The 51,600-nt window shown below is 37.5% G+C and overlaps 3 protein-coding genes across 3 annotated transcripts; 2 read left to right on the forward strand and 1 right to left on the reverse strand.

Annotated features, from left to right (window-relative positions):
* The first annotated feature begins 304 nt into the window (after positions 1-304).
* Positions 305-12,140, forward strand: LOC129260332 (zinc finger CCHC domain-containing protein 9-like). Its single transcript, XM_054898332.2, has 5 exons — positions 305-369; positions 4,118-4,623; positions 7,456-7,606; positions 9,167-9,331; positions 10,508-12,140. The coding sequence occupies exons 2-5, from the start codon at positions 4,135-4,137 to the stop codon at positions 10,633-10,635; spliced, it is 933 nt and encodes a 310-aa protein (XP_054754307.2). The 5' UTR covers positions 305-369; positions 4,118-4,134; the 3' UTR covers positions 10,636-12,140.
* Positions 12,141-14,046: 1,906 nt separating this feature from the next.
* LOC135154165 (uncharacterized protein K02A2.6-like) lies at positions 14,047-16,347 on the reverse strand. The gene has a single exon (XM_064099461.1). The coding sequence runs from the start codon at positions 16,345-16,347 to the stop codon at positions 14,047-14,049; it is 2,301 nt and encodes a 766-aa protein (XP_063955531.1).
* Positions 16,348-35,750: 19,403 nt separating this feature from the next.
* On the forward strand, positions 35,751-37,804 carry LOC129260331 (carboxypeptidase N subunit 2-like). Its single transcript, XM_054898331.2, has one exon. It carries the CDS (start codon positions 35,751-35,753, stop codon positions 37,383-37,385), a length of 1,635 nt encoding a protein of 544 aa, XP_054754306.2. The 3' UTR covers positions 37,386-37,804.
* The last annotated feature ends 13,796 nt before the right edge of the window (positions 37,805-51,600 follow it).

The following is a 51,600-nucleotide window of genomic DNA, read 5'->3' on the forward strand; positions in this document are numbered from 1 at the left end:
AGTCTTATTTTTTATTGTTATAAACAAGATAAGGTATCTCATGTGGTCTTAATATAATATGCGAGCGCGAAGCGCGAGCTCAAATTTTTTGATATTTTATGTCCTTAGTCCTTATGTCCTTTTATGACCTATCGATTGATTTGAATGTTGGATTTTTAGCTTTAATGATTAATGGCCACATTATCAGAGAGTCTCCGGATTTCTTTGGTGAAAATGCCAAATGGGAGTAAAAATCTATTGAAAGTAAAGAGGAAAGAGAGCCGAATATTAATATTCATTTTTCTTTTTAGCATTGACGGCACCGTAGCTACTCCGCATTGTACGAGACACGGTTCGTCGTTCGTCCTGCAGCCAAATTAGGAACAATTTGTAAGTGAATCGTAATAGTTATTGTATTTTTATTATTGTTATTAATGAAAAGATACCTTGCATTACAGGATCGACCTAAAATCAAGAAATATTTGATAAATTCTTTTGTTAGTGAATTGAACTCGGTCGATCGACTCGAGACTTCGAGTCTTCGTTCGAGCATCTCGCTGCTCCCAGCGAACGGGATCGGGAGTGACTTTGCCCGGGAACCCGGGCCGGCCGGCCGGTATTCGCTTCTCGCGTGGGTCTGCTTCAAAGGCACAGAGCCGGGTGCGAGATCACGTCGGCTTGTGATGACTCCGCTCCGCCGCGTGGCCCTTCTTCCCGAGGCTGAGCTACGAATGTAATGCCAATAATACTTTTAATAGCGCTAGTGCAGTTTCGCTCCGACCAACTTCGAGCAAAATTTTGTTTTTGTTAATAATAATATGAAACAATTTGGTAGAGAATAAATGAATTGTATTGTTCCTAGGCCTAGCTATACAGCTGGCAGCCGTCTGTTTCGAGGAGTTTTTTTACATTTTCTATTTTTTTAATTTCTCCTCGTATGGTACTAGTTCAGCGGACAACCAACTTAACGAGACCGAAGCTTTTGGTCTACATTGATTGTTCCCAGCAGTGGCGTAACAGGCGGGGGGGCAGGGGGGGCAAGTTGCCCCCCCTGGCGGATTTCACCGGGAAAATAAAAGAAAAACGGGAAAAAGAAAAAAAAGGGGGAAGAAAGAAAGGGAAAGGGGAAGGAAAGGAGGAAAAGGGAAAAGTGAAGAAAAAAAAGAAAAAAAAAATGTTTTTAATGGAAAAGGAAGGAAAGCGGGAAAATGTACGAAAGAACATTTGAGAAAGAACAAATCATTCCGAAATAGGCCTATGTAATGCAATAGCAAGGTGGGAAATAAATTAAAAGATGGCAAAATGGCAAACAATAGCGGGAAACGAAGGTAGAATGTAATTAGTCAAAAGCTAAATTGGAACAAAAGAAAAAGGGACAAGAAAAAATATTAACACGGCCGGGCTGCCGATGATTGAAATTAAAGAGTGGGAAGAAAGATGGACTGCATACAACATTGTGCTATAACCTTGCAGCTTGCTAAATTTTATGCAAATAAGCTACCGGAGCTTTGCCCCAGATCCCACGCAGTAGGGGCTCTTCATTTATAACCTTTAAATGGCCAACACCCCCGTTCAATCACTGGCATACAGGCGCGCGGGGGGGGGGGGGGGGCTTGGTTCCACACCTAAGACGAAATAAAAGAAATTATAGGAGACAACGTATATACTGACATTAATGGAAACAATGAAATGTTTTATTTGCTGAATATAATGGAAAAATCTATCACATAATTAGAATTTAATTTCAATAGGCACTTTTTCCAGCTCGCTTTGCACGCTGGCGACTTTTTACAAATTTTTCCCACATTGCTATGTTTTGCCCCCTCAAAATATTTGCTTCAGTACGCAACTGGGTTGAATAAATGTGTTGTGTACAAGCTATATTCTGTATTTTATGCCAGCGATTTGATTAAAATAGCGGCAATCTGCGAGGTTTAAATGGCTTTGATATCAAGAAGTTCCGGGGCTCCGCCCCAACCGCACAGCAATGCGTATGGAAGCCTAGGGTTGGGCCATGGCCCCCAAAAGTTGTACAAACAAGAACAAAAAAGGAGGAAAGAAAAGCAAGGGAAAAGTGTAGGATCTGATTTTATTTTCTGAATATAATGTCAAAAAATAGCTCAAAGTTAGATTCTCATGAAAAGGTGATTTTTTTCTCGCTCGCTTCGCTCGCTCGGGATTTATATAAAGCAGCTTTTTAGCACATGTGCTAACTATACTGTGCCCCTCTTTTTTTTCATTTTTTACTTTTCACGCTACTGTCGCAAAGAATCCTGTTCCCAGTGGCATATAGACCACAAAAAGGGAATCTAAAGAGAGAAGGGTGAAATATATTATTCTCTGGATATCATGTCAAAATTTATCACAAAAATTTGATTTTTGTATGAAAAAGGTCAAAATTTTGCAACATTTTTTAAAGATAAATTCTGCCCGATACGCAATATCTGGCCTTCTCAAAATACAGTAGTCGCCTCATTACGCCATTGTATGAATTTAATTTGAGAGAAAAACAATAAAACATCTTTTAAAAAATTACGCCTGTTCATACCATGATATGACCGGGAAATTTTTGGCTCTTGCCCCCCCTGGCCACCGACCGCTGTTACGCCGCTGGTTCCCAGGTTGTGTTGACGGCAAGACTGCCATATGTCCCCTCCACTAAAATTGAAAAAAAAATACAGAGAATGTTCATCTATTCTAGGATTATGTACTGATCTAACATATGATATATCTAAGTCTTCCGGAAGGAAAAGTTGGATACATACCAAAATTAGGCTTTATTCCGTCAAAATCTTGAGTGTGTGTAATTCCCAATGGCATCGGTTTATTTAGTCAGAAAAATAAATACTCCTGTCTTGGAGAGTAGACTAGTCGTAATATCGGTTGATAACCGTTATGAAACCCATGCCATGGGCCTGGCTTTCAACAATTCCTGCAGTGCTAGCTCAGTGAGAAAGGCGACAGACTGAAGATGACTCATCGGCGTCAAGAGGTTTGAATCCAAGTTCCAACCGGAAGTAAGAAGAAAAAGAGAACGAAAGATGGGGGTTTGGAGAAGTATTTTTTTTTTAATTATTGGAGGGGACATAAGGAAGTCTTTCTGTGTTGACTTCTTTTACATGTAGATCTAGACATACACTACAAATGGTATATAATTTAGAGTCTATGATACTGAACTCTATCACCTATATGCATAACAAACTCAGATACAAAACAATAAATTTTGCTTTCTTCCTCTTTGAATCCCAAAACCTGGAGTATGCAGGCCCCAAATCCAGTTTACTTTTGTTTTCTCTGTTGCAGCATATAGCAGGAGAAAATCACAGAAAATTGAGAAAAATATGCTGCAAAATTAGAACATATAATGCATAAAAGGGGGAAACAAACACAAATAATTTTCAAAAAGTATAATACAAAAAACAAAGAAATATGAAACAAAACAAAAAAGAATGAAAGAAAAAACAAAGAGCAGGAAAAAAAATGAAAAGAAGAAAAAAACATGAAAGACAGATGAATAAAATAAAATAAAATATCAGACCATCTATTATTAGACTCATATTCTTTGTTTTCAGACCCTCATTACCATTGTTATAAATTCTGTCTCAACTGTATGCATAGAACTTGTCAAGTCATGTTTCAGTATCGTTTAAACAATGTATGTTGCATTATTTTGATGTTTGAAATCATACAAAAGTGTTGAATTATCCTAAATTTATGAAGAAAATATTAATGGGCTTCCGTTTATTGTGAAAATTTGATGTCCTGGGGATACCCATCTCAACATACACGTGATTTTTTCGTCATGAATTAGATTATTCGTAATTTCATTTTCTCAACAATTGAATGCTCTAGTCTTTGTGGTTTAAGTATGTATGATGCACATTTTCCCTCTGCTATTTTTTTTATCACCGGTAATTATATATTTCCTAATTCATTGATCACAAAAATGTAAGAATGAATCAAAGAAGAGAAATGTAAACATTACTTGAAGCTTGATACCGCAACATATGTGGCCAAAATTTCATTTTTTTCCAGCAAATTTTAGCCAAATGGTTCCCTTTAAATTTGTTGTTGCTTCATTTTTTCAAAACTAAGTGTGATGTATTCTTTAATGTTGAACTATTGCTTCTCTTCACAGCCGCTACCAGAATCAAAATGACTCGTTGGGCGAGAGGAGGAGATGCTAACAAAAGGAAACCCCATGATGCTTCAACATGGGAGCAGATGACTCAACATAATGAGAGAAATCGGACCAAAGCTGGAGCTAAACATAAGCCTGCTCATTCCACCAAAAAATACAAGCAAGAAAGTGCCAAGAGGACAGGTACTGAAAAAAGCAGCTTGGGTATTGATAAAAAACTTGTTAGCCAGACAAGACAAAGGGGAATTCATCAGAAAGTTGGTAACGGGAAAAAGAATGCTGCTGCAGGGTCAAGACTGCTTTTGTCAAGTGGTGGCAAATCAATCATCGATGTCATATTAGAAGCAGATAAAGCCAGAGACTGTGATGTACAGGATGAAAGAAAAAAGTCAGTTGGTGATGTGAAGCAGAATAGCATGGAAACACCAGAACTTATGGCAATGAAGGAGAAGAGAAGCGAAGACAGACGATTAAAGAGACAAAAGAAGAAAGCTGACAGTATGGTGAGAATGTACAAAGAGTGACACAAATTTTAATGCTTGAAAGCATTTATCTCAGAGTACAGAACTGTGATGATGTTCCTTTCATTCATCCTAATGGCAATCTGTTCTAAACAGGATCAAGTAATGTTTGTCCTAATTTGTGCTTATGATATAGATCCTTTCCATTTCATGTTTAGCAATATAGTCTTTTCATGTATTCTCACAACTTTATGTGGACTGGAAAGCTATGCAAAGTCAGAAGAAGACAGTGCACCACTTGATTGAAACCAGTAGGGGATGTCTCGTGAAGCTATTTATACCCTGCTCAAAAAAATATTGCAAAAATATTTTTAAAATACTCCCAAAATCAGCCAGAAATTATATATTTAGGGTATTTTGGTGAAAAAAATACAATAAAAAAAGTATTTTTGTCATGTCCAATATAATATGAATTTTTGCCACCAAAACTACTCTTCCTGACTTTCATTAATTTTGGGCACAATGCCTGCATGCATATAGCATGCAATTTAAAGACTATAAAATATATTTCTTAAATTTTTTTTTCTACATCTTACAGAGAAAATACTATAAATATTTATTTTTCTTATATTTTTATATCATGATAGCTCATATTATGTTGATTCAATTAACTATTTTAAAGTAGTTTTAAAAAATCTTTCAAATTCACCAGAATGTTAATAATTAAGATGGCATTCCAGGAAAATACCCCCAAAACATGCTATTCTTAGAGTATTTTTTCCCAAAATACCCTAAAAGTATGCTATTTTAATAGTATTTTGCAGCAAAAATTTTCTAACAATATGCAGTTTTAAAAAATACCCAGAAAAATATGAAAAATAAATATTTTTCTATTAGCAAAAACGACTAGGGTAAGTTATGTACAACTTAAAAAGTATGACATTTTAAATCTCCCTGTGCATAACAGATATCCCATTTTTTCCAAGGCATCTCTACAAAGTGGGATTGAATTTCAATAATCAAATTTTGATGAATGAGCCAATGAATTTGGGGTTTTATTGTCTCACCTGCATAGCAGAGTGAGACTATAGACGCCGCTTTTCCGACGGCGGCGGTGGCGTCAACACCAAATCTTAACCTAAGGTTAAGTGTTTGAAATGACAGCATAACTTAGAAAGTATATGGACCTAGCTCATCAAACTTGGCCATAAGGTTAATCAAGTATTACTGAACATCCTGCCTGAGTTTCAGGTCACATGACCAAGGTCAAAGGTCATTTAGGGTCAATGAACTTAGACCATGTTGGGGGAATCAACATCAAAATCTTAACCTAAGGTTAAGTTTTTGAAATGTCATCATAACTTAGAAAATATATGGACCTAGTTCATGAAACTTGGACATAAGGTTAATCAAGTATTACTGAACACCCTGCTTGAGTTTCATGTCACATGACCAAGGTCAAAGATCATTTAGGGTCAATGAACTTTGGCCAAATTGGGGGTATCTGTTGAATTACCATCATAACTTTGAAAGTTTATGGATCTGATTCATGAAACTTAGACATAAGAGTAATAAAGTATCGCTGAACATCCTGTGCAAGTTTCAGGTCACATGATTAAGGTCAAAGGTCATTTAAGGTCAATGAACTTTGGCCAAGTTGGGGGTATTTGTTGAATTACCATCATAACTTTGAAAGTACATGTATATTGGTCTAGTTCATGAAACTGGACATAAGAGTAATCAAGTATCACTGAACATCCTGTGCAAGTTTCGCGTCACATGATCAAGGTCGAAGGTCATGTAAGGTCATTGAACTTTAGCCATTTTAGAGGTAATTATTAGATTGCTGTCATTAGTTTCAAATTTTATAGATATAGTGTATAAAATGTGGATATAGGGGTTTCATTGTTTCAGTTTCACTGACAAGTTTTAGGTCACATGATCAAGGTCAAATGTCAATGAACGTAGTATTGTTTCATTATATGAATGATGTTTTTTGTGAATAATTATTTGATAGTAGTTTTTAAAGTCAGCACTGCTGCTATATTGAATCGCGTGATGCAGGTGAGACCGCCAGAGGCATTCCACTTGTTATTGAATAAATGTTTTTTTTTAAATTTGGATCTAATGTACGCTTTTTTTATATTCCATCAAGAAATTATGTGACGAGCAACAAGTTTTTTCAGCAATTTATTTGTGATTAAAACTTGGGGTCAACTTGCTTGGGGTAATGTGATCAATGTCAAAGGTCATCTCAGGTTAAAACTTAGATGAAAATTGACATTTTGTCATAGTTTCATTTGACAAATCATTTGTCATATCCATTAATTTTGTTATTCCTTGAAACTGGGCATCCACACACCCCCATGGCCTTGCATTATTAGATTGTGTATTCAAAGAATAAAAGGACAATGCAGACAAGGCTACCAGAGGCATACCACTTATTAACTTTTCCAACTTCAATCATTTCAAATGGGACTATCACAGGCTTCACAGCAGGCTTTGTAACCAGTGGCATAATGAGTCAGAAATTTTGAGGGGCCAGATAGGGCGTAAATTGGGGTAAATTTATAAAAAGTTGCGGATGAGCGAAGCGAGCAAGCAAAAATGTCAACATTTTATTTCAATAATCCAATTTTGTGATAGATTTTGACATATTCAGAAAATAATATTTCACCCTTCTCTCTTTGCTTTTTTTTTATCAAGGTAAAACGAAGTGAAATTTTTTGGCCAACACCCCCAAGCCCCCCTCCCCATGTGTGCGCCACTGTTATTGATTCATGAAGTAGAGATAATGTACCAGTTTCAGTTAGAACTTATATTGAATACATTTTAAGAGTTACATCAGTTCTATTTTCCTCTGACCATCTCCAGATGTGTTTCCACTGTCGGCAAACAGGCCATGGTGTTTCTGACTGTCCACAGATGTTAGGGGACGTTGAACAGGGTACTGGTATCTGCTATCGATGTGGATCAACGGAACATGACGTCGGCAAATGTCGTGCTAAAGTGGATAAAAAACTAGGTAAGTTTAAATTGATTTTCATGGTGATATTCTTAATATGGTTGAAACCTGTGGATATCGTCTGTTTAGCTAAACTCAAAATTCACCATGTTCAGTATGTTGGAATTCGATGGAGCCGATTTCCTTAAGACTTATGATTATTGTAAATTTTCAGTTAGGCAACTTACAATAGCAATTTATATTTTGATAAGCCACTGAGCCCTGTAACAATGGCAGTTGCCATAATGGCAAAGGTGAGCATAGTTGTATAAAACATGCCCCTGGCCTGTAGATGTCAAGGGGGTTGTAATAGTGTCATTCCCAGACTATTATTTATAGTGAGTACCGTCAATGGTGATATGCAGCTAATTAATTGAACATGTATAAATAAATTTTGTCACATTTATCTGCTCTTCAAATGTAAATCTTGGATTAAAACCCTTGTTTAGACATTTTTTTTTAACTTTAGGTTGTAGAGAATGTTATTAAAAACAAGAGATTTGCTGTTCCCTTTTTATCCTCCCTATTGTGTTATGCTGTGATACGTTTCTAATGTAGCTCTCTTCCATGCTTTATTAAACTTTTAAATCACATGTAATCAATCTAATTTTGTTTTACTTAGCATGTTGACGATTCCACAGCTCATTATATTGTTTGCTATCATCATTTCACAATTTTACTATGTAAATATCTGATGTTAATATTGTTTTTAAATCTCACTCCATTTTACCTGCTACCATCTCTAAGTGATAGGATACATGTATGGTGTGTACATGTCAAGATGTGATGAACGTGATCTCTTCTTTTCTCTTCATTTTCTTCTGTTTTTTCCTCTCTCTTTCTCTCCTCCCTTTTCCATTCTCTCCATGTATTCCCTTACACCTTTACGACTTCCATTTACATTCATCTTTTCCTTCTTTCTTTCCACTCACCTACCACTGCATTCTTCTTTTTCTCCATTGACACTCTATTTTCTTAGATCATATAGTTTACATAATAGGTCTGTGTATCATTTAAGAAAATTTTACTATACTTTATATGAGAACTTTATATGTAACTTGCATGTTTGTAAAATTGATCATAATTCGACCTTGGGCTGCGATGATCTTTTAATAAACCATTTTATCTATCTATCCATCCATCCATCCATCCATCTATCTATCTATCTATCTATCTATCTATCTATCTATCTATCTATCTATCTATCTATCTATCTATCTATCTATCTATCTATCTATCTATCTATCTATCTATCTATCTATCTATCTATCTATCTATCTATCTATCTATCTATATATCTATCTATCTATCTATCTATCTGTCTGTCTGTGTGTCTTTCTGTCGGTCTGTCTGTCTGTCTGTCGGTCTGTCGGTCCGTCCGTCCGTCCGTCCGTCCGTCCATCCATCAATTCTATCTATCTATAGAAATGTGTCGTATGGAAAAGTGGTCTTGCCCTCAAAATATTGTAATTAAACACCTGTTATTTCAATACTCTTTCATATTCCCCCATGTAGGGACCATGGAAAATGATTATTTTCTATGGACTTGTAAAACTCAATTATGTTTTTGTGTCATTTCAGGTGACTTCCCCTATGCCAAGTGTTTTATATGTGGACAGACTGGACACCTGTCTAGGATGTGTCCAGACAATCCCAGGGGTCTGTATCCAGAAGGAGGTGGTTGCAAGGAATGCGGATCGGTAGAGCACAGGTGGTGGAACTGTCCTGTCAGGAAGCCAGTGAAAGGTCGGTAAAGGATAGGAACATCCAGAAATGGCAGTCTTTTGGCTTTTGCCATGATTTCAGGCCCTGACAACATTCCATTTCAGTTTGATCCTGCTCTAAGTAGTAGAGGGGAAGTGATCTAGCTACATGTACATTTTAGGCCGAGGGAGTAAAACTGACCAGGTGGATGTTTCATAAAGCTGTTCGTAAGTTAAGGGTGACTTTAAGATCGACTGGTGATCCTTGTGGTAAATGATATTCACCATTAAATGTTCATTGGTGATTATTTAGCGTGTAAGAAAGGTTCACCAGTCGTTCTTGAAGTCACTCTTAACTTACGAACAGCTTTTTGAAACACCCACTGGCATCCCTACATCAGGACCTCCTTAACACAAAGCCAAGCAATAGATTATACAAATGATTTGTGATTGATGTCGCATAATGACCAATTTGGTCAACATGAGAATAATTCTTAAGATCAAATGCTGAGCTTTGTGTAACAACACCTTGGTAATATCTCATGAAGAGTTAAATTGATTCGAATGAATGAATCTACTGATACACGATGGAAACCTAGTAATGCCATTATTTTTAATACAGATTATGTTTGGCCTAGCCTGGGGCCTGTTTCATAAAGGACTTGAAACTGTTGTAACTTTGCCATTATGGCAACTACCATGGTAACCTTGATTATGATTGGCTGCTGAGCCCTGTTACCATGGTAGTTGCCATTATGGCAAAGTTACAACAGTTGCAAGTCCTTTATGAAACTGGCCCCCTGGTGCCTTTAGGAGATTAGACAACACTGATGCTTTTGTCACCAAATGAATATTGTCTGTAGTCTTATCCATGCATTTTGTGTGTGGTGCGTATGACTTGAACCATATCTATTCATTTCTGATAATATTGATAGTTTCAAAATCTTAGAGCATACACTATTTTCTGACCTGTATTATGATCAGTATTCTCATTCAGTTTGAGAAAGCTTCTCCTACTATTCAACTCCATGACAAGAACTCATTATTTTCTTTTTAGAAAACTACTCTCTGTTGATTCAATTTTGTTGAGTATGGATAGTGTAATGGACTGTTATTCTTGCGGAATAGTGACTTCAGCCCTGATGAATAAAACTATGAGGTAATGAACTGGTTTGTTAATAAAATGTACTCTTGACATTTCCATCTTTCATTCTTCCAGGAGTTGATCTGTCTGCAATAAGCCTTCCTGTGACTGGGATCCATTCAAGTGCTGATGCTGAGCCGGCCTTCATGCCAAAACCGAAGGTGAAAGTCAAGCAGACTGGGCCGAGAGTTGTGAATTTCTAATCTTAGATTATAAGCATTATCATGAGACTTCTATTCTCTTGTCCAAAGTAAATGTTTAGGTATGTGATTCATTTGATCTCCCGTGCAGTAATCACAAAAAAACTATTGTGATTAGCACAAATATTGTGTTTTCTTTATCTAACCAATCCCTGCTCCTCATCAAATAAATGGTCTGCCAACTTTCAGAGCATACCGCCGTCGGAGAGTATCCGCCAGTCTAGACAGCGAGACCATAACAGAAATAACTAGATAGACAAGTAAAATTTGACTTTCTATATCAATCGATCCTTTGTTGGCTCCTTAAAGGCATCATAGAAATAGATAAATTGTCTCTTTGCAGTGAATTACTGTGTTATCATTCAAGTGGGCCTATGTTACAAGACTACAGTGCTAAGAATATTGCATTATGGGTAATGAACATGGCCAGATATGATTAGTTGAGGACTTGAGATGGGGCTATTAAGGCTACTGGTCTGTGAAGTATTCATATACTTATTAGACAGTGGTGGCAGCCACGTGTCTGTAACTATAAGAGAGACAAAGAAGACGTCTGACTCAGGAGATGTGCAGAGTAAGAGTGAGGGTTTATTGATACAGCCACTCTGGGCTTTCCTTGTTTCCAGTAGACAAAGAGAGTGATTGTAACATCATCAAGTTGGGCAGCATGCCTATGAGTGTGAGGGGTGCTACTCATATATTTGGTATGGATTTAAAAGCAATACATCACATCTTCCCCTTTAACAAGAGGGGCTTGTGTAAATAAATCATGACAGGTTGGATTATTTAAGTAGCTATAATTAACTTGAAAAGAGGCATTACTGAACAATTACTAGCCTTAGGGTACTATTTAAAAATCAATTGCAACAACAATAAGTCATTCAGGGACAATTTCTAAAGCCATATTAGGATCACTTGGTATAAACTGTCTAAATCCAAAAATTTTGCCAAAAGTTTGTGAACCTTATGGTGCAATTTGCTGTAACAAACAACACGTGTTTGTTCGTTGTATCTTATACTTTCTTGCTTGGTTTCTGTTACGTTACACTATATAATTACATTAAGTTTGTTCTTTTTATATCTTATTTACAAATAACATTTCTTTCTTTCTTTTTCTCTTTTTTTTTATAGTAACTTTCGAGTGGTTCTCTTTCCACTTTAAATTCACACATATATACATATATAAAGTATACAATACCTGTGGTGGTACTCTTTCCACTCACTGTTTAACTAATCCATTATTATACATTAATTGAGCTTATTAATTATATACATGATGTTTTTCTGCATTGACTATTCCTATTCTTCAGAACAATGTTACAAATAACATTTCAACAACGGTTATCAGTTGACATTTCAAAAATTGTATGTGGATGGTGTATGTGTTATTCATGTCATCGGATAAGCATCATCAATAAAATTGCAAAAAGGAAAATAGAGAAGCGGAGTACAAATAATGTGACACAGTTTAGAAATAAGTTGAAATTTGTTTTCATCAGGTGTACATCAAAAATACAAAAGATTTGAATGAGGTAATTCTTCCTAATTTCTTCATCAAAAACATATTAAACAAAGCATAGTGGTTCATTTATGAATGTAATATCATTTTCATTATTGCATTTACTTTTTGATACAACTCTTATAACTCAAGACGTTTTGGTGGTCTGGATACTCTCCCACTTCTGGTGGTTGTTGGCTTGGAGAGCGTTATGGTTCCATAATGTTGTGATTTTGAGCGATTGTGACGTGGCGCGCTAGCTAATGGGGCAGGAGGGGGTGTAGGTGGGGGCAGGTCGGGGATTGGTCTGATGTCTTTTCGATTTCGCCTGTATTTGCCTTGCTCGTTTTTGACAATGTAGCTTCGTGGGTCATGGGTGGCGTTTGACACGTGTCCAGTCTTCCACGAATTATCCTTCGCACGGAAAACAACTCTTTGATTGTTCGGAAGATCATGAAGGGGGGCTGGGCGCGATCTCGCGTTGAAATGTTTTTCTTGTTGTTTTTGTCTTGCCACGAGGTTTTTGTGCATGGGGGGCACCACGTGGGGTTTGAGGAGGGTCATCGGAGTGGGCACTCGGCTTCTCAATAGCCGTCCATTGAGAAGTTCAGCGGGCGCATACCCATCTAATCCGCTAATGGGCGTGTTTCTGTATTCAAGTAGGGCATACATTGGATCGCGTTTATCCATCTTAGCTCTTTTCATGAGGGCTTTAACTGTCTGCACGTGCCGCTCTGCCTGTCCGTTACTCTGTGCATAGATTGGGCTCGATGTTTTGTGATTTATTTCCCATTCTCGTGTGAATTGATCGAATTCAGCGCAGGCAAATTGTCTGCCATTGTATGTAATTATCTCATCTGGGATGCCATTTCGGGCAAACATGTTTTTCAATTCACTAATGACACGATATGATGTCATTTCTGATAGGGCTTGAACCTCGGGGAATTTAGAATAGTAATCTACTGCCAATAGATAATTAATCCCGTCAAGATGAAAAATATCAATCCCTAACTTTTACCATGGTCTATCTGGTATATCATGTGGTATGAGTGGTTCAGACTGTTGTTTATTTCTTGTCGATTGACAAATTGTGCATCGAGAGACTTTGTCCTCAATTTGAGCATTCATTCCTGGCCAGAAGAAGATATGTCTGGCTCTCATCTTCAGTTTTACCACACCTATATGAGATTCATGTAGTATGTTAAGCATTTCATTTCGTAGGTTTGTGGGTACCACTATTCGATTGTCTTTCAATATGAGACCATCTACTTCGACAAGCTCATTTCGGAATGAGTGATACGGTCTGAGATCATTCGGGATCTCATTTTTGTTTTGAGGCCAGTCATTGTGTATGCATTGAATGACTTTTCTCAAGACATTGTCACGCGCAGTTTCTTCTTGAAATTGTTTCAGCCTGTTGGCTGACAAGTGCATGACACTTTCTACAGTGTCAATTTCAATCTGAATGTTAGGTTCGCTTTGCACAGGTCTTGTTTCATTCGGAAGCAAGCGACTTAATGCGTCCGGTACAAACATTTCCTTACCTGGTCGCCATCTCAGGGCAATATCGTACGCCATGAGATGTAGTCTCATTCTCTGAAGCCGCGGACTAATTTTATGCAACGGTTTGTCAAATATGCCAATTAATGGCTTATGGTCTGTGCAGATTGTAACTTTCTGGCCATAGACATAGTCATGGAATTTGTTGCAAGCAAAGAGAATCGCTGCCATTTCTTTCTCAATTGGCGCATAGTTTTTCTCTGCATCAGTTACTCGCCTTGATGCGTACGCTATAGGATCTTCATTCCCTTGCATCAGCACGGCGCCAAATCCCTGGTTAGAGGCATCTGTTGCTAAGGCAACGGGCTTCGCAGAATCATAGAGCTTCAGTACAGGTGCAGAAATTATCAACTCTTTCAGCTTGTCACAGATTGCGCATGTACATCACTCCAGTGCCAAGCAATGCCTTTCTGTGTCAGTTCGCGCAGAGGAGATGTAATCTCCGACAGATTCGGTATAAACTTCCCTACATACGTGATCATACCAAGGAAAGTTTCGACTTCCTTCTTCGATGAAGGGTACGGCAACTCGATTATCGACTTAACCCGCTCAGTGCTGGGTTTCACGCCATCGCTTGAGATCACATGACCGACATATTCGATCGCACTTGCCCGTATAATTGATTTGGTCTTGTTCAGCTTTAGGCCAGACGACTGCACTTTTTTTAGGAATGCAGTCAAGCGGTCATCATGTTGCGCAATACTTGTCCCCCAAATCAAAATATCCTCTGTTACGATCTCAACGCCGTCTAGCTGACCAAATTCATCTACCATCGCTCGCTGCCAAATCTCGCTAGCTGACGATATTCCAAACGGCATAACATTATACCGAAATCGGCCAAACTGGGTATTGAAAGTTGTTAGATATGAACTCTCTTCAGTTAGTGGTAATTGCCAGTAACCACTAGTGGCATCGAACTTGGAAAATACTTGAGCATTCGGAATGCGTGCGGCTATCTGTTCAAAGGTCGGCATGGGATAATGTTCCCTCTTTATGGCGGCGTTCAGACCACGGGGGTTGAGACATATGCGCACTCTTCCATCGGGTTTGTGAACCACAGTCATTGCATTCACCCAGTCGGTTGGGAGATTAACTCTTTCTATTACACCTAATTCTTGCATGCGATCAAGCTCTGCTTTAACTTTATCACGCAGTTTATGCGGGGTGGTGCGCGGAAGACATTTTACTGGGGTGACAGTGTGGTCTATCAAAATGTTATATTCATGATTTCGCAGTCTTCCTAACCCTGTGAACAATTCCGCATGCCTTGCTAATGGGTCCCTTCCACTACGTTCAAAGTCAAGCTTATCTGCGCTTGCACAATGATTTGGAGTCGGGGCGGGGGCATTGGGTGGGCTAGGGGGTTTCGCGCTTGTCACATCACTAATGCATCGTTGAATTAAATTCATATGTTTGCATGCTCTCATGCCTAAAATAGGCTTAACTCCACCATCAACCACCTGAAATGTTAGAAAGTAAACAGACTTACCTACCACTACTTTACACTTCGTCTGTCCAATGGGCTTCATTGCATGCCCAGAGTATGACCTCAATGTGACGTTTGACTTATCTAATGTCAAGTTTGTGTTGTTAAACACATCTGTGGGCAAAATGTTTACTTGCGCACCTGTGTCGAGTTTGAATGTTACATTTACTCCGTCGATCATAAGCTCATGTGTCCATTCCGTCGTATTTAGTTCATCTACCACGAGATCTATAAATACTTCTACTTGTTCTTCATCTGTCTCATACTCGTCATCTGTTTGCTTCTGTCTGTCGTCTGCGTCAATGTTTTTGACTTCACGGCGGTCTCGATGTCGATGTCGACTTCCTCCACCACTTCGCTCCACGCGATCACGATCCTTTCCAAAGTCGTTCTGTCCTGATCGTTGCTGGTATTCTGCGTCATTCATACGGCATCTCGATGATTTGGAAAAATGACCCATTTTTCCACATTTCCGGCATTTTTCTTTAGCCGCTGGGCAATACTCAGGATGTCTGTGCAAGTATGTGCAGTTGGCACATTTTTCAGTTCCTGGTGAGCGCTGGTGTTCAGACGATCGGGCCTTCTGTGGTCGAGATCGAGATTGACGTCCTTTCAGAAAGTGGACATCACTGCTGCTTTGTAACTGCTCTATCTGCTGAGCACTGCTTTCTGTTATACAGCATGTGTCTATGCATTGCTGCAAGCTCAAATTCTCTATCTGCAACAGTTTCTCCCGCAGCCCTTGGTCATAAATCCCGCACACAATCCTGTCGCGGAGCATCTCTCCTTCCAGCGTTTGGAATTCGCAGTCTGATATTAGCACTTTAAGATCTGTCAGGTACGCACTAAACGTCTCATCACTGCGTTGATTTCGTGAGTTGAACAAGTACCTGATGACTGACATATTTCTCCTTGGCTGACAGTAGCCACTAAACTTTTTCTTGAGAGGCTCAACCTTTCTAACTTCAGCTGACTCAAACTCAAATGTCTTCGCTATCCTTTGTGCCGTCGCTCCCGCGACGTGAAGGAAAGTAGCATACCGTACTTCATCTCCCTTCTTGTTCAGTTCAGATGCTGTCTCATACAGCTCATATGCGCTTAGCCAGTCCTTCCAATTTTTTGCGACACTTCCTTGGAAGCTAAGGGGTCCTGGGGGCTTCAACCCTGCCATTTCTGCTATTAAAAGTTACCACTAACTTCTGACACCATGTGAAGTATTCATATACTTATTAGACAGTGGTGGCAGCCACGTGTCTGTAACTATAAGAGAGACAAAGAAGACGTCTGACTCAGGAGATGTGCAGCGTAAGAGTGAGGGTTTATTGATACAGCCACTCTGGGCTTTCCTTGTTTCCAGTAGACAAAGAGAGTGATTGTAACATCATCAAGTTGGGCAGCATGCCTATGAGTGTGAGGGGTGCTACTCATATATTTGGTATGGATTTAAAAGCAATACATCACATGGTCCTTATGCTCTTTAAATAAATCCAATCCAATAAAAACACGCTTTTTTACCTGAACCACACCCTTTATAGCACAGCACCGATTATTCTTTACTCACAATGTATGTATATTCATTGTAATTTATCTAGAATCTCGGTTAAAAAGAAAGGGGGGGGGGGTCCAATAACAGGAGAAAAGTCCTGCAAAAGGACCTTTTCTTGCATGGATGTCCTGCAAAGTGAGTTTTACTGCTGTCTTGTTATTGGACCATATTTTTTTCTTACTGGACTGGACCGCGTTTTTTTTTTCCACCACTAATTAACAGATTTGATTTTTCAGTACTTTCCCTTAAAAAGAAGCATATTCTAATTCGATTTTAGCGATCATTTTCACTTGCAAAAAAATACACCATGTTAGATCGAGATTAAGCAATATTTTTGGATGATTAGTTTCTAGTTGATTGCTTGAAACAGGGTAAGAAATAGTCTTAGAGATTAAACAACCCATTTTCAATAATCTTAACTTTCCTCTTTTTTTAAAAGAATTTTTAATGTGCTTAAGCGGTCTACTTTTTGGAACACCAGGTCTAGTGACAATTTTAAGGTCCTCTTTTTGGGGTAATACATATTTTATGGAAACATTTCAAAGAGCAATTATTTTAGAGCATTGCTTCTTTATTCAAATGAATATAAGCATTGCAAGTAACACCATCACAGATACAACATAGTTTGTTTTTGGATTTTTGTAAAACCGTGTTTGTTCCTCTTGAGACATCAATCTATATTTTGAAACTAGGTCTAATTCGATATTCACAAAGTGTAGTGACATTATCATGTACAAAAGAAATTGGCATATTCAACAGAACTCATAATCATTTAATACTCAGTTTGAAAACACCAAGTTTTGACATGAGAGTAGTAATACGTGATACTGCTTTTATCAAAATAGATAAAACTGTATACTGTCATTTGATAGCCAGTTAATATATTTAACATAAAAAGATTCCATTAACTCTTTGTTTAAAGTGCAACACTATTAAATATTATAACAATAAAACATTGCACAAACAATTCCACTATAAAGTGGCCACAAAAATTTTACCAAATGAGAACCAAAATTGGTTGTGCTACCCAAGATAGCTCCTGTTAGGTGATTTCATAGGAAAATATTGAAGAAATTCTGTGACATGATTAAAATTTCACCACCCAAAATGATCATAATTCAAAAGTTATACCCTTCACCATAAGCAACACCATATCTTAAACCTCCATTTCCATATGAATAGATCTTTGCCTTTCAGGTCGTTATCTTTAGTTGTGTTCATTGAAAAGTTTTGTCTTGATGGTCAAACAGTCTTATGGCGCAAGCTTCTTACTCAACAATTCCTTCAGTTCTTGAATGCCTGGTTAAACATGAAAAAAAAATGGTACACATTCTCTCATCTGTTCTCTGTTCATCTTCTCTGTTTGTCTTCTCTTTTTGCAAGTCACTTTTTTGTGTCCTGCCATGCTGATGATCAGAATCTGCCAATTTTCACACATAGTCTACATTTGAGCAGTTTTTTAGAATTTTCATTTTTTTCAATCATCTGCTCCTCTCTTTTCTGGTAATTGTCTGATGCTCTATGATCCTGATTTATAGCATGATCAACTGAATCAAAGGATAACAAATATTCTTCTACAACTTTTTGTCAGGGTGAACTTACCCTTTAAACCTGTGGTTTAAGTATGGCTTGCTAAAAGAGACTCAATCCGAAAAGTAGCTGTTAAATTCATGATAATAATAGTAGTGAAACTATTCAGAAGTGCTTGGGAATGATAAGTACAAGTAAGTTTTCCTTCCAATTAAAACATGATAGCAGAATTCAGTGAAGGTGATAGGAACATGCAACATAAAATGATTCTCTTTTTATTTTAGTAAGCCATAGTTAAATAAAAATATAAGCTAGGCTTAAGGTTAGGCGGCCTTTTGAACCAGTGAAATATTTTGACAAATAACTCGGTCTAAAAAGATCACCTTCTATTGGTCTCTCCAAAGCATTCCACCAGTCTCTTTCTCATCTCGGTCCCATCTATCTTCTTTCGTTCCTCGTTGTTTCTTGTTAGACCAACTGCATCTGATTGTTTGTCCTGCTGGTGCAGGTCCTCTAGAATTGTAACAATTTCATCCTGGACATCTTTGTCCTCAGGCGCAATTCCTGATGCCCTCCTTTCGTCTCTGTTCTTTTTTAGGTTTCTTGCTTGTAGGAATTGTACCTGTCTCTTACCATTCTTTGGTCAACTTTGAAACCTTGTGTTTGGAGAACCTCCGCTATCTCGGTCCAACATTTCCCCCACTCCTTCGATCCTCTCTTAAATAGAAAAGGATTAACTGAAGCTACCTCCTTCAGTAGTGAGAGATCTTTCTGCTCATTCCATGTCATTACAATTCTGAAAATGAAACACAATGGCACAACTTAGTTACATTTGATTATGCCCGTTTCGGTTACACGTGTACATGCACCGGGGGGGGGGGGGGGTTACAGGGGTTCAATCCCCCCCTTATTGTTGAATCCCATTTTGTACGCAGGGAGTTGGTCAGACAGGTTCAAACCACCCCCCTCTAACAAATCAAACCCCACTAACCATTTTATTTCGGCACGACACGACCTCAATTTTTGTTGGAAACCATTTTTTTTCCTAGTCAAATTTCATAGAGTATAATAAAAGGAATTTTCTTCGCCTAACCACCTCCTGTTTGACGCCCATTCTGTACTCTCATAACTACCAGCTCTCAGCCTTGACTCATTCACCAACAGAAATGGTGGCGTATAATCATTCGAGCAAAAGTTAAAGTGATCACTTGTGTGTGTATTTAGATGAGATGGGATTTTTTTATATGACATAACCACCACCCCCCCAAAAAAAATCATTAAAAATGAGACCTTACATTTTTGAATAACGAAACTGTTGTTATACTACACCTAGGGCCTACTTTGCTAATACAGAGGTCGAAAAAATTTGACATCATTATTCGCGTAATCTTCTAAAATTGGCCCTTGCCATGAATTATCCATGGCACCGCCACCTTTCATTATTAGCATCAAGTTCGGCTTCTACAGAATCGTATTCTTCGAAACATTCATTTTCCCCAGTTGCAGCAGCAATATAGCCTTTGAACCAGACGTTGTCGCCTTCAACGTCAAAATTATGCATTATATGTTTGCCCACTACATCTTGTATTGTAAGTTCACTTAGCTTTAAGTCACCATTGCTTAAGTCGTCTGATATCTTTTTTAGTAAAGTGGTATATTGCTTTCGGCTCGTAATCGTAACTTAGCTTCAGACCATTTTTGTCTCACCTGCATAGCAGAGTGAGACTATAGGCGCCACTTTTCCGACGGCGGCGGCGACGGCGGCGGCGGCGTCAACACCAAATCTTAACCTGAGGTTAAGTTTTTGAAATGAGAGCATAACTTAGAAAGTATATGGACCTAGTTCATGAAACTTGGCCATAAGGTTAATCAAGTATTACTGAACATCCTGCCTGAGTTTCATGTCACATGACCAAGGTCAAAGGTCATTTAGGGTCAATGAACTTAGACCATGTTGGGGGAATCAACATCAAAATCTTAACCTAAGGTTAAGTTTTTGAAATGTCATCATAACTTAGAAAATATATGGACCTAGTTCATGAAACTTATACATAAGGTTAATCAAGTATCACTGAACATCCTGCATGAGTTTCACGTCACATGACCAAGGTCAAAGGTCATTTAGGGTCAATGAACTTTGGCCGAATTGGGGGTATCTGTTGAATTACCATCATAACTTTGAAAGTTTATGGATCTGATTCATGAAACTTGGACATAATAGTAATCAAGTATTACTGAACATCCTGTGCAAGTTTCAGGTCACATGATCAAGGTCAAAGGTCATTTAGGGTCAATGAACTTTGGCCAAATTGGGGTATTTGTTGAATTACAGCCATAAATTTGAAAGTGTGTTGGTCTAGTTCATAAAACTTGGACATAATAGTAATCAAGTATCACTGAACATCCTGTGCGAGTTTCAGGTCACATGATCAAGGTCAAAGGTCATGTAAGGTCAAAGAACTTTGGCCACGTTGGGGGTATTTGTTGAATTGCCATCATATCTCTATAAGTGTATTGGTCTAGTTCATAAAACGTGGAAATAAGAGTAACCAAGTATCACTGAACATCTTGTGCGAGTTATAGTAGTTTTCAAAATCAGCACTGCTGCTATATTGAATCGCGTGATGCAGGTGAGACGGCCAGAGGCATTCCACTTGTTGGATTTGGCTGTCACAATGGGCAATACCAACCTTCATTTTTGCCATCTCCTACAGTGAAATGATCTACGATCTTCCCTACCAAGTTACCATATTTTATTTCTTTTACACGTTTACCCTCTACCCGCTTTTTTCCTTGGCCATTTTTTCGCGAACTTTGACGCGGAATTCGGCAACACCCTCTTCAGAAGCACACATATTGCAGACCTGCCAACCAGTACGTTTTTGGCGTATTTAGTACGTTTTTGCAACCAAAATACGGCAGTATGTTTTTTCTTTACAAAATATGTTATTTATTTATTTTTTTTTTTTAAATCGTAATTTATTGAGAAAAATCATATCTATATGTCTCTATTTCATAAAACTTACACAAATGGTTATTAGATCAATGTAATTTCAGGTAACTTTTTTTTCCAATCATTTTGTTAAAACCAGGGTGAGAGATACACATGTTTCAATGTTTTTTTTTTTTCATTTTAGCTTGCATGCAGCTTGAGCGCCGCGATGAGCGAGTGCACCACGCATTTTATTATGAAATACACTTTTTTGGGGAAAAATACAGTTTTATTATCACAGAATACAATTTTTCATCTTTTCATCTCTTACACCTTTTCGCTTCTAACCTGTTTTTTTCCTGGTTGTCTATCGCTATTTGCTTTAGACTTTTTCTTTTTTTCTCCTTATTTTCCCACAAAACTTTTACCCGTTCTTGCCTTTTAGCTACAACAGTCTTTCGGGCTTACTCCATCAACATATCTAGTCTATTTTGCGAAAGAGCAAGCCGCCACAACCTAGTTTTATCCCTAGCGTTCATCGTAATGCTTTCGTAAACAGGCACGGATGCAGCTGGTTTTAGGCGCATGACCCGATCTAGCATCCTGAAATCCCGTTCAACGCCAACATTTGTTCTAGGCACGCTCTGGGTTTTGCGCATTTTCTCCGCGCTCATTCCTACATGTATCCCAGATGTCAAATGATCTGATAGCATTTTTCTGATACTTGACAAAATGACAAGGATATCATCTCCAATACCTGTTTCGTCATTAGGTCTAATTCTGAAGGTTGTGTCAGTGAGTCGTAAACCTTGTCCCTTATGACGTTCATGTCTTCAAACATGAGATTGTTACCTTGCATGAAATCGCTGCTGTCGTCAGACCACTCGTTAAAGCATTTATGCATGATTTGAACCTGTCGTTCATTTCTGAGATGTGCCCCTTTTCATTAATAATGCGCCATAAAGGACCGGTTACTAATTTGTCAATTAAGCCCAGCGCTCTTGCTCCCGCGAGATATTGATTAACTGATAAATCTGCATGAACGCACTCAAGTAGTTGGTTACCAGTTTCTTTATACTTATCGAAGAATTCTTTTAATAATTCATATAGATGGGCAACACCAGCTCCATTGTGGAAAAGGATATTGAACCTTTTGCCGATGAACGGGGAAAGAAGAACAGATGCAACATCTTTTGATTTCAGAAACGTCCGGAATTTTGTCGGTTTCCCCGATTTTTCGCATGCCCGATCTTGCACCGATTTGCACAAAGTTCTGATTAGGCGCACAGTTCTGCTCTCAGTGCTATTTCTGAAACTACCGCCCATTGCTGCAGCACCAACCGTTTTGTCACCGAAAATCAGCGATTCCCATATACCTAAGGTTGTACTGGCATAGTCGGCCAATCAGATATATATTTTCTCTTGCTATAGCTAACGCTGTAGCAGTTCCCACTGCGTCATGGCCATTTTTTTCTTTAAAGCGGCGAGAACTGCATTTACGTAGGGTTGGTGTAGAGGGGTTATAGTATAGCCCCCCCCCCCCGAAAATAAACTTGTCCAAAAACTTCATAGAGCAAAGATCTTAATTAATGAAGCTTTAATCAGTATTCATTTGATATATAGGTGGTCACATGTAATCTGTGGTGTACAAAATGCTTGCTCTATGGCACCTGCTCATGTCCAGCGTTGCTGATTCTGATGGTTGACCTGATGGCTCTCAGTAGCCCTTCAATGTCACCATCTACGTCATATCGCTGGCAGAGAACCTTCAGCCTGCGCTGGTGTTGGACATACGTCCTCCGCTTCCTCCTTTTGATGGGGATTCCCAGCGCAGACTGCTGAAGCAGGGTATCAGTGAGTGCCCAATCCTTCCTCGGGGCCGAGAGAAAGAACCAGAAGGGAGGATGAAAGCGCCCTAAAGGAAGTAATAAACAAACCATATGCAACAGCCTAAATGAACAATGCAAACATAAACACAATGCATAAACACCCAGAATATAAACTAGTATAAACTAGTAGGAAGGGGATGCATGATGGCAATGAATGATGATGAAACTGATGAGGTCTTTTATATGGGATGAGGGCTGTAGAGGGAAATTCCGGGATGTGACGGTTTGGTGGCGACGGTGGGGTGGGTGATGGTTTGAATGACTTCTTCACAGTTTGAAAGCCATCTGGGTTCCGAATCGTTCCACTCTTCCACCTCTCCCTTTTGATGACACTCCTATTCCTTCTCCGCTCTATTTCAACATCGGGGTTGAAGTAGCCCCATTGCTTTGATAAGCGTGCAGATGAAACATTCACTTTTCTTTTTCACAGGCGTGTACAGTTTTTTCAATTCTGCAGGAATCCAATTACATGTAGGGCTGTATGATGGTTGTGTATTATTGAGTTTTGATGTTATATATTCCTCTATTTGGGTGGACAGATGCTGAGAGCCAGCTATAGAAAGATGCAGTCCATCAACAGAAAAGTACGAGTCATCAAGTCCAAAAGGTTCACTGCCATCAAAATAGTCACAAGATAACTTATTACACAAGACTTTAAGTTGAGAATTATGATATAAACTTTTCGATATAATTGTTCACAATCATCTAGTTCTGGCTCGTCTTCCTCCCCATCTTGCAAATGCTTTTCATAATCATCAGGAATGCTTGGTATCTTGCTACCATATGACCACGCTTTCTCACCTTCTGGGAGCTTCTGATGTTTTTCAGTCTTGACTGGATAAAACTTGACCCATTACCTTCTATAAAATTGTTCCTGGGAAAAGGCTAATATACAGAGTAATATTCCATGCTTTTACCTTGTCTGAAAAAAATGGTAATATGAATTGTCAGATGTGATTCAGGGGGTTATGTTACCTCTTATATTGATAGATTCATGGAAAAACAAACTCCAAAATCAAGTTTTTCCCAAGTAATCTTAATATTTGGTAAAATATTCACTGTTTTTCATTAATCCTGAATCCGTCCAAACCAAAGACTGCTTAAATTCACATAGACGATGGCCTTTGCCTTAACCTCGCTGACAGTGGATGAGGTTATTGTTAAATATTCAACACTGGTTCATTGACCAATAGAATTCCAAGAATCTTGATGACGTAGGAATGTATTTTTTGTGGGACTCTTTCACTTAACATGGGGAATACTAAGCACACAAATAAATGTTATACTGCTCTATTTTTGTCTCTAAATGTAAGACTATGTGTCTACATTAAAATTGAATTTATTTTATGACAGTACTTCTCTGCAGCCACATGGTACACCTTCTTGTCACCCACATAAACCCCACTGATGTATTTGTTTTAATGAGTGACCATGACTGGTTCTGTGACGTCCTTTCCTCTCTTTTCCTTCGTGACATCTCCTAAAACTACAGATATATTGGTTCTATTAAATTATGACAATTTGGCCCACTAACTATGTAACCATATCTCTTTACATGCTCAGCCTGAGGTTATAGTATAGCCCCCCCCCCCCAAAAAAAAAAAAAAATCGTCCAAAAGCTTTATAGAGCAAAGATCTTAATTAATGAAGCTTTAATCAGTATTCATTTGATATATAGGTGGTCACATGTAATCTGTGGTGTACAAAATGCTTGCTCTATGGCACCTGCTCATGTCCAGCGTTGCTGATTCTGATGGTTGGCCTGATGGCTCTCAGTAGACCTTCAATGTCACCATCTACGTCATATCGCTGGCAGAGAACCTTCAGCCTGCGCTGGTGTTGGACATATGTCCTCCGCTTCCTCCTTTTGATGGGGATTCCCAGCGCAGACTGCTGAAGCAGGGTATCAGTGAGTGCCCAATCCTTCCTCGGGGCCGAGAGAAAGAACCAGAAGGGAGGATGAAAGCGCCCTAAAGGAAGTAATAAACAAACCATATGCAACAGCCTAAATGAACAATGCAAACATAAACACAATGCATAAACACCCAGAATATAAACTAGTATAAACTAATATAAACTAGTAGGAAGGGGATGCATGATGGCAATGAATGATGATGAAACTGATGAGGTCTTTTATATGGGATGAGGGCTGTAGAGGGAAATTCCGGGATGTGACGGTGGGGTGGGTGATGGTTTGAATGACTTCTTCACAGTTTGAAAGCCATCTGGGTTCCGAATCGTTCCACTCTTCCACCTCTCCCTTTTGATGACACTCCTATTCCTTCTCCGCTCTATTTCAACATTGGGGTTAAAGTAGCCCCATTGCTTTGATAAGCGTGCAGATGAAACATTCACTTTTCTTTTTCACAGGCGTGTACAGTTTTTCAATTCTGCAGGAATCTAAGTACATGTAGGGCTGTATGATGGTTGTGTATAATTGAGTTTTGATGTTATATATTCCTCTATTTGGGTGGACAGATGCTGAGAGCCAGCTATAGAAAGATGCAGTCCATCAACAGAAAAGTAAGAGTCATCAAGTCCAAAAGGTTCACTGCCATCAAAATAGTCACAAGATAACTTATTACACAAGACTTTAAGTTGAGAATTATAATATAAACTTTTCGATATAATTGTTCACAATCATCTAGTTCTGGCTCGTCTTCCTCCCCATCTTGCAAATGCTCTTCATAATCATCAGGAATGCTTGGTCTCTTGCTACCATCATGACCACGCTTTCTCACCTTCTGGGAGCTTCTGATGTTTTTCAGTCTTGACTGGATAAAACTTGACCCATTACCTTCTATAAAATTGTTCCTGGGGAAAAGGCTAATTTACAGAGTAATATTCCATGCTTTTACCTTGTCTGGAAAAAATGGCAATATGAATTGTCAGATGTGATTCAGGGGGTTATGTTACCTCTTATATTGATAGGTTCATGGAAAAACAAACTAAAAAAATCAAGTTTTTCCCAAGTAATCTTAATATTTGGTAAAATATTCACTGTTTTTCATTAATCCTGAATCCGTCCAAACCAAATACTGCTTAAACTCACAGAGAGGGCCTTTGCCTTAACCTCGCTGACAGTGGATGAGGTTATTGTTAAATATTCAACACTGGTTCATTGACCAATAGAATTCCAAGAATCTTGATGATGTAGGAATGTATTTTTTGTGGGACTCTTTCACTTAACATGGGGAATACAAAGCACACAAATAAATGTTATACTGCTCTATTTTTGTCTCTAAATGTAAGACTTTGTGTCTAGATTAAAATTGAATTTATTTTATGGCAGTACTTCTCTGCAGCCACATGGTACACCTTCTTGTCACCCACATAAACCCCACTGATGTATTTGTTGTAATGAGTGACCATGACTGGTTCTGTGACGTCCTTTCCACTATTTTCCTTTGTGACATCTCCTAAAACTACAGATATATTGGTTCTATGAAATTGTGACATTTTGGCCCACTAACTATGTAACCATATCTCTTTACATGCTCAGCCTGAGGTTGTAGTGAATGAATACATTTATACGTTGCTGTGACTGGATAAAAATATATGTAAGAAAGACATTTTTTCCATGCCATTTGAAGAAAAAAATGAACACTTTGTCCTCATACTCCTCTCGTTGCTTTCCAATATCTTCTCTCCAGCGTAGAGAGCCTAATGACTCTTGAATCATGGACTATGCAGATTTTCCAATATTTCATAGCCAACTTTTTGTAGAGGCACTTATTGAGTTTTTCTCTTTGACCCGCAAAAGTGGGGATGGGTTTATCTGCGCGATGATGGGATCTTTGATGGTTCAGTGACCGTCTTCAGTAGTTCAATTTTCATTACTATGAGAAGAAAGGAAATAGGTTATACCTTGGTCACATTTGTTCTACGGCGGCCGTACGGCGAGTCGAAAACAGCCGTTTTAACATTTTGTGTACCAACTACATATAGGTGGTTTGAATTAAAATTAATAAAACGGCTGTTTTCGACTCGCCGTACGGCCACCGTAGACCAAATGTGACCAAGGTATTACCTACATTTACTTAAAGGACATAAGTGTTCATCAATGGTCATTCACCCTGCATGGTTACATCACAATTATAGAACCACACAACACATCCATCACTTTATTCTTGAAGGAATCATCAAAAGCATCGTTTGTCCAGTTGTGGAGTACACTTTCATTTGTGGATTTCTTCAATTGATCATGGTTTAACGTCATGCCTTTCTTCACTGAAATAACTCACTTCGTTAATCAGTTTGAAGGAGCGACTGAATGGAAACAGATTTCACCCAGACGTAATTTGTGCTTCATGTCCCCTTTTATACTCCTTTAATTGTTTGAGCCCATTTTGCAGCATTCATAAGAATATACTGAGACTATTTTGGTGTAACTACCCTTCTTTTCTACCTATTTAAGCTTATGATGAGAATTGGTTGTCCAAAGATGTATATATCACTAGAATGGCTTATGTCAACCCATCTGGTCCCTGTAACACAAAACTTAGCAATGATCGTAGAACATTTTTCTACGACTGATTCCATTGACTACAATGAGCAATCAATCGTAAAAATCAAGCATACGATCAATCCCTAACCTTTGTGTAACAGGACCCAGGTCGGGCCATCGTGAAACCCCAACCATTCAAGAAAAGGGCCCCCTCAATTCCCAAATCGTCGGGTCTAAATTTTCCAGACTATTCAAGAAAAGGGCTTCCTAATTTCCTAGACGGTCGGTTACAGCAAACTGATCAGGTGCACTGGACCTGTCATTTCAGGAATTTAGGGGGCCCTTTTCTCGAATGGTCAGGTATACGCAACGAGACAACCCAATGTGATGACACAAGCCCATTAGAATTGTAAAGTAACTATTACAATCATGCTTTCTCACCAAAAGGGTAGTGCCTTGGTCTTTCCCCCACCTTCTTTGTTGCACTCATTTGTCTCTCTCTTTTATGATGGCAAATATCTGCATTTTGGATCTCAAGTGAGTAATTGCAAATCTGATGAGACATTTGGTAGCCAACTTTTGCCCAGTAAATGTGTCCATTGAATATGTTCATCTAGAGTAATCACCATCCTAGGAAAATTCAACAAAATTTGTTTAAACTGAAATACATGTATGTGTTGGATGGAGGGCTCAGAACAATACTGTAAAGATAAGAGATGAGAATAAACTAAGAAAACTAACTAAAATTTCTCGTGTCCATTTGTGTTGTTTTTCCTACAATTATACTTTTTACAGTTGGTTCTGACACATTTCTGAATGAATGAATGAATCAGTTAATAAGATTTTGCAACACACCAGCTAAGACAAGAAATAAATCTAACCCATATACATATCATTTGGCAACAGTTTTGTAAATTAAAGAACATTTTAGTCCCTCTAATTTAATAGTTATGCATCCTACAGTGTGTATCAAAATGGCTGACTTCACCAGACTCGGGTCAAATCATAATGTCATCTGTGCTACTTGTTGATTTCAACATTGATTTATTAAGTCAGATAATTTATTAAGTCCGATTAAGGATTTAAGTTATTATTGTATAACTAGGGAGTTGTTCTTTCTTATCTTGGTAAAAAAATATTAAAAGGGTTATATCCAATGACCTTTGAATAATTAGCCCTTCAAATAATTTGGATTACCTTGATTTCGAATACACAGGACATCACAGAGAGCACATACTTGATTGCCTTTATACAAAATTATTTCATCAATGCTAATAGATAAGACTCTTTAAATTATGTTAAAACATTTCTATTAGCTGATTTATTTTTTAATGGTGGCAGATTTTTTTTTTCGATTGTTCTGAACTCCTGATATAATTTCCTGTTAGCTCTGGTTGTGATCAGCAATAAAAACAGATAATGACAACTCATGCATTTTAGTTACAGTATTATTTTGTAGAAGTATGTACCTATAGTATAATACAATTTTGTTTGTAGAAAAGAAGAAGAGAAAGAAGCGAAGCAAATAGAAAGATAGACCGGGGGGAGATAGACAGATGGCGCATATATCTGTCTGAAGAGTTTGAGAAAAACTTGTATTGTGACGTCATCACCGTCACTCATTTTGACTTTGACTTATCCCTGTAACTGTTTATGTAGATTGCTTTGAAATGCTGCAATTTTATTTTCTTTATTCATGATTGCATTTGATAAAATTCTTACAGTTTGCTTAGGTGATTTTCATCTTGTGTATTCAAATCATCACGAACTTTGATTTAGTACCCCTTTTATTAAAAAACAAAGAATGGTCAGGGGTATCAGACACTCGTATACAGGAGTGAGAAAGAAAAGAAGGGCGTCCGCAAATGGAAATTGAAAAAATGGTGAGAAAGGGAATTTAACGGAATGGTGTGTAGATTTCTATATAGAAATCATGAATTTGAGATATATGAAAAAAATCATAAAGGAAATGAATTATTCAATTCAATTCAATCTTTATTTCGCAAAATAAGATAAAAATACAAAGAAACATCAAATAATGTGATTAGATAATAAAATAAATTGCGTGGCTTTCCATGAAGGTTATAAGAAACCTGTAAGGCTGGATCGCCAAAACATAGTAAAACGACAACAATATTGAATAAAAAAAACACAGAATGTGTATAAGCATACAGAGAGACCGACAGCGAAAGACAGAGAGAGACTGAATAGGGGGGTGGGGAGGGAGATTGCGACCAGGGCCCCGTTGCATAAACGTTACCATATATGGTAACTTCGAAATGCAATGGTAACTTGCATTAAATCCTTGATTTTGATTGGCCGTTGATTAGCGTTACAATGGTAGTTACCATTGGATGGCAAAGTTACTACAATAGTAACTTTTACGCAACGGGGCCAAGGGTTGTAATAAAAAAAGGGGAAAAAAAAGAATTAATCCTTCTTGTCTCGCCTGCATATAATAGCAGAGTGAGACTATAGGCTCCGCTTTTCCGACGGCGGCAGCGTCAACATCAAATCATAACCGAAGGTTAAGTTTTTGAAACGACAGCATAAGAAAGTATTTGGACCTAGTTCATGAAACTTAGACAGAAGGTTAATCAATTATTACTGAACATCCTGCCCGAGTTTCAGGTCACATGACCATGATCAAATGTCATTTAGGGTCAATGAACTTAGACCATGTTGGCGGAGTCAATATCGAAATCTTGGCCTAGTTCATGAAACCTGGCCATAACGGAAATCAAATTTTACTGAACATCCTGCCTGAGTTTTAAGTCACACGATCAAGGTCAAAGGTCATTTAGGGTCAATGAACTTTGGCCATTTTGGGGGTATTTGTTGAATTACCATCATAACTCTGAAATTGTATTGGTCTAGTTCATAAAACTTGGACATAGAATAATCAACTATCACTGAACATCCTGTGCGAGTTTCATGTCACATGGCCAAGGTCAAAGGTCATTAAGGTCAATGAACTTCGGCCATGTTGGAGGTAATTATTAAATTGCTATCATAACTTTCAAAGTTTATGGATATTGTTTATTAATTGTAGACATAGAGGTAATCAAGTGTCACTGACAAGTCTTAGGTCACATAATATAGGTCAAATGTCATTTAGGGTCAGTGAACGTCGTATTGTATCATAATTATGAATGGTGTTCTTATGAATAATCATTTTATTGTAGTTTTCAAAGTCAGCATTGCTGCTATATTGAATCGCTTAATGCAGGTGAGACTGTCAGAGGCGCTCCACTAGTTTACATTTTGAAAACTTTTTTTTCTTCAGCAAATGCAATTTTCTGTTAATCATTTGCACTATCATGTGCAATTTAGACACTTGGTGATAAATACATTATTAGAGCATGTATAACTGATTTCTACAAAAATATTAACTGAATATCCAATAAAAACCCAAAATAATTAACATAAATCATGGAAATTTACTGTTTAAATCGAACAAAAACACTAGAGTCAGTTGAAATAGTCTATGGATCATAATTTGAGTCTTGCCGGAACATATACTATATATTACAAGATTTTGCCTGATGTCAGAAAATGACGTATTCTAGGGGTTTTCATAGCTAAATTTTATAAATCTTTATATTTGATGTGAATTAATTATGCTAATTTATGGATGACATTCAAATTCAGCCTCAAATATATTAGTAAATACTGAACTGATATTTTTTTTCAGAGACTCTTTAAGGAATTTTAATAAAATGCATATAAAAAGAGATCAGTATAAAAATATTACGTATTTTATTGTTTTTGATTTTTTTTTAGAGTACGGTTATTTGACTTTTTTAAAATTGGAAATTTGCGCCAATAGTTTTCTGATCATAAATAATATGAAATCAAATAATACAAGTAATCATACAGTTGTGAATTCGGGCTAGAAACAATATTAAATAATATTTTAAAGCAATTTGGGCCTGAACGGCACTTGTGGGTAAAGTAATTTTACATTTGTGGGCGAAGTCTTATGAAACCTGTGGGTGTTTTTATGCCAATGATATTTTTCATATTTTTTAATACGATTTTGATAGATTTGTTCATGCAGACGCCTATTATTTATGCACACTATAGGCCTACAGTGCGTCCCACAAAAGACGAAACCAAGATTTATCAATGATTTATCATAACTTAATGACAAATAAAATAGACAAATGACCTATCATTGTAAAGAGTCTCCTCTTCCATCTGAAATAACCTTTATTATTCCCAATTCAAGCATGAGTGAGCTAAAAAAAATTGAAGGAACAATACCAAAAAGTCATTTGGCGAGCGGTATCTTGGGTTAAAAAAGAAAATCACATTTTTGAAGTTTAATATCTGTTCTTTAATTTGACATCTCAATCACAGGAAATGGTCAGGAAATAACATACTTCTGTTTATTTGAAATAAGGCTTGAATTTTCAATAATTTCATAAAATTAAGAGGTTTTACAGGCTAGCTTTCAGACTTGCTCGATACTCCGTTTTGTTGACGAGCAGCCATGCGTGAAGTCTTTTGTTAACATGAACCGTTGAAAACTCGTTGGTGAAATTATGGAAATGCAAGCATTGTTTTGAAGGAGCAGAACTTTCTTATTTCTTGACCATTTTCTGTGTTTAAGGTATCAAATGAAAGGGCAGATACTGAACTTTTAAAAAATGCCTGTTTTGTTTTGAAACTCAGATACCGCCCGTCAAGTGACTTTTGGTATCCTTCGAATTGTTTTTGCTCACTCATATGTGAATGCGGAATCTTTTGTTGTATATACCGTATCAGTCAGTCGGCAAGCCCCTGTGTTAATGAGCAAATGAGCAAGATTTATCCAAGTCCTCTCGTGGCTGAATTCATGTCCCTGCAAAATCTCGTGAATTGTGAGACTTTCTTTCTCAAAGAATTTAACCACTTTCTTCTTGAGTAATTTTGATTATTTTTGTACCATGGGAAAGAGTAAATGTTACGCTTTTATATTTGTCATTAAAAAAAAAATATTTTGATAAATAAGTGATTTTTTTACCTGAAAAGATACATCAAACAGACTTTTCTTCCTCTGTTTTCACTTGCAAATTGTTCAACATTTTGTGTTTTAGGCACAAACATTATTTATATCATCAGAAAGCTCAAACTCTATACTTTCTTACAATGTCACTCTTGATATGTGGCATCTTTTAGATGGGTCAGCAGCCAGCTTTTTCCATAAAGATGCAAGACGAGATTTCTGAAATTTCTGAATAACATAAAATCCAGAGTTCTGATTGGCTGAATGTTTTCAAAAAAACAGACGCGGGTAGTTTTAAGAGATTACCACATGGTGAGTGTGACCTTGCAGAGGCCCAGTGTGGGTAACGTTGGAATTTGCGTGGGTGTGTGGTCTCTATGACCAATCAGAGTGCAGTATTCTTGATTTTGAGCTGCTAAATGTACTTGGCCTATGAAAAGCTGGCTGCTGACCCGTCTAAAATACATCTTCTTATAAAAATTATATCATATTAAAGCTTAGATCTTCAGCTTTATCGTGATCTAAAAATCATTTTTGCGCTCAAACAGAAATTAAGTGTGAAAACAACAACTTTCGTTGCATGAAAAAATATTTTGTTTCATGTTTTAGATCAAAAGTTTTCCCTATATTACAACATCCTTTTAAAAATCCAAACACATGACCTAAAAGAATGATTCTTCTTCTTTACAAAGATACCAAAAACATGAAATTTGGTCAATATTTAGAGCAGCAATGGCCGAATAGAAAGAGGTGTTTTGGTTCGCACCAAGCTCATTAACAATGCAAAAACCCTCTAGTCATGAATATCACTTGGATAAAAGAAGCAACTTTTTCAGGGCTTGCCGACTGACTGATATGAAAGGGGGGACTAAGCTTTACAATGATAGGTCATTTGTCTATTTTTATTTGTGATTAAGCTATGCTATAAATCATCGCTAAATCTTGGTTTCGTTTTTTGTGGGACGCACTGTATTCTCAAACTTGGGTTTTAATTCGACATTGAAAGTAAAGGTAGTCTTTTTTAAGTACCACTTCCTGAAAAAAAAGACATTTTATGCCTGAATTGAACAAAAGATACAACGATGATAATTTATGGTATATAATTATGGTTGCAAATGAGGGGTGTCAGAGGCTTTGTGCGTGATTGTGGTTTTACACAAGTATATCAATATAAACATGATTTGTTCCACAAATATGCGCCTTACTGATCAAATTTTTGATTGCTCGTCATAAATCTTAATTGTACGCGCACACCTTAGTCTTTAGTGTTATGTCCTAAACGTGCCATAATACTGAGTGATTTCATACACTTTTGTGTGATATTGATGTATTTGAGATACAAGTATTATGCAAATTTATCCGTCTGTAATGAATAATGTTCGGGATAGTGCCCTTCAAATATGTATAGAATTTATCTCTAAATGGGAGAATACCAAGCTCTGGTTGTTATTGACCTAGCTCTCATGAAAATGAGACTTAATCACATGGTCACTCATTTAACCAATCACAGTTTTGAAATGCTCTTGTACATCATAGTACGGATGTAGTATCAGTTTCTAGGAGGAGTTGGTTGATGTGTGTTTGTTTTAACCAAGCAGTGGCATCATTGTAATTGCTATTCTGCTTGACAAAGCATTTAGCAAAAATTGGCATTTGTATTTTATCCGGAAGAATGCTTTCGAAACCTTTAGCCGCAATCGAACAAGCTGTCAGGCGAAAACATGTTAGTAGCAAGATACGTATAAATCTGCCTTGGAATTTATAATTGGAAGAGGATGTTGATTATTCGTCTCTATTGAAAGCTGACATTTAAAACCATAATCGATGTCGTTTTAGTACGCTTCTGAACTTGATATCATAGATTGTTCAAGACTATGTACCACCTTGATCACAATGGCAGTGACCTGTAAGAAGCGCGATGCTAAATCATCTTCAGTGTTTTCAGTCATCATCTGGTTGGTGTGTTTGTTTACTGCAGCCACTGCAGAAGTGCCAGTTGGACAATCCTCGATGGTGCGACCTAAGAAATGTATGATGACTGACAAGATCTATGGGGTCAAAGCTTCCTGTTCGAACATGTCACTGACATCTATTCCACATGATCCGCCGCCAGATACGATCACGTTGATCATGGACAACAACCTAATAGTGCATCTTGAGAATAATTCCTTTGAGAACCTTACGCAGCTTGTGACTCTGAACATTCGATCAAACTTAATTTCTAAGCTAGATACTGGAGCATTTTCGCCTCTTACTCAGCTGGAGATATTGGACCTGACAGGCAACATGCTTACCCAGCTACCAGACGGTTTATTTGATTCGAATTCCTTTCTATCACGCTTGGTATTAACTTCTAACTGTTTTAAGACCGTGCCATCAAATACACTGATGGCACCTCTTCATCAACTGCAGTATCTTTCACTTGGAAGAAATGCACTTATGGAAGTCAACTTCACAGCGTTTCAGTTTCTAAAGAACTTATCAGTGATTGATTTTAGTGGAAACAACATCGCGTCTCTTCGGCCCTCTGATTTTGAACATCTGCAGAAATTATCTCTAAATTCCATCAATTTGGCCAGTAATGAATTGTCTGGGGACAAACTTCCTGATAGAACTTTCTCATTTCTCAACCGAGTGCGTTATCTTAAACTGGATGGAAACCAACTGCGGGTATTTCGTTTGAACCCATTTCTCGGTAATGTCAGTATAAGTATGTTATCATTGTCAAATTGTGGAATATTTCTTTTCGAACCGTTTAACAGTTCTAGCCTCCCGACCGAAACACTCCCTACCATATATAATATCGACATGAAACAGAATTCTATTGACTCTATTCCATCAAATGCATTTAAAGGTTTTAATCAAACCATGACACTTAGTTTAGCTGAAAACAAGATTAAATATATGACAAATCAGACCTTCTGCGGGATGGATTCCTTGGTAAACTTGGACTTATCTAAAAACCGAATACAAAACTTCACTAATGGCGTGTTTTTATGTACCCCTCGACTAAAGTTATTGACCGTTGCGAACAATGATATCCTGAAATTGAGTCCGATAACTTTTCAAGGATTGTCGGTCCTACACAGGCTTGACCTATCGCACAATGCAATGAGATATGGTTTCCCGGGAAACTGGAATAATTCTGAACTTCAAATTCTTGACATGTCCCATAATCTATTCGAAAAAACCTACAGAACTTTGTTCAGAGGGTGGTTACCAAACCTCAAAGTTTTAGATATGTCTTTCAACCTGATAGAAACTTTATCTGCTAACACGTTTGATAATGTCCCGTCTCTTCGTGAGATTTATCTTGGAAACATGCTAACCAGTGTCATAACACTAAATGGGGTGTTTAATCGCACCAAGAATCTCGTCAAGTTAAGTCTATCTTCTACAGAGATAACATCGCTGAGTCCCTCCGATCAGTTTACAGGCGCGGTATCTCTGGAGGAACTTTCCATGTGTGAGAATAACATTGGGATTGAAAACCTATTCAACAGTGCCACAAATTCGTCTCTCTTTAAAGGTTTAACATCCCTCAGGAAACTGACCCTCAGAGAAAACCATCTAATGCATCTAGTACCTGGAGTTTTCCGACCTCTCATCGCGCTTCATTCTTTGGATCTATCCAACTCCAAAATTGAAACTTTGGAACCAGAAAGTTTTAGTGGATTGACGTCTCTGAGGAATCTGTACCTTAATGATAATTGTATCAAACGTATCTCTGCTGATACATTCTCTGGATTGGGGAACCTTGACGTATCCCTTTTCCTTAGGAAATCGAAAATTGAAACTTTGGAACCAGAAAGTTTTAGTGGATTGACGTCTCTGAGGAGTCTGTACCTTAATGATAATTGTATCAAACGTATCTCTGCTGATACATTCTCTGGATTGGATAACCTCACATCCCTTTACATTAACAACAACTTGTTAAGATTTCTAGACAAACGCATCTTTGTAGCAACCCCCAATCTACATATACTCTCATTGTCGAACAACATCATTAGAACTGTGCAAAAGGGTACATTCTTCCCAAAGAGCAATGTTACGTTTTTCCTAGACATTTCAGGAAATCCTCTCTCTTGCAACTGTGAGTTGAGTTGGTTTCGAACTTGGCTCAACGAACACACCACAAGCATTCTTCATCTTCAGGAAACCGTATGTTCAAAGGGATCCTTCGAAACCGTGGTTGGCAAGCCCATCTTAGAATTTGACCCAACCAATATATGTGGTTTTAATACCATACCCATCACCAGTTTAACCCTTTTCACATTTATCGTTATTTATCTGTCTTTGCTGGTTTATCACAAACGGTCGTGGCTGAGAATCAAGTTTATGTTTCTGAAACAAGCCATCCGTGGTTCAGGAAGGATAGTGGAAAATTTCAAGGATGAAAATTATGACTTTCACCTCAACATCATGTTCCATGATGGGGAAGAGGAATGGATGGATCAAGTCATGAAACCCGTCCTGGCGGAGAGGTTCCCTAATATAAAGAAAATAATCTACGGAGATGGGGAACTCCGCAAGGAAATGTTCTACATCAATGCAATATATGACGCAATTGAGAACAGCTTCAAGACTGTACTGCTGATAAGCAACCGTTCTCTGCGTGATATCTGGTGCATTACGAAACTCCGTCTGGCACTTGAGCACGTCAGTGACACCGGATTGGACAAATTCATACTGATCTTTATAGAAGACATCGAGGAAGATGACATGCCCTCTCTCATCCAGGTATTTCTGAGTGAGAACAAACCTCATATGTGGTGGACCGGAGACGAAGACGAACAAGAAATATTTTGGGCTCAGTTCCACAGAAGCATGAAGGCAAATAGGGCTGTAACCAATGCTATCCCCCTTTATTTATAGAATAGGCCTTTGGTGATTTGAATCAATGTGCTGTTTCTAGTAGCTACATCACTGACTCATCACACTCAAGATACATGAAATGGGTGATTGGTGGGTTCCACAAGGGTATGTCTTCGGTCCAATTTCCTTTTATTTTATTTTTGTTTACTCATGGGGCCTGTTCCAGAAAGGAATGCGTTTTACACAACTTTAACATCACATGCAAGTCAGACATGAGCGCATCTGACTGGTTAAAAATAAAGGTGCTTTTAATTGCAACTCTCTCTGCAATTGTTCACTGATCAAAAATTGATTACTTGTTTTTTTCATTTTGCTATGGATTTGCTGGTGATTACATTCTCCTCTATAAATGCGGAGGATACCATAAAGGGTGTATTTCGATTTTAGATGATAGTTTATTTACCAATGCATGATTGATGGACCTTGCCAAAAACGATGTTGTGACTTATGACGTTATTTTTCCCATTCAGCAAGCCAAAACATATCAGTGAATATAAAGGCATGATGGACCATCTGAATGGCAGCAAGAGGTTTTCACGAGTTAGGCCTACTTCACAAGAAATCTAATAATCAATATTGACTGAAATGGGCCTTTTAAAAACGTTTGTGAATATTTAATAACGGTTTTGAATGAAGTAACTTTTACACAAGCTTACACCAAAGATAAATATATGTTGTGGGAAAATGAGTGGTTTGGTTTAGGATAATAATTAGTAAGTTCTATCATTAAATTTAACTTAAATTGATACGTCCTTAAGTACAGAATATATTTCAAAAATATTCGTTATAACTTATGAAGTTGACAAAATACACTAATACAACTTTTTTTTTATGAAGTTCTACCCTACCCCCAAACGATCAAACGCATGCGAATGGAAACAGCAAGGGTCATGTATATATATATATTGGGATTGTAATAGGTGCAATATAGTCAATTTTGCTTATTATAAATATATGGGGTTTTCAATACATATTTTGACATTTTTAAAACTATATTTTTGTTATGATTATACATTTTGTGTATTAGTAAATTGTTTGATGTTGGGGGGAATGTTAAGGAAAATACTCAAATGCGTATCAGGACTATAACGGTTTTGTTGTTAGAAATCCCTAAGAAATAAAGAAGCACTTTTAATTTATTAGCAATGAGTTTCTGTAGAATTTATTACGATTAAAACATAAAGATTACGTTACTCATAGTTAGGAAAATAGTGATGATGATGGTGATGATAGTGATGAAGACCATAATAAAAATGATGATGAGTAATGATAAGAATAAGAATGATTATGACGATAAAAAAACAGATGCTTGAAAATATATTAATTGTATATAGTTTCAGCAGAAATAGTAAAGCTAACGATCACATCGTTTGTAACAATATCATTTGGTATGGCCCTTCATGATTTTGTTTGCGTTTTAATGGATGTTGTCGATTTTACTGTTATTATTCGTTGATATTAAACCCTTTCAACATTAAAAAAATATATGTACTATTTGATAAATCGATTAATTGATTAATGAATTAATTTGCATTTGCAATGTCAGTACAATCATGCTACACTAATTATAATAATGGGCACTTCTGATTGCGCTATATGATACGAAAGTAAATTATAAAAGCTTATGGCGTTGTCTCTTTAGTGCACTATAAGAGCCCTGGTTTCCATAAATAGATGCGAAATGGTGTGAGAAAGAATATCAAACTGTGTCATGAAGTTTTATACTCAAATACATCTTTTTCCTTGTTATGCTACGCTTGATATTATTTTTCTCTCCTACCCCTTCTCTCTCTTCTCTTCTATTTCTCTTTCTCTCTGTCTCTCCCTTTTGGCATTTTTCTTATTTTGTCACTGCTTTCATGGCCGTATGCAGCGTAGGCAGTTGCCCCCAGAAATTTAGAAAAACCTACGTTTTTAAAACTAAACTTTTCACAAAATTCACCAAAAGTGTGCACGAAATCCTTCAATTTCACTTCAGAAAACACAAAAGCGCCCACAAGACATGTTCGGTGGCTTCGTTCCCTCGCTTTTGAGATTCTTTAAAAATCTTAATGCGTCTTGCCCCCCCCCCCGAAAAAAATTGTTGTTATCCAACTTTCACGCTTCTTTTTCCCCTCTCTTTTGTCTTTCTCTCACTCCTCCTGTTCCTTTCCCCTTCTTATCTCTTTTTCTTCCATCTCTTTTCTCAATTCTTCCTCCCATCCGATATGTCTTGTTCAAACGGGTTTCAATAACAATATATTATCTATATATCTGCATTCGATGTTTTAGCGGTTTAAAAAAATGGATGATGGCATGACGCTAGACCAATCATGAAATATTGTTGTGGATGGGTGTGTGTGTGTGCGAGTGGAGGAACTTGATGGTATGCTTACGTGGAGCTGAGCTCATCTACCCGTCTTTTTTGCATTTAAAATCTTAGGCCTTCATTAAAAAGTAAAAACAGACGATTTTTTTACACACATCAATATAATTTGATCTTGTTGGTATTCGATAACACTTTTAATGAGTATCAAAGGACTGTCATTATTGACTTTAACGATCATTCGATTACTTAGCAATTGAATATCAAATTATATCTTCCGTGTTCAATAAGTGCTTCGATCAGCGATTTGGTGGAGCAAAATTGTATAAGTGTGCATTGGTTGGAAGTTTAGGGTCACGCAAAATGGTCTCCTCATTGTATATCACTCATAGGCGGATCCAGGGGGTGGCGCCCCCCCCCCCCCTATTGGCGGAGCCAAAAAAGAAAAAAAAAAGGGGGAAGAAAGAATAAAAGAAAAAGAAGGGGAAAGAGAGAGAGAAAAAAGGAAGAATATGAAGGAGGAAGACGAGTGAATAAAACAAGATGAGGGGAAGACTTGAAAAATAATTAAATCTGTCATGTCACGATATACAAATGCTTCGCGCTCGCATTGCCTGTTCCATGAGATACATATCTTGCTCAATAGGCTGATATTGATCTTAAAATATCAAGTTTTAAAATCAACATACAAAACATATTTTATCTCGGACATCGAGCTTTCATTATTTTGTATAATTTACAAATTTATTTTTAAGTGCTCTGTAAAATGTCCATTTTATGATCTGAATATCAACCATTTTAGCTCTCGCTGCGATTGCATTTGATTTTTCAAGTACTTATTGTCTTCTTGGTCTAGCCGTAGCAGTAGGTCAAACTCTCTGATCCTCCAATACCATATGAGCTAAACCCATTCGCTCTAGTATTGGTGACCCATTTGCTCTAGTATTGGTCTAACTTCCACTTGGCCTAAAGTATAGGACTTGGACGAATTCTTTCTTGGTCTCATGACCACAAGGTATAATTGCCGAATCGTCGAATAGCCAAATGGTCTAATCGCCTTTTCGTCTAAATCTGAAATAAATATTTCCAGTCTGTTACAGGAATTGACCGAGTGGTATTAGACCAATTAGATATTAGACCAAATAGAAATTAGACGGAATGGTATATAGACGAAATGACAATTAGACCAAAAGGTTAACTGGTTGTAGACGAAATGGAATTACCATGTATAGGATGAGGCTTGTTACAACCGATAATGTCGCACCAACGCATAATGTCGCAGATTGCGACATTCCCGACCTTTCGTTGGAGAACGCGAACGCTTATTTGCGACGGTAAGTTGATTTTGGAAGAGACTTTGGGCCCGTCGTCATGGTCGTAAAACTCTGTCCTGCAATGCAAATTGTGTGACATGAGATTTTTTTTCGTTTCGCATCTAGAACGGAAACATTTAATCTGCGTTTCGTGTGCAAAATTCTGGTTGCTACTATGGTAACAGCGATATATCCGATTTAGGACGACTTTCCAAAGCCACATTTGGTTCCTCCCAGAGCTCGAGAGGCCGCCCGGGGGCCCACTTCCATTGAAGAGTGGATACCAGGCGCGACCACGCGTAAAAAGGGAAAGAGTGGGCAAGTACGTTACGTATAGGCCTATGTAACGTTATAAGGGTGTCAAAAACGATGTTTAAAATACTGAAAAGGAGGATATGTTTTCAATACTTGAAGGGTTTCACAAGCTAAATACTTGTTAAGAGATGCATTTTCATAATCTGGAAAAGCCTTGCTTCCCCTGTTTAGGGTGCTTTTCAAAACCGCATGGTCGTGCCTGGTATCCACTCATCAATGGAAGTGGTCCCCCCGGGAATTCGAATCTAATCCCCCATTAATTTTCTGGGGAAAGTAAAACATAATGCCCATTACATTGTGTGCTAAAGGCATATCGTTTGTTGAGGAGTAAACAATAGAAAAAACCCAGCAATTTCGGCTGGTACGTGTTCAGACCAAGGTAACTCCTTGTTCAGACGTATACATGCTGTGTACATAATCAACGAAATGGTTTCGGCTGGAGAGGTGATTTGACCCATGGAATCAATTGCCAGAGATCCACCAATAATCCACATTAAATGCAATATCGATTCGATGGACTGTAATGATCTATATCTAAGCCTTAATTCAGTAACTTTTTCCTCACTCAATATGTACTCGATTTGTTTGAAAAACCACTTTCTTATCCATGTCATAATCTATTGTAGGTCCTGCATTTCGAATATCTCCAGCCATCAGTCGTAATGTACATGCATGTATGGTGCGGGTGTCGCGGGAAAGAATTTTGCACACGAAAAGCAGATCTGTAGGGCCTGTATAAAACCCCCCTGCAACACAAAGCTTAGCATTGATTGTAGAGCAGTTTTCCACGTTTGATTATATTGGCTATAGTGTACAATCAATCTTAAAAATCAAGTGTATGATTCAGCGTTAACTTTTGTGTTAGGGGACCCTAATATTAGCGTCCGTGAGGATTGCGAAAGGTGGATATTATGCCAAGAGCGTCCGACGCGTAATGTCGCAGTCAACGCATAATGTCGTAGTTTTTCTAACGCATAACGTCACATGTCGCAACGCATAATGTCGCTGCAAATTGTCAATGCATAATGTCACATGTCGCGGTATTTTCTTCAGGACTCGAGCTACAGATAAGATATAAAATATGCTTTCACTAAGTATTTTGAGACACGAGAAAGAGAATTAAGTGATTCGGAAATCAGGATTACTCTTTGTATGGATATTTAGGCCTATCGGTTTATTGCCATTCGTCTACTGCCTTTTCCCCACCATCGCATGGTCTGATATCATTTCGTCTACCACTAGTTAGTCAACTATCAACATAGTCCAATAACCATTTCGTCTAATTACCATCTCGTCTAATAGCCAGTTGGTCTAATAGCCGTTTTGTTCATTATCATTTAGTCTAATTGTATTTTTTTTCAGTTGATCCAATATCCACTTTGTCCAATATCATTACGTCTATTACCTTCTGGCATAATAGCCAATTGGTCTAATAACCACTTGGTCTACTCTCATTTAGTCCATGTTCCATTTGGTCTAACTTCAGTTGGTTCGCTATCACTTTGTCTAAACCCATTTCGGCTAACAATCATTTGGTATCGTTGCCATGGGTCCAATCACCAATAGGTCCAATCACCGGTATTTTCTTCAGGACTCGAGTTTCATAACTAAACAATTGACGGTGCAGCGCGAGCCGAAAAATAGATTTTGGATCTATAAGAGCAGGACACTCTTAATGTTTTGTAAATCGTAAAATGGATGGGTAACTAGGTATCTTCCTACATTAATGTTAATAATGCGAGCAGAAGTTTTTTTTTATATTCTGATCTGAAACTAGATAATTCAAGCACGTTATAAATATATAGAACAAGCTGCGTATCTCAATAAACTTGAGTTCGCGTTTTTTTTTAGATTTGGACCTAGAATTTCGGCAGTTTTAATACATGTTTTAATCATTTCATTTTATTTACTGTTTTCCGTTTCGCTATGTTGTATATAATAAACATATAAAAATAAAGAATATAACAAAACATAGCGATAGCTCAGTCGGTAGAGCGGGGGTTTCGGATTCCGGTGACCCGGGTTCGATTCCCAAGTGGTGCGCTAGTGCCCTTTGGTAAGGCATTTATCCTCGTAACCATGCAGGTCCCTCGGAGAGGACCTTAAGCCGTTGGTCCCCTGTTTGCTTGCTCACATGTATTCGTGCTTTCTTAGCAGTCAGGTAAAACCTCGGTATAACATAACATAACATCTTATAAAACATAATAAGGCCTATAGATTTGATAAACACAATTAGTGACATTAAGCTGCCTTAAATGATTTTTTTTTTGTATTTGAGAGTGAAACGGAGGGGCTGCCGAAAATAAGCAATGCTCGTATGTGAGGCCAGCCCCCAAACTTAGTTTCATTACCAAATTTTACACACATGCATAAATGTAACTTCGTAATAGTAAAAACAATAATAGTAATAATTATCGATGTACACTTTGCAAAGCAAATCAGAACTGAAAAAGCATAAAAATATAAAGCGAGAGCGAAGCGCGAGCTAAAAATACCTCATATTCCAGTCCGAAAAGGGGAAAATTTAAGCACTTTTGCAAGGACTATGCATGAAAATTCTGAAGTAGATGTGGATGCGAGCGCGAAGCGAAAATTTTAGCCTATATAGTACATGGTGAGCAAGCAACCAGAGGACCGACGGCTTAAGGTCCTCTCCAAGGGACCTGGTAGGCATAATGACTAGTATGCCTTACCAAGGGGCACTAACGCACCAATTAGGAATCGAATCCGGGTCACCGGAATCAGAAATCCCCGCTTTACCGACTGAGCTATCGCGCCTCTTTTGAGACATGAATTTAAAAAAAAAAATTTTCAGAGTCGTCATCTCACCCTATTTTATTCACTCTTCTGTCTCCTCTTATTTTTCCTCATTTTCCCTCCTCTTCCCTCCTCTCTTTCCCCTTCTTTCCCCTTTTCTTTCGTTCCCCTTCCTTTTTTATGCGGGGGGGGGGGGGGGGGGGGGGAAGGAGCCGGGCCTTTCCCTGGATCCGCCTTTGCCCTGTCGGCGGATGGTAAAGGGTTTTATTTTGCGCTCGCGAGCTGATCTGAACCACAAATCAGGAGAAGTACTGCAACAAGTCGGCAATAATACATAGAGTCACCGTAGAGGTCTAGTGCCAGTAGACCATTATGGTTATAAGATGAAATGAATATGCCTATTGGACGTAATGATGATAAGACGAGATGGTGATTGGACCTACTAGTGATTGGACCCATGGCAAATCTACCAAATGATTGTTAGCCGAAATGGGTTTAGACAAAGTGATAATGAACCAACTGAAGTTAGACCAAATGGAACGTGGACGAAATGAGAGTAGACCAAGTGGTTAATAGACCAATTGGCTATTAGACCAAAAGGTAATAGAAGTAATGATATTGGACTAAGTAGATATTGGACCAATTGAAAAAAATACAATTAGACTAAATGATAATAAACAAAACGGCCATTAGACCAACTGGCTATTAGACGAGATAGTAATTAGACGAAATGGTTATTGGACTATGTTGATAGTTGACTAACTAATGTTAGACGAAATAATATCAGACCATGCGATAGTGGGGAAAAAGGCAGTAGACGAAATGGCAATAGACCGATAAATATCCATACAAAGAGTAATCCTCATTTCCGAATCACTTAATTCTCTTTCTGGTGTCTCAAAATACTTAGTGAAAGCATATTTTATATCTTATCTGTAGCTCGAGTCCTGAAGAAAATACCGCTGTGACATTATGCGTTGCGACATGTGACGTTATGCGTTGACAATTTGCTGCGACATTATGCGTTGCGACATGTGACGTTATGCGTTAGAAAAACTACGACATTATGCGTTGACTGCGACATTATGTGTCGGACGCTCTTGGCATAATGTCGCAATCTGCGACATTATGCGTTGGTGCGACATTATCGGTTGTAACAAGGCTAAACGGCCATTAGTTAAATCGGGTTTAGACTAACTGGCAATTTAACTTTGGGGGAAGCTAATATAGAAGACATCAGCAGAGCCCGTGGAAAATTTGGTTTTTATCCACTTGGTCTAACAACAGTTGGACTTATTCTTCGTTTTTCTAATAGCACATGGGCTTAAACCATTTGGTCTACTAATGATTTGATCTAATTTTCAATTGGTCTAATATATACTTTGTCTAATTCTCATATAGCCAAATGGTTTAATTGCATATTCGTGTAATGCCCAAAATGAATATTCAGTCTATTACCAGTTTGTTACTGAGAGCGACCAAGTGGTGATAGATCAAAATCGGTAAACGAAGTGGGCATTAGACGAAATGTGAATAGGCGAAGTGCTACATGTAGACCAAAGGTAATTCAGGAGACGTCTCCGCAACGAATTTCAAAATCGTCTCAAAACCGTCTCAAAGTAGTCCCAAATCTGTCTCAAAGACGTCTTCGCAACGGAAAATATATTGGAAACGTCTCTGCGGCGGAAACAAAAAATATCGTATACGTTAAGGGGAAAAAAGTATTGGAGACGTCTCTGAGACAGATTTGGGACTATTTTGAGACGGTTTTGAGTTTCCCGAGACTAACATGACTAATGAAACGTCTTGGGGCCTCAGAAGACGTCTCTGCGACAAGTTTAAAAATCATCTCAAAACCGTTTAAAAGTAGTCCAAAATCCATCTAATGCGTGAGATACCACCATCAGTTTCACTCAAAGTGTTGTTAATTAATTAATATATATATATATATATATATATATATATATATACATACCCATAGAAATATACACAGTTTCCTACGAACACTACACGACATTTTTTTTGGTGTGTGTTCATGTAAGTGTAAGAAATGGGGCGACAATTTGTGGTGTCCCCTCCTCCACAAATTGTCGCGTAAATTTTGTGCAGGGGGGGGGTGACAATTTGTGCCAGTTATTGCACAAATTGTCAGGGGTGACAATTTGTGCTGGGGTGACATTTTGTGGTGCAACACCCCCCCCCCCATGGCGAAAGCTGGATCCACCCCTGTATCACTGCTGCTCCCATGCATGAAAGGATCACCAGTCATCTGTAAAGGCGTTCTTAACTTTCGAACAGCTTTATCATGTTTATGAAACACCCACCAGGTATTTTATGAATTCATAATTACAGTGCGTCCCACAAAAAACGAAACCGAGATTTATCAATGATTTATCATAACTAAATCACAAATACAATAGACAAATGACCTACCATTGTAAAGCTTAGAATCTCCTCATTCATCTGGTATTACTTACATTATTTCTCATTCACGCATGAGTGAGCAAAAACAATTTGAAGAAAGGATACCAAAAACTCATTTGGCGGGGGGTATCTGAATTTCAAAAAGAAAATCACATGCCTTAAAAGTTCAATATCCGCTCTTTTATTTGATACCTTAATCACAAAAAATGGTCCAGAAGTAAAAAAGTTATGTTCCCTCGAAACAATGCTTGTACCAGATGAAAGAGGAGATTCTAAGCTTTACATTGATATGTCATTTGTCTATTGTATTTATGATTAAGTTATGATAAATTATCGCTAAATCTCGGTTTCGTTTTTTGTGGGACGCACTGTATAGATAGGTATACCAAAGTCTCGATCTATTCTATTCACAGCGAATGTGCATGTAATGTATACTTATCGTAAAGTCGTTAAGTTTGTTTTAATTTCATACCTATATTGTCATTAACACAAACAGGATGGATCTGTTATTTTAGTAACTCTACCAAAGAGGAAATAATGATCAGAGTGTATTCAATTGTGAAACTATATATGTTTTGATCGCATAAATAAATCAACGATCTTTGAAAACGATAAATTGTGAGAAAGTAAAGCCTTCGATGCGGGTGATTATGATCAGGTGTTAAGAAGGCCAATTTTTCGAGGGAGTGAAGCAATCAATCGAGGAGTGATAGCAAAATGGATTGCTTTTTACCCGTCGGTATGACCAACGGTATACTGTTACACAGCTGTTATTATCAGGGGGAGGGGGGGGGGGGTATCCCAGGAGATATGGCAATACTGTGACAAATTCAAATCCCTAATTACACATTCATTAATTTCTTGCCATTTTCTTGCACACCCATTCCATTGGGGTGCACAATCTCACTTGATAAAATCACTTATTTATGAATTTTATTTTTACTCTGTCAAGTAGACCTCTGTTCTTCAGGAACTATTGCTAGTTAATGCAGAAATAACAGTGGTGAATTCCGATGTTATTGACATTCTTGTTTGTTACTGATAATAATAATAATGATAACAATAATAATAATAATAATAAATAATAATAAAAATAATAATACACTCTTAAATTAGTTGGACAAAAATGCCCAACTTTTAACCAACCCTGGGCAACATACTGTCTACACAACTATTGGTTAAAATCTGTTCAAATTTGGTAATAAAAATTGATAATTATTAAATTTGCTCAATTGGATAATAATTGCCCAGAATATATATATTTTTACCAACATATATTACCTAACACAGTGGGCAGTATGTTGCCCAACATTTTAAGTGTGTAATAAATAGTGGGCTACAGTTTCTTCCTCTTCTACTTGTTGATTTTTAGTTCAGCAAGTATACAGTAGAGCAAAATGCTCAGCTGCTCTCTCAAAAAAATATTGGGTAAAAGTGCTCCATGAGGGTAATTATTGTGTCCAACCAACATTGGGCATTTCTTTTGGGCATTTTTATTTATCCAGTGTGACGAAAATTTTGCCCATTCTAAAGTAATTGCTGCTTATTTTTTAATCTTACTTGGACAATATGCTTCCCGTATTGGGTAAAATACTGTCCCAAATTTGTTGGCCACATAATTACCCTCGTGGTGGTAAAAATTTACCCAAATTTTTTTTACAGTGTGATCAGTATTAGGTGGTGAATTATTGTTTAGTGTGTGTATGCAGCAATTAAATTTTTAACCGAAAGGAACAGGCGCTTATATCAAATGATTATTGTATTGGAGGCAGGGGCGTAGACAACGGGGGGGATGAGGGGGATGCATCCCCCCCACCTCACAAGGTGGGGGGGGGATGGCATGTACAATCATCCCCCCCAGGTTTTGGGGAATGATATTTGGTTACTTAATAAGTCATAATGATGATAATAATAGTAATAATAATAATGATAACAATTATAATATTAATAATAATAATAATTATGATGATAATAATAATCCTCATCATTATTGTAATTGTGTTTATTGTTATTAGCCGCATTCACACGGCGAAAGCAAATTCAGACGGTAAAAAAAAGAAAATCTTACAAGTATTTTGTGGTTATCTTGTGGTTTGGAAACCACAAGATAACCACAAGATTAATCGCGCATATTTTGCAGTGCGCGCAATCTCGTGGTGTGGAAACCAAAACGAGTTTTGCGTTTTTCTGAAGAGGTGTAACAGCAAAATTCACAGAGATAAATAAATACGTAGTGTGGTTCAATATGCAATACTATGTGTCAGTCCATTCTGTATTCGTATGCCACGGTGTGTAGATCTTGTCGATGTATGTCTGTCCATTCAAGGCGTAGTATGTGTGTGGTGCGCGCACCCGAGGGTGTGTGTGTGTGTGTGTGTGTGAGTATGTGTGTGTGTGCGTGCGCGCTTGTGTGTGTTATTTTACCTCATTAAGTATGCATCAGATTGCACGATTTCAAGTTCAAAATTGCAAAAGCTCCCTACCGTGGGAGGGGGGACACCCCCCTCCCACAACCTCCCCCCGCTCGGTCGCTTCGCTCCCTCGCTCGGGCGCTTCGCGCCCTCACTAGCGTTGGCAGCCCAGTCATCCCCCCCAGGTGTACGTACCTGTCTACGCCACTGATTGGAGGGGACTGGAAACTCCCTGTTTAACTACTCAAAGTAGTGGGATCGTGGACATCATTATTTACTATATATAATAACACCATTGCGAATTCAGTTTCATAAAATATTCATACCAAGCCAGAGATGTACTTTTAAAGTTAGCACCTAAATGTCAAATCAACACCATTAGTCCAGTAGATATGTGAAAAAGATGCTCGAATCTGGCAGAAAGTATGAAATTTGGCATACAGGGGTATTTTCGGGCGCTGATTTAAAAAATTGCCGGTGTAGCGGCGGAATTGGTTCCACCGGCGGATACCGTATCCGCCGGCAGATATCGTTCTAAATGGCCGATATCGTTTTTAATCGGAACCATATCCGCCGGGTTTGACGCGGCTTGATGTTTGCAGATTTGGTTCCTCGGCGGATTTGGTTCTATTGATTATACGTGTAATATTGATTTGGACAGACAACCTCGGCAGCGCGCGCATGCGCGGCTCGGCAATGTCGATCGCAATGCATGGGGGGGGGGGGATTTTCGTCCGCCTTTAGTGAATTTTTATTCAGGGGCGGATCCATACAGCTTTTGACAAAGGGCTCGATGGGGTGAGGATTAATAGGAGAAATAATGTCTCGATATGTATTACGTAGACCTAGCTGACACATACGCAAAGCTATGCTATTTATTATTATAAGATTTTGATGAAATTTTCATCATTTTGTTTTGTGAATTTTTATACTATTTTCAGTCCGCAGTATGCATCGATCTCTTTAACTGTGCTTTTTCACACCATGTTTAGTGTCAGTTTGCCAGACTGTTTGGCGAAAATTTGCACCCCCATATAGGCCTATAGGTTTTTGAAACTACAAATTTTTAGAAAAATTTCAACAAGTTAAAATTTTCATATTTCAAATAAATGATTCAAATTAGTGTATGAAAATATTTTTTTGCTGTTAACTCATATTATTGCTTGTAGAATGCTAATTTTGTGTGAAAACATAATTTTTTTATTTCTAACAAACATAAAAAAGGAATGTCAGAACATGATTAATTTCTTATGTAGTTTATTGAAGGCATATTTTTAAATTTTCATGTATTTTTTTTAATTTGTTTTTTTTATTCTTTTTTTTTTCAATGTTAAGGAATCTGAATTAATTTATTTGATTTGATTTGATTTATTGTTTTTTTCTGCATCCATGGAACATTCGTATAATACATTTTCCATAACATAATAAACATAATATTATGTTAGCATTTTTGGCATGAATCATAAATAAAGTGTACAAAAAAAATTATTCCAGACAAAAATGATTAACTACCAAATTATTATATGATATTCACAATTTGCAGAAGGATTGTCATCATAAGCAGATTTTTTTTTTTTTTTTTTTTTTTTTTTAAACCCTTCCACAGGGGTCCTTTATTGAAATCACTATAATACATATTTTTTGACAATACATGATTAAATAATTAACACAGTATATGACACACAAGTTGAATATGTACAATACAATATTCCATGAAATTGTCGTAACATTTGTATACAAAAAGCAAAATCAAAGTGCAAAGGAAAGAAAAAATCCATACAAAATATATATATATATATATATATATATATATATATGTGTGTATTTTAGAATGATATCTGATATACTTAATGTAATAAAGTAAAAGATGACCACCTTTTTATGAATTTCTTCTCTTTCAGATTTGTTTTATATATATACTTTTCCATACCATAATAAGATTTTATTTCAGACAAAATATGGTCGAAAACTGGAAGACAGTGTTTGCATTTTGCTGCAAAAATTTATTTTCTAACGATTATAAAAATATAATTAAGAGCACCATTGTTGTTTCCGTAAAAACCGAATAGTTTATTCTGGTTTGAAATTTTGATATTCAAATTGTTACGAGAAAACCAAATTTCGAGTTGAGACCATATTTCGTTTGTGTGGGCACAAGAACAAAAAATATGCATAATAGTTTCTTCATAATTATAACAAAAGGTACATAAGTAATCTGTAACAAATTTAAATCGTAACAAAGCATCTTTCATATAAATAATTCTATTCACTATTTTGAACTGAAACCATCTCATGTTGACATCTGCAGTTGAATAAAAAGGTATTTGATAATAGAACCTCCATATCGTGTTGTCAAAGTCAAACGTCTGTTTCCATTTGATGAGACTTTTACAATCTTTCAACTGTTACTTCAAAAAAATATTGTAAATGTGAGCACAACCTTTTTTTACTTTAATTATAAAAAATAGTGCTTCTGGAATAATAGGTTCCATAGCTTTTGGTATTACATGTTTATTGAAACCATATCGAATGGCGCTGCACAGGCCATGATATTGAAGAAAATTGACGTGTACATTGTATTTGCGTTGAAAATCAAAATATGAGAGAAATTTTCCATCTGTTCCCAAAATATCATTAACAAAACGCACCCCATTAGCACACCAAGACCTGAAAAATATTACATTATCATT

Source organism: Lytechinus pictus, chromosome 5, assembly GCF_037042905.1.
Source record: "Lytechinus pictus isolate F3 Inbred chromosome 5, Lp3.0, whole genome shotgun sequence".
NCBI lineage: Eukaryota > Metazoa > Echinodermata > Echinoidea > Temnopleuroida > Toxopneustidae > Lytechinus > Lytechinus pictus.

Coding starts and splice junctions, on each gene's coding strand:
- LOC135154165 (XM_064099461.1), bottom strand. CDS start 16,347: ATGGCAGGGTTGAAGCCCCCAGGACCCCTTAGCTTCCAAGGAAGTGTC.
- LOC129260331 (XM_054898331.2), top strand. CDS start 35,751: ATGTCTTTCAACCTGATAGAAACTTTATCTGCTAACACGTTTGATAAT.
- LOC129260332 (XM_054898332.2), top strand. CDS start 4,135: ATGACTCGTTGGGCGAGAGGAGGAGATGCTAACAAAAGGAAACCCCAT. Junction 4,624..7,455: donor AGAAGAAAGCTGACAGTATG/GTGAGAATGTAC, acceptor GACCATCTCCAG/ATGTGTTTCCACTGTCGGCA. Junction 9,332..10,507: donor TGTCAGGAAGCCAGTGAAAG/GTCGGTAAAGGA, acceptor TCATTCTTCCAG/GAGTTGATCTGTCTGCAATA.